Source organism: Puma concolor, chromosome E2, assembly GCF_028749965.1.
Source record: "Puma concolor isolate L17-30 chromosome E2, mPumCon1.1.hap2, whole genome shotgun sequence".
Taxonomy (NCBI): domain Eukaryota; kingdom Metazoa; phylum Chordata; class Mammalia; order Carnivora; family Felidae; genus Puma; species Puma concolor.
Genome location: NC_141681.1, coordinates 36,409,620 through 36,481,708, shown reverse-complemented (window position 1 = coordinate 36,481,708; position 72,089 = coordinate 36,409,620).

Genomic DNA, 72,089 nt, shown 5'->3' with positions numbered 1-72,089 from the left:
ATCTTAGAATTAAGTTTTCTTTTTAAAAATTTTTTTTTTCAACGTTTATTTTTTTTGGGACAGAGAGAGAGCATGAACGGGGGAGGGGCAGAGAGAGAGGGAGACACAGAATCGGAAACAGGCTCCAGGCTGGGAGCCATCAGCCCAGAGCCTGACGCGGGGCACGAACCCACGGACCGCGAGATCGTGACCTGGCTGAAGTCGGATGCTTAACCGACTGCGCCACCCAGGCGCCCCTAGAATTAAGTTTTCTAATGGAACTTGTACTTTCTCTCATGACCTGGAACCTAGTGAGGCCACAAAGAAATGTATAAGAATTTCAGGCAGAATTATTTTCAAAAGATAGACAACATCAAAACCTTAGATATGCTGGCAGTGAATGGTGATGGTAAGGACAGGCAAAGCCTCAGGTAACTAGTGGTAAGAATCATTGTTTTATTGGGTTCAAGCCAACCAAGGCAGCAGTGAAAGAAAGAATATTGGCTATTTCCCCCCACTCAGATAGAAATCTCAGTGATGACAAAGTCCATGTCTTTTTCTTGCCTCATTTAAAGATAATTTCTGAAAGGAACTTTATCTCTTTCTCTAGGTAGATAGACAAAATTGCCCAATGATGCTCTGTTCTAACACTGTCACAAATCAAGTAGAGAACATTGGGTATTTCCATTGTACCATAAACTTCACATTGCTTAATTTGATCCATGAATATTCTCAGTATCTTAGCTCAGTTTCCCCTGAGCAAAGCTTGTGACAAAGCTCAAGGACTAACTCTTTATTAGAGAATAAAATCCCAAGAAGCAGGAGTGAGGGACAAAGGTAATGAGGCAGAGGAGAGAAAGCCAGTATTAGGGTGTCTTGATAAAACTGGCCACCACTTACTAAGTGTAAATGGTTTCTCTATCTCACGGGGCCATCTTCTACAATGCTAAACAAAAAGATGCTTCTTAATCCACCTGGCTGAGTAAGGGAGAATTTCTGCCAGATCCCATCTCCCATCAGTCCAATGTTTGACCAATAGGGCTTGAATGCCCTTGTACTTTCAGTGTGGGTGTTCTTACCTCAATGCTAAGTGGAGAAGTCCCAGGACAAGAGGCTGATGGTAGGCAGTGCAGTCCTGAGGCAAGGCACTGTCCATGTGAGGCTGAGGCTGAGTTTGGCTCAGTTGGTCATCACAGTGTTGGTTGGCTTGGCCTAGAACAAGTGGCCCAAGGCGCTGTGGCACATGAGGCCCAGAGGAGAAGACTCTATTTCACCCAGAATTAGAATTTCAAAACTAGAATAAACCTTAGAGGTACTTTTCCCATTAGCAAATTAAAAGACAGAGTTTAAGGGACTTGCTAAATAAACTCACAACCAGTTGTTCCAGTTAGTGACAGAGCCTAGAACCTGCCCCACACCCAACTCTTTCTATTCCTCGCTTCTCCATGGCTTTCTAACAGCAGCTCCCCATTTGTGGCAAAATTTCCCAAGTGCCTTGTGAGGTGAGAAGCAAGTCAACACTTTCTAAATATTCATGAGCTATTTAACAGTTCAATTTTGGTGGGTAGCAATATGTCTATCAGGATCTATTTATTCTCATTACTTCAGTGCTGTTCTGGTGCGATGCATTATAAACAATTTATGATGTGTTGACAGGACAAATGAATGCTAGGATAATAGGCTGAAGAGAAGAAAATCTCACCGTTGCAAACAAAATGCAGAGATGTGACTCAGAAGGCTGATGAGAAAGATTTTGATGGTTTGTGTGCTTGGCCATTTATGTGCTAGCCTGCAGTCCTGCTAGTTTTGTGCCACAGCAGTTGTGGGTCTACCTTAGTCTCTGTTTGCATTGGGTATCTTTGTCATGGAACTTGTAGAATCTCTGCATCCCAAAAGGAGGGTATCATGGCTGGGGAGGCCTATAGCCTGTGAGCAGGAATATCCCTGAATTCCTGATGCCTCAGTAACTTTTGGATGGGAATATCACCTTACTCAGCCAATCCAAAAGTCATCAGGCTCAAGTTTTGGGTGAAGATTAAGTTTCCAAAAGTCAAGTCCATTTAGTAGCTCAGGCTAAGTAGTCTAATAATTTAGAGCTGCTGTTTTGACAAGAACAGAACAGAGGATTCTCTTAAATGCTGAATATTTCTTTGCCATTCAAAGCAGTAGTCTATGAAAGAGGTTAGAGTGGGAGAGAGCCAAAGCATAAGAGACTGTTAAAAACTGAGAACAAACTGAAGGTTGATGGGGAGTGGGAGGGAGGGGAGGGTGGGTGATGGGTATTGAGGAGGGCACCTTTTGGGATGAGCACTGGGTGTTGTATGGAAACCAATTTGACAATAAATTTCATATATTAAAAAAAAAAAGCAGTAGTCTATGTTTACAACTCACCCAGAGATAGGACAGGACTCTGCTTTCATGTCTCCCCCACATACCTCTCCTATAAAAAGCCCCAAACACATAAACAAAAGCCATGTTAAGCTTTTTCCCCTCAAGATACACATTTTGGGAAAAAATATTTGTTAAGTACCTGTTAGCTATTATCCACATTTTTCAGAAGAGACAAAAGAGGTAAAAAGGGGTTAAGAAATTTGTTCCAGAAGACAGAAATGGCATGTATTAGAGCCAGAAATCTAGGTCTGATTGGTGAGCTCTTGCCGTCTGTGCTGTGAACATTATCATGCCTTCAAGTGGCCTTGAAAAATGGTGCTTACTTCTCAGTGTCTCATATTTCTCATCTATAAAATGTGGGTTTAGATAAATTGCTTACATGCCTTAAAGGCAGGATCTGAGGGTAAAATAAATGGATAAATCTAAAAGCACATTGAAAAAAGTTAAAAGACATGGGGAAAACAAAGGAAGGGTTTTCTCCCTTTGTCTTGTTGTTGTTAGTTTATTTCCTTCCAGAGTCTTGAGTATCTTTTGGATGGTCTCAACAAGCTGTCCCTCCTATCTACCATGGAGGCAAACTGCAGTGTTCTAAAAAGCACATTTATGCACATCCTTCCCATCTGATCCTCCAAATTTTGAGAGCGGGGATGATGCCACTTTATTTCTGATAAAGCAAGTCTCCCATGGACTGATTTGCCCAGAGCTGGTGAATGATATGCCCAACATTGCACAGCGCTGGGGACAGAGCAGAGCCCTCCTCTGCTGCCTGGGTGTTCTAATCACACACCACCAGGCTCATTGTGCCTATACTAAGTTTTGGCATAAAGAAATCTTGAAATCAGAGCTGGCAGTGTGTGCTGGGCAGGTTCCTAGAGCTTACAGTGAGGCAAAGAGGACTCTGGAGATGTCCTTGTTCGCTTTCAGTTCTTCCTGCCCTTCTGAGCTGCCATGCACCTCTCTGAAGTACCTTTACATCCTCTCAGACCTGATCCCCTCTTTTGTCCTCAGGCCAAGTCTAGAGGGATATGAGGCAAGAGGGCGGGAGAGATGACAGCAAGACCACGTTGCTATCCCAACATTTGCTTGACTTAATTATCATGCCTTGTAGCTGCAACTATTTTTAACTCTTGGTATTTATGTTGTATAAATCAATGAGTGCCTTTTAAGTGGCACAATGGGAGACTTAGAAGAGCTCGCCTGCTCATGTGCACCTCTCATGTGTTGAGAGTTGCTCCAGCTGCGTGATGGATAGATGGGGTTCATTAGATCAGCGGCCTGTACACTTCCTGTTAAAAAGCCAGATAGTAAATATTTCAGGCTTTCAGGACTCCAGTCTTGGTTGCAACTACCCAGCACTGCTCTTGTAGCAGGGAAGCAATCATGGACAGTGTGTAAATGTGGCTGCATTCCAATAAAACTTTACCAAAGCAGGTGGCAGGCCAGATTTGGCCTGTGAGACAAAATTTGTCAATCCATGCTTTATTCCATCTAGTTTAGTAGACGTTTTAAATCTGTGGTAAAACGTGAAAATATTTGTGCCTGAAGTTAGAGGTGATCATTTCTTAAAGTGAAACCATAGTTAACAAAATTCTTACCCTCTGTTGCTGTATGCAGAACACAGGTCACCTAATAGTAAACACATTTTGCTAAAATTAAGCTTTTTTCATATGAATGAAGTAGAATGTCATCAATTGTCTTAAATATGTTGGTGACAGCTACATAGTCTCTCTGCAAACTTTGGGATAAAAACAAATCTAATTTTGTCTAAATTATTTAGACTGACTGGTGAGGCTCAGCTGGGGAGTTGGGTGTCAAATATGGCAGAAGTCTTTTTACTTTCCAAAGTCAATAATCTATAAACTCCAGCTGTGTGGCTTATGCCGCGGGCTGGGCAGGTGCAATTTAGGAAGCGACAGTCTTGCTCTCAGGCAGCAATTGTTTCTGACGCTCACTAAAGCCAATTCTCACTCCTCTGCTGCTATCACTTCTGTTTCCATGGAAATGGACACGAGCTCGACTAAAACAAGGTAACTGAGGTTTTAAAACAATGATTATTTGGACTCTTCAGTTTCTATGGAAATCACAGTTTGCAGTCAAGGATCACTATTTAGATCATGAATTTTTTCATCCCTGACATAGGATACCAAACTTTGTGCAACAGTCTCATCTGTAAAATGGACATGAGCAAAGTACCTGCCTCATAGGAACGCTCCAGATAACAAAAGATAAAGAATAAATTAAAATATATAGTGCAGCTATTAAAAATAGCACTATGATGAGTGATGATAGGCAGGTAAGATGCTTCCATTAAAAAGTTAAGTAAAAAAGCAAGATAGAAATTATCTAAATGTTATTATCTCAATAACTTAAAAATATGCATAGTGCAAAACTGGAAGTATTATTGTGAACAGGATTCTCAGTAGTAAACTCACAAACTATTTTCATCTTTGCAAAGTGGGTCTATGTTCAATGGTTTATACTGGCTTCTAGAATGATGAATTGCTTTGTGTGACTACATTTTAGATATGCTTGATTTTCATATGATCTGAATGTTTCAAAAATAACCTGTAGTGAAGTAGAATGGTGGTTACTAGGGCCTGGGGAGGGGGAGGGAAGCTGTTGTTCAATGGATACAGAATTTCAGTTTTGCAGGATAAATAAGTCCTAGAGATCTGTTGTACAACCATGTGTAGATAGTTAACACTACTGTACTATACAGTTAAAATGGTTAAGATGGTTAGTTTTATGTTCTGTGTGCTTTACCTCGATATAAAAATGTGCTTCTAAATAAAGCAATGAGGTCTCCATCTCTGTACTGTCATGGAATAATCGCTAGCATGCATTATTATGTGAAAAAAGCAAGGTGCCAGCAATGACAACCACCACAAAAACCAATTTTGAGTGTGTTTCCTGGGGGGCAAAAGGCTGTTTTTTGTTTATACAATATAAAACAATGTTTTGAATTGAACCATTTGATAAAAGCACTTCTCAAGGTATTTAAAATGTCTTGTAAAATAAAATGAGCGTTCTGTGTTGTTTGGGGCAAAGGTTAGTTCCCCATACAGGATGGAGTTCTGGGTTCTTCCACTCTCCTGCAGGATGGAGCAAGTGGACTTAGCTCAGATGCCAACACCAACAACATTTGTTTCTGTGCCTACACGTGGCTGGGGCTTGGAGGGTGGTCTCAGATTAAGAGAGTAACATGACAATTGAAATAATATGTAGTTGAAAAACAAAGCTTTCTGCCAAGAAGTAAGTGATTTTATTCTATCTGCCCTTCCTGGGAGCTGATTCACTCAATGTTTGCCCACTGCCATTATACTAGCTGGGAGAAGAGTGCTATTTCTCTTGTGTCTATCTCTCTCTCTGTCTCTCTCTGTCTCTGTCTCTGTCTCTGTCACACACACACACACACACACACACACACACCTTTCTTCTTTCTATAATGAAGCTATATCTTAGACAAATTAAAGAACTATTTTATAGAATTCTTTTCTGAGAAACCTAAAAAAAGAAATTAGAGAATTGTTAAAAAGTAAAACCTCCCAATCCTGATAAGCTGCTCTCATGTACTGCTGGTTAAAGCGACCCAATCTTTCTGAAAACAACAAGGCAGAATATATCAAAGGCCTTAGCAATGTTTATATGCTTCAATAAGTTAATTCCTGTCCTGGGAATTTAACTCAAGGAAACTATCCAGAATGTTGACAAAGATGTTCTTTGAAGTGGTATTTCCCCTGCCAAGGAGGTAAAACTGAAACTAACTCCAATGCTCTTTAGGAGTGAATGGTTAGTAAATTATAACTTACATACACAGATGGGCCTTTGTGCAACCATTAAAGATGTTTACAAAAACAATAAAGTACTTAAACTTAACCAAGGAAGCAAAAGATCTATACAATGAAAACTACAAGACTTTGGTGAAAGAAATTGAAGAAAACACACACAAATGGAAAAATATCCTATGTTCATGGGTCAGAAGAATTAATATTGTTAAAATGTTTGTACTATCCAAAGCTATCTCCATTGCAATCCCTATCAAAATTCCAATGGCATTTTTCACAGATATAGAAAAAAATTCTAAATTTGTATGGAGCCATAAAAGACTGATAGTCAAGGCAATCCTGAGAAAGAAGAACAAAGCCAGAAGTATCACACTTCCTGATTTCAAACTATACTTCAAAGCTAAAATAATTAAAACAGTATGGTACTGGCATAAAAATAGACACATAGACTAGTGGAATGTAATAGAAAGCCCAGAATTAAACTCTTGCATATGTGGTCAACTAATATTTGACAAGGAAGCAAAGTATATTCAGTGGAGAAATGATAGTCTCTTAAATAAATGGTGTTGGGAAAACTGGACAATCACATGCAGAAGAATGAAATTGGACCCCAATCTTATCTACCACTCACAAAAGTTAACACAAAATGGATTAAAGATTTAAACATAAGATCTGAAACCATGAAACTCCTAGAAGAAAACGTAAGGTCTTGGCAACAATTTTTGGGTTGGGAAGCAAAAGCACACACACACACACACACACACACACACACGCAAAGAAAAAATAAAGAAGTGGGACTACATCAAATTAAAAAGGTTTTGCATAGCAAAAGAAATTATCAACAATATGAAAAGATAACCTGTGGAATAGGAGAAAATACTTGTAAACCTTATATTGGATAAGAGGTTAATATCAAAATATATAAGGAATTTGTACAACTCAGTAACAACAAACCCCAAAAATCCAATTTAAAAGTGAGCAGAGAAAGTGAATACACACATTTCCAAAGAAGACATACAAATGGCCAACAGATACATGAGAAGATGTTGAACATCATTAATCATCAGGAAAAATGTCAATCAAAACCACAATGAGATGTCACCTCATACCTGTGAGGATAGTTATCACCAAAAGACAAGAGGCAATAAGTGTTGGTGAGGACATGGAGGAAAAGAAACTTTTGTGAACTGTTGGTAGGAATGTAAATTGTTATATCCATTAAGGAAAGGTTCTTTAAAACCTTTTGAGTATGGAGGTTCCTCAAAAAATGTAAAATAAAACTGCCATATGATCCATCAATCGCACTTCTGAGTATACACCCCAAGGAAATGAAATCAATATCTCAAAGAGATATCTGAACTCCCATGGTTTTTTTTTTTTTTTTTTTTGTAGCATTCTTCATAGTTGACAAGATATGGAAACAATTTAAGTGTCTGTCAATGGATAAACGGATAAAGGAGATGTCACACACACACACACACACACACACACACACACACACTGGAATATTATTCACCCATGAGAAAGAAGGAAATTTTGCCATTTGGGACAACATAGATGGATCTTGAGGACATTATGCTCAGTGAGATAAGTCAGAGAGAAAGACAAATGCTGTATGATTTCATTTACATGGGAATCATAGAAACTGAGGGAATGGGAGATGGTGAAATTGGGGAGATGTTGGTCACAGTGTTAGAAGATGACTAAGTGCTGGAGATCTAATGCCTAGCACTAGATTATAGTCAACCACAGTATATTATATTCTTTAAAGTCGCATATTCTTTAAAGTTGCATAAATGTAGCGTAAAGTTACATATAAATTCATAAAGTTACATATAAATGTAGCCAATCAACACATTGTATACCTTAAACTTACACACTATTAAATGTCAATTATGTCTCAACTTAAAAACTAAAGCTTCTGTTAGCAGACTTTTAAAAACATTTATAAAGGTTTAAAAGATAAATTATTATGGCATGATTACTAAAACTCAAGATTTCAGTTTACAAATATAGTCTATTCATATCTATGTAATAACATAACATATAATAACATATAAAATGGAAAGATAGCCAAACAAAATAATCACAATTTATTTTTCAATTAATTTTAAAAATTGAGATCTATTTGACATATAAAGTTATGTTAGTTTCAGGTGTACAACATAATGATTTGATATTTGTATATGTTGCTAAATGATCACCACTAAATCTAGTTAACATCTGTCACCACACATAGTAAATTCATTTTTGATTATAAGAAATACATGAATACATTTTTAAATTTTTTTTCCACGTTTATTTTATTTTTGGGGCAGAGAGAGACAGAGCATGAACGGGGGAGGGGCAGAGAGAGAGGGAGACACAGAATCGGAAACAGGCTCCAGGCTCGGAGCCATCAGCCCAGAGCCTGACGCGGGGCTCGAACTCACGGACCGCGAGATCGTGACCTGGCTGAAGTCGGACGCTTAACCGACTGCGCCACCCAGGCGCCCCGATGAATACATTTTAAAAAAAAAAATTAGAGAGAGCTTAAGTGGGGGACGGACAGAGGGGGAGAAAGAGAGAGAGAGTCGTAAGCAGGCTTCACATTAAACATGGAGCCTGACACAGAGCTTGATCCGATGACCCTGGGATCATGACCTGAGCTGAAATCAAGAGTCCAACACTCAACTGACTGAAATACCCAGGAGACACCACTTTTTATTTAAAAAAAAAAAAAAAAAAAAAAAAAGAGCTAAATCCCCTTTGACCACTGTGCTCAGTTCTAAGCACTGGCCCTCCCCCTCTGAGACTTTCACTTGTATTAGTTTGGTGTATCAGATTTTTAAAAAACCTTCTTCATACTTGTTTATTTTCTCTTAAGTTTTCTGTATTTCTTCATTAACTGTATTACTTTTATAATGTATGTATATACTTTTGCAATCATAAAATGATTTAAAAGAGAAATACAAAATAAAATAATCGTAAGATACCATTTCACACCCATCAGACTGGAAAATATTTAAAAAATCTAATAACATTTGTTTGCAAAGATGTGGGGGAAGAATAGAGAATGACTATCCATTGCCAATAGGAGTGCTTACAGATACAACTACTTTAGAGAGTATTTTATAATACATAGAATATATCTCTTTACTCAGCAATGACACTTCTAGGCACATATTTTAGAAAAATTCTTACAATGGACACAAGAAAATATGTACAAGAGTGTTCATTCCAATGCTGCAATAGTAAAAAGTTAGAAACAAACATTCATTGGTAGGAAATGCAGTAACACATGTGTGTATATGAGATAATATGGTAATATACAAATAAATAAAATATTAAGTTAAGTGAATGATACAGTCTGGTACAATTTATACAAAAATTTAGAAATACACAAAGTATTTCTAGTTACAATGGGGTAAACACACTCCATCCTGTTTCTCCCACTGAGTGTTAAGTAAAAGCCCTGGACAGAATACATGGCTTGTCTATCTGAGGACTCCAAAAAGTAAATGATATCAGGCTGACTGAGGAAGAAAACATGAACTTGAAGTAAGATTGATATGTTGGTGATTTTCCTGCCTTTTCCCTCCTCCGTATATTCTGGTATTGGTTCCAACACATCAGAATCCTGGAGCAGCTCATTGAATGGATAGGAAGCACTCTAAGAGAAGCTCTCCTTTCTTGTCAGAGGCATAGGAAGAGGAGTTCGTATTAGACAGAGAATGGGGGAAACTTCCTGTATTTTTTCTTTTTCTCTCCCATCCTGAAAGTGAAATTTGGTGGAGGCAATGGTGGCATCAGTGACCAGGCAGGCATCTGAACTTCTAAAGAAGATGAATCCTCCTCTCAAACCCTACTGGTGTCTGAAAAGTAAGAGAGGATCCATTGCTTCTCTCTCTATATATGTCCTTCCACCATTTGTCCTTGGAAGCAAACCCAATGGTGAGAAGTGTACAGCACTCTAGGGAGACAAAAACACTAGATTTCTAGTCAGAGGATAGAAATGTGCTCCTGGGAGAGAGTGTGGAGTCGTAAAGAGCAGGAAGCTTGAGAAAGAGATCCCACAAAGTTGTTGTGGGTGAGCTCCTGGGCCCAACCTCCAAGATGTGTATGGGTGGATTTGGTTTTAAATAGTGTACTGACTACTTTGAGAAATGAACTTTGGTGGTGGATCACCATCCAGGTCCTTAGCTGGCCCCTGGGTAACACATTCAGAATACATCTGATTAACACTACAATACTTGAAAAGCAGAGCTTGAGGTCCCAGCCACACTTCAGGAGTCCTCAGGCTGTACTTATGACCAACTGGCTATAAGTTTGAGGGTGCTCACAACACTCTCAGGTTTGATAATTCACTAGAATGACTCTTAGAACTCAGGAAAGTGTTATACTTACAATTACAACTTCATTATACAGGCGAGATTTGGTGGGGTCCTGAACACAGAGCTTCTATGCCCTCTTCTGGAGTTAGGCCATGTCACTTTCCTGGCACATCAATGTGTTCACCAACCAGGAAGCGCCACTGAGCTTTGGTATCCAGAAGTTTTTTGTTTTTTTTTTTAAATATAATTTATTGTCAAATTGGCTTCCATACAACACCTAGTGCTCATCCCAACAAGTGCCCTCCTCAATGTCCATCACCCACTTTCCCCTCTCCCCCACTCCCATCAACCCTCAGTTTGTTCTCTGTATTTAAGAGTCTCTTGTGGTTTGCCTCCCTCCCTCTTTGTTTGTAACTATTTTTTCCCCTTTCCCTTCCCCCATGGTCTTCTGTTAAGTTTCTCAAGATCCACATATGAGTGAAAACATATGATATCTGTCTTTCTCTGACTGACTTATTTCACTTAGCATAATACCCTCCAGTTCCATCCATGTTGCTGCAAATGGCAGGATTTCATTCTTTCTCATTGCCAAGTAGTATTCCATTATATATATAAACCACATCTTTATCCATTCATCAGTTGATGGACCTTTAAATTCTTTCCATAATTTGGCTATTGTTGAAAGCACTGCTATAAACATTGGGGTACATGTGCCCCTATGCATCAGCACTCCTGTATCCCTTGGGTAAATTCCTAGTAGTTCTATTGCTGGGTTGAAGGGTAGTTCTATTTTTAATTTTTTGAGGAACCTCCACACTGTTTTTGGTATCCAGACTTTTTATTTGGTTTCATTACATAGGAAGGATTGATTAAATTCTTGGCCCATGTCATTGAACTCAATCTCCAGGCCCATATTTTTCTCCAGAGATTGATCTGGCCCAAGGTTACTATCCTTTAATCACCTTTCTGGTTTTTATGGTGACCAAGTTCCATCCTAAAGCTATTTAAGCAAACACCAGGAGTCACCTTATTAGCATAACAAAGATACTCTTATCACTTAAGAAATCCCAAGGGTAGATGGAACTATAATGTATCATACTAAGCAAAATAAGTCAGAGAAAGACAAATACCATGTGATTTCACTCATATGTGGAATTTAATAAAACAGATGAACATAGGGAAAGGGAACGAAAAATAAGATAAAAAAACAGAGAGAGAAGCAAACCATAAAAGAATGCAGAGAACAAACCACAGGTTTCTGGAGGGGAGTTGGGTGGGGAATGGGCTAGATGGGTGATGGGTACTAAGGAGGGACCTTGTGATGAACACTGGGTGTTATATGTAAGTGACGAATCACTAAATTCTACTCTAGAAACCATTATTACACTATATGTTAACTAACTTGGATTTAAATAAAGTTAAAAAAAAAAAAGAAATCCCAAGGGTTTGGAAGCTCTCTCCAGGAAACTGTGACATGGAGCACACAAATTATTATACCACCGCATCTAATAAGTACTCTTTGATTAGGATGAGAGATTCTATCCTCCCCAGAAGATAAAAGACACATTCCAAAGCCAGAAGGCATGCTATAGTAAAAGACAGAAGGCAAGTATTTTTTAAAAAAATATATTTTGCTTCCGAACTTAATCCAGCTCAAGGTGCATATAGCTAAGCAATTCAATGAATGCCTTTTTAAAATGAGAGTTACTACATAGAATTTTCTTTGACTTCTCAAGTGTGAGTTTTATAGGTGTTGGTAATGTGTTTACTAGAAATCCTTTTCTATTAGCCAAAGATAACAGTTTTGGGGATTTTTGCTTTGCAGAATGCTCTGCTTCACAAAACAGTCACCAGCTGAAATGTGTTTTAGATGCTTTTCAATGTTGTCAAATCATTTTTCTGTAAGAAAGTATTGAGTGAAAAAAAAGAGATAGCATTGAATCCTAGGGTTAGTAAAGTTCTCAAGGTCTTCTTGTTCAATCCTGTATATGATACCTGAAAATATGCAGAGGCACAATTTTCCAACTGATATTTCTAGCTCTGATCCTTGGAATCTATGAATGAAAGATCGGGGGGGGGGGGTGGCTGACAAAAAGATAAGGGACATTCTATCAAAGATGTGTGAGAACAGACCTTCCTCCAGGCAGAAGAGGGGTCCTGATGTCTTATGAGTGTTTCAGTTTCAGGAAAGATGGTGGTTAAGAACCTGTCTCATGGTTCTTCTTAGCTATCAGTCAGGAATTTTAGCACAAGGAAATTTACTACTAATGATGAATAAAAGCAGATAAAATAACAGCTAACATTTTTGATGCCATTATGTGCCAGGTACTGTGCTAGAAGCTTTCCTTGCATGATGTCACTGAATTCTGAAAACAATTCTATATGGTAGACACTATCGCTGTCATCACCTTACAGATAGGTTCACTGAAGCTTCAGAGAGGTCAGATAACTTTCTCAAGGTCCCTCAATTAAGGTAGCTAGTTCTAAACCTTAAACCTTAACTCTAGAATACATATTTTTAGTTGTTAACACAACACTAAATTCCACTTTAATTTAATTTAATTTTTTTAATGTTTATTTATTTAATTTGAGAAATGGGGGGGAGGCAGAGGGAGGGGGAGAGCAAGAATCCTGAGCAGGGTACACAGTCATCACAGAGCCTGATATGGGGCTCAAATCCACAAACCGTGAAATCATGACCTGAGCCAAAATCAAGAGTTGGACACTTAACCAAATGAACCACCCAGGTGCTCTTCCACTTTAATTTTAATGACATGTATGGGTTGCTGGTTTGTTTTATCTGAAGCTAAGAGTCTTTTGTCTTCATATCTTCCTGTATGCCATTTGCTTTGGAGAGATGCACTATCACCTTGGACAGGGGTAGGACAGTTTGGGTAGCTGGAGTCCTGGTGTGAGCTGGTAGCAGGAGCACAGGAGAAAGAAACAAAATGAAACCCCCCAAATGGTCCCTAGTACCAGAACCTAACTCCGTAACTGATGCCTTCAGAGTCTTTTTTTTTAAATCTAGACAACTTTCTTGGGAATATCCCACTCCAGGGCATGTTACCAGTTGGATGTCACTGCACAATAACTTTTCTAGATGATTAGTGCCACCAAGAATGTTGGCTTGAAATTGCCTCACAGATTAGTAACTGTCCAGGGTCATGGTAATTTAGTAAGTGAAGGTTCTTCTGGGTTTTAGATGACAAATAGCCTTCACAGTGAAAGGCTCAGGGATGGGGCAATGAAAAGAAGGTTTTATGGAGTCCCATCAGAGAATGAACCCAGGGTCTCTCTCCATTTATTCACCCTCAAATCCTTCATGTGGTATCTGACTGTACTTGTTCAAGATGCTGCAGTTAATAAAATATACACAGTTTCTGCCCTGTGAATTATCTTCAAGAAATCCATCCAGGCATCATGGGACTACAGAGATGAATCACCTGTCATATCTGCCTTAGAAATCAAGAGATCAACATAAAAAATAAGATGAATGTGTGAATCACAAGCAGGACATGTAACAAGTGGTGAGAGAGAGAGAGAGGCAAAATTATGAGGTTTCCATAGGAGAGAGTGGTCATCTCCTCTCCTTGGGAACCAAAGGAGTCTTCACTAAAAAGTTGGAATTTTAATCCAGAGATTACAAACTGGAGGCCAACATTTGAATGTAGTCCATAGATGTGGGAACAGTAAAGGATACAGCCTGCATGAGACAGCATATCAGACAAACATGAAAATTGTATAAAACTCTTCTCTGGATTTGTTGCAATAGAGACTGAACAGGAGAAATGAGAGATTGAATTTAAAAGGTAGGCCAGGACTAGATTAGGGAGTCTAATCTGCCAAATAATTGGAATTTTTCTTCTTATTGAGTATATGCCAGAAAAAAGGGTCCTCATAAGGTAAAATTATCCTGTAACTCTATAGCCCTCCTCTCCAGGGGAACACTGAAGAATGACGAAAATGAAAATTATCAAAAGACTTGGGCCATTCCTGCTTATCTGGTGATAGTATTTGTGCCAAAAGCGGTTATCATTATGGGACTTGGAAATCCCCAAGAGGATTAGCAGATGCAATATTTTTGTGATTAAAACAAGAAATAAGCACATCTTAAATTGCATGTTACTATTAATAAAATGTATTCTGTGTGAACTTCACTATTAATACAATACACAAAGATTCGCAAAGGAGCCACCTGGGAACCATGGCCCCTGCCATCCTTCCTGCTCTCTTCCTTCCATGGAATAAATCACACCTGCCATCCTTCCTGCTCTCTTCCAACAAGCCAGTCTCTGCTCCGGGTATTTCAGGTTGGAAGAACTCCACCTTTAGTCTCACTTTATTTTCATTTAATATGCCAAATACAGGTCTTGCTGATCTACTCATGGGCAGTTTTCCAGAAGACCTGTCTCACTTTGTGTAGATCAAATCAATTATGCTGATTCAATTCCATTGGCAGCACATGTGTGACAATTATTACCAGGTTCTCTACTTTTCATTCCTGATTTAGGTCTGTAGTTTATTTTAATCACTTCTTTTCTTCTTGTACCTCATCTCTGTCTGGACTCAGGTCCTGGGGTTACTCTCTTTGCCTGAAGAATGGTGAATTCAGCATTGCTACTCCAGAGTCAGTATAGAATTGTTTGAATGCAAAACTCCATTGGCTATGTAGCGATGTCTTGGTGCCACAGAAACTTAGCTGGCTTTTCCAGAATGTGATGACATCATTAAACAGATCTGGGGAATCAGGCTCATAGGCCTGACTCTGCCAGTAACTTTCTGTCATGGACAACTGTGATTGTATCGATTTTCTCTCCTCTTCACAGTAGCATCCAACATTTCTCAGCCATGAGGTTTGGGTGAACTGATTCTACCTCCAGCTCTTGGGCTAGGCCCTGTTTTCCTCAAACAAGTCCGCATATCCCATTGCAGTGGCCACAGCGATGGTTTCAGAGGTATACTACATGCCAAGCCAGGTGATGGCCAAGCTGTGGCCAATAAAACCAACTTCTGAAGCATTGGTTGAATTATTGGGGAAATGGAATCCAGTGGGGAAATATGTAGTTGTAGTTCTGGGGTGTCTTAGGGTCCATTTTGGTACCACAATAGGAGAGCCGGAGAATGAGAGAGGGAGGGAGAGAATGTGTGTGTGTGTGTGTGTGTGTGTGTGTGAGAGAGAGAGAGAGAGAGAGAGAGAGAGAGAGAGAGAGAGACACTAATTCCGATATCAATCTCATCATTGGGGTCCCAGATCAAGTCTTATCTAAAGATAGACATACCCCTGGATGGTTCGGCTACATGATTCAATAGGTTCTCTTTTTGTGTAAGCCAATTTGGGTTGAGATTTATATTTCTTGCAACCAAAAGCATTTGAACTGCCTTGTGGTAAGCCAAATATGGTAAGTTACTTTCCCAATCTGAACCTCAGTTTCTTCATCTGCACACAAGGGGCTGGGAATATTAAGCTCCATTCTGGCTCTGAGATTCTGAGACTTTTTTAATCCCTTGCTTCCAATTCTTTACAATGCACCTGGCCATTTTCCCTGATGAGAAAGAAAGGAAGCATGAATGTAGATCTTGTGTATCATAGTGTAGTTGGTGGTAGGAGTGGACCAGGAATGGCTACTCTGAGGAAAGTATTTATTTTTAGTTGAGGCATGAAGAATGAGGGGTGGTGAGGATGGTGCACATGATGTGTACTCTCCAGGCGGTGGGAACAGCCAGTTGTAAATGGGAGATTTCAGAACAGGTTGGTTTGATGTCTTCATATAAAATTGTAAAAGTAAGCATCTGTCCATCCTTGATTCCATATTTCTGTCCTCTGGCATATCTGCCTTCATGAAGATTTTTCTCTCCCTCATATAGTATCTTCTATTTCTATTGTAACTACAAATTCCTTGAGGACACAGGTCATGGTTTCATTGACTCAGTGCCTCTGGAGTGCCTAGCACAATGTTTTCAATGGACATGATGAGTTGAATTTCAACCCACAAGATGAGTAAACTCTCAAAAGTGGGAAAATGCAAGACAAGTTTGACAATGAAAAGGAGACAGACTGGTTGCAATAGGGACTTAGAAAAGGAAAGGAAATGGGGCTACAAAATTGTAGAGAGACTGTCAAATGCCAAGATAAGGTATTGGGGCCACAAGTTGCCTTTATACAGGAAACTAAACAGCAAGGTTATCCAAGGACACATTTGTGTAACCAAAATGCATTCCATCTCTTTAACTATCCAGGCCATTGATGGATCATTTGGCAACAGGGGATTTGTGTGAGCTGAAAATACATTATGCTCTGGAGACAGCTTGGGGAGTTTCTGGCTTTAGCTTTTACTCTTGGCAACCTTCCAAGAATAATCAGTTATATATTTAGGCTCATTCCCCACAGGTGTGGACAATCAGGGTGCTGGGAAAGAGGATAACTCAAGTGGGAATGCAGCACATTCAGACAGTTATTGGAGGTGGACCCAGAACAAGCCAAGCCCAGCATTGATCTAACCCCCTCCAATACACACATATTGTGTTTAGCATCTGTTCTTATCCAAATCCTCAGAGGAACCTGGAGTCTGAACAGGCTGTGAACTACTCTTTCAACTCAACATATCCAAAATATCCAAAAAGCAAACTCATTCTTGTCCTCACTCAACCCTAATCTTCTGTCTGACTTAAGCATTTCCACTTTTCTCTTTTCTAACAGGGCACCAATATCTTCTCAATCTTCCAGGCCCGAAAACTGACAGTCATCTTAGTCTCAACCTCTATTGCTGCCCCTTTATCTCAACAGTTTCTGAGTCTTGCCAGTTTTCACCTTCCCCAACCTGTCCTCTTTCTGGTAAAGGCTCTGATAACTCCATGCTTATATTTTCATTGAGCCTTAACTGAACAACTGTTAACAATCATTCAGTCAACCTCCTTTTTTTGAAACAACCTCAAACTTTCATAAAGTTGTAAAAACAATATAAATTATTTGAGAATACGTCGCTAATATGATGCTCCATTACCCTTTAATATTTTGGTTACTGCAAAAACTATAATACAACCATCTAATTTAGGAAATTAAAATTGGTACATCACTATAATTTAATCCTCAGACTTCAAGTTTTCCCAGTTTGTTTCAGCATCCTTTTTAGTGAAAGGATGAAGCTCAGGATTGCATGATGTATTTAGTTGTTATGTCTATTTAGTCTTCTTCACACTGTAATAGTGCCTGTCCTTTCTTGATTTTTAAGATTTGGACACTTTTGAAGATTATAGACCCCTTATTTTGTAAAACGTCCCTTGATCTGGGTTTGTTTGACGTTTCCTCATGATTAGACAGGTTATGTATCTTTGATTTCCTCATGATTAGACAGGTTATGTATGACAGAAGGGATATGTGTGTCTTATTGTACCTTAAGGTGGCACATGATGACTTGTCTCATTACTGGTGATGTAAGCTTTGATTGTTTAATAAAGGGCTGCCTATTAGGATTTATAAAGTTATTCTTTTTCCCTGTGTAACTTACAAATTTTTCTTGGTTGGTGGATACTTTGAGACTAGGTTGATATTTTATTTCTCCTCAAACTTTCATTTATTGTGTCCATTGATATGGGTTAGTTGATCTCTTATTTAGCAAATTAGTTATAACCTGTTACTATTGTTCATTTTGATGCACTAATTATCTTAGATTTGAAGAGTGGAAGCCCCTTTGAGATGTCTTCCGTGACCCTTTGGCATGACCCCATCAATATTTGAACACCTAGATTTATTTTGTACTTGTCCTCATCCTGCCCTAAAATAAATCATTTCTTCAAGGACCCCTGGTCCTTTTATAGAAGAATGGTATTTAGAAACCAAGATCTGGTGTGACTATTGATACTAGGGTGTCACTATCCTAGGCCTTCACAGTGATGAGTTAGGGAATTTATATATACACGTTTGCATCTATATTTATTTCCATATTAATTTATATATATTTAAAAACCTTAAGTTCACACCAATATCATCTATTCATTCTAATTTACATAAAATCTACTATATTAAATGTCTTTTCTTTTGAAGAGTAGAAGTTTTAAATTTTGATGAAGTCCAATTTATCAGATTTTTCTTTATGGATCACGTTTTTGTATCATACCAAAAAACCTTTGTCTAACCCATGGTCACAGAGATTTTCCTCCTTTCTTCTAGAAATTTTATCATTGTATGTTTTATGATTTTGCTTATAATTCAATTTGTACATTTGTGTACATGGTATGAAGGATGGGTAAAGATTCATTTTGTTGCATAATGAATTGTTGCATATGTAATTGCATAATGTATATTGCATATTGCATAATGTACATAATTGCATAATGTAATTGTTGTACCCAATTAGTACAGACAATTTAATGAAAAGACTATGATTTCTCCATTGAATTGCCTTTTCACCTTTGTGTAAAAAACAGTAGATGAGGGTCATGTGAGCAAGATGGTGGCGTAAGAAGCTTCAGGCCATCATTTCCCACCCCTCCTGAGACACTATATAAATAGTAATATATTGGACAAAATACTATTATGGATATTCTAGAAATCAGCTTTGAAGCTGAAGAACCCAGGAGAACATGTAGCCAAGAAAAAAATGACTGAAAATATGAGGAAAGTTTGTGCCACTTTGAGTACTCTAGCCCTTTCCCCACCCAATGCAGTGCATCCCAATTGGGAAGAAACCTCTGAAGTCTTACCTCCTCCCTGGGAACAGAAATGAAAGAGTTGAATTTGTGTCCAATATTCTGGCGTGGCTGGTGGTTGCCTGAGGAACTGATTTCTATTGAATACTTTGGAGCACTGATGGCAATAGCAGCATTGTTTAGATACCAGGTTGGAGATCATGCTGAAAAACAAAGGCAAGCACTGCAGCATGTTAGAGCAGGAGGGAGTCTCAAGTTCCACAGGCAGACATCAGGGGAACAAGAGATTACAGGCAAAGGAATACAATAGAAGCAGAAACAAAAACTCCTGAGAAGAAGCCAGAGTGAAACTCTTAGAGAAATTAAGATAGTTAAAAGCAGTCATATGTACAGAAACAAAGGCACACACACAAGCACAGAGACTATGGATACCACAAAAAGTTTTGAGAGCTCCCAGGATCTCAAGGTAGGCTGATTAGTAAAGGTCTTCCCTTGTACAAAATCAGTCTATAAAGAGGCTGTTTAGTCAAATGCTCAAACCTCAACAAAAAATCACAAAGGATACACGGAAACAGAATTGGGGATACTCAGACAAATGAAAAGAATAAAACAAATCACCAGATACTGGCCCTAGAGATACCCAGATCTCTGAATTGCTTGACAAAGAATTTAAAACAACTATCTTGAAAATGCTGCATGAGATAAAAGAGAACACACATGGGTAACTAAATGAATCTGAACAAAGGTGCATGAGCAGAATGAGAATATTAACAAAAAGAAACTGTAAAAGAGAACCAAATAGAATTTCTGGAGCCCAAAGGTACAGTAATTGAATTAAAAAAATTACTAGAGGGGCTCAATAGTAAACTTGATCAGGAAAAAGAAAAAAATCAATAAACTTGAAGACAAGTCACTTGAAATTATCAAGTCAGAGAAGCAAAAAAAGAAAAGAATCAGGAAAAAGTGAGAAAGTCTAAAGGACTTAGGGAACACTATCAAACAGATAAATATGGGGGGGTCCCAGAAGGAGAAGAGAGAAAGGGCTAGAAAATTTACTTGAAGATATAATGTCTGAAAGCTCTCCAAATTTGAGGAAAATAAATGAACATAAATTCAAGAGGTGAAATAATTTCAAGTAGGATAAACCCAAAATTTCCCACACCAGGACACATTACAATCAAACTGTCAATTTCAACAACAAAGAGACAATCGAGATTGGCAAGAGAAAAGTGAGTTATCATATACAAGAGAGTCTCCACAAGATTATTAGTGGATTTCTCAGCAGAAATTTTATAAGCCAGAAGGCAGTAGGATGATATATTCAGAGTACTGAAAGAAAAAAAAAATATGTCAACCAAGAATACTATATCCAGAAACTGTCCTTCAAAAATGAAAGAGAAATTAAGACTTTTCCAGATGAGCAAAAGGTGAGGAAGTTCATTGCCACTAGGCTTGTCCCACAATAAATGCTACAAGAAATCCTTCAAGCTGAAATGAAAAGATGCTAGACATTAACATGAAGCTACATGAAACTGTAAAGTTCCCTGGTAAAGGTAAATATTTGAAAAAATAGACAGCCTGTAGCATTTGAATTGGGTGCATAAATCTGCTTCTAATTATTATATATAAGTTTTAAAAAGCATAAAAACAATTATAAATTTATATTAATGGGCACACAATAGATAAAAATGTAATTTGTGACATCAGTAACTTGAAATGGGGTGAGGGTAGAGCTGTAGAAGAGCAGTCTTTGTGTGTCATTAAAGTTAAGTTGTTGTTAGCTTAAAATAGATTGCTATAATTTTAAGATGTTTTATGTAATTACAGTAGTAACCACAAAGAAAATATCTATGAAATATACACAAAAGGAAATGAGAAGGGAGTCACCACAAAAAGATCAATGAAATACAAAGGAAGGAAGGAAGAAAGGAAAGAAGGGACATGAAAGCTGGAAGATACACAGAAAACAATTAAAATGGCAATAGAAGTCCTTCCTTATCAGCGATTACCTTAAACATATATGGATTAAACTTCCTTTTTTTTTTTTTTTTTAATTTTTTTCAACATTTATTTATTTTTGGGACAGAGAGAGACAGAGCATGAACGGGGGAGGGGCAGAGAGAGAGGGAGACACAGAATCGGAAACAGGCTCCAGGCTCTGAGCCATCAGCCCAGAGCCTGACGCGGGGCTCGAACTCACGGACCGCGAGATCGTGACCTGGCTGAAGTCGGACGCTTAACCGACTGCGCCACCCAGGCGCCCCTGGATTAAACTTCCTAATCAAAAGACATGACAGGCCGAACTGATAGTTAAACAAGTTCCAACTAAATGCCATTTATATGAGATTCACTTTAGATCTAAAGACACACATAAGCAGAAAGTGAAAAGATAGAAAAATATTCCCTGCAAATATTAACCAAAAGAGAGCAGGAGCATCTATCCTAATATCAGAATTTAAGTAAAAAATTGTTATAAAAGGTTAGAGTGGGAGAGAGACAAAGCATAAGACTCTTAAAAACTGAGAACAAACTGAGGGTTGATGGGGGGTGGGAGGGAGGGGAGGGTAGGTGATGGGTATTGAAGAGGGCACCTTTTGGGATGAGCACTGGGTGTTGTATGGAAACCAATTTGACAATAAATTTCATATATTTAAAAAAAGATAAACGTTAAAAAATTTAAAAAAATGTCATAAGAGACAAGTTGGGCATTATATAATAACAAAAATGGTCAATTTGCCAGGAAGATATAAAAATTATAAATCTATATGCACCAAATATCAGAGGTCCTACAGATATGAAGCAAACTTGGCACAACTGAAGTGAGAAATACACAGTGCTAGAGTAATAATAGAAAACTTTCAATAACAGATAGAATAACCTGATAGAAGATCAGTTAGGAAACAGAGGACTTGAATAACATTATGAGCCAATTAGACCTAAGGGACATACAGAACACTCTACCCCAAATCAGCAAAATACACATTCTTCTCAAGTGTGTATGGAACATTCTCCAGATCAAGCACCTGTTAAGCCACAAAACAACTCCTAAAATTTTAATTGACGTTGCAGTATCTTAAAATTTTTAAAACAACTGAAACCATGCGGAGTATCTTTTCCAACCACAGTGGAGTGAAATTAGAAATCAGTAGCAGAAGGAAAGCTGGAAAATTCACAAATATGTGGAAAATAGACACCACACTTTTAAAACAACCAATGGGTTAAAGAGGAAATGACAGGGGAAATTATAGAATCTCAGGACAAATGAAAATGAAAGCACAACATAGATTTATGGATTCAGTGAAATCAAAGTTGAAAGGGAAGTTTGTAGCTATAAATGCTTACATTAAAAAAGAGAAATGGCTCTCAAATCAAGAGCCTAACCTTACACCTCAAAGAATTAGAAAAAGAAGAACAAACTAAACCCAGATCTAGTGGAAGAGAGAAAATATGAAAGATTAGAGCAAGGATAAATAGAGAATAGGAAAAAAAATCAATGAAGCTAAGAGGTTTTCTTTTTAATTCTTTAATGTTTATTTATTTTGACAGAGAGACAGAGAGCAAGCAGGGGAGGGACAGAGAGAGAGGGAGATACAGAATTCGAAGCAGGCTCCTGGCTCTGAGCTGTCAGCACAGAGCCCAATGCGGGACTCGAACCCACAAACTGTGAGATCATGACTGGAGCCAAAGTCAGGTGTTCAACTTACTGAGCCACCTAGGTGCCCTTAGAGTTTTTTAAAAATATCAACAAAAATGACAAATCTTTAGCTAGTTTAATACAAGAGAGAGAAGACTCAAATGAATAAAATCAAAATTAATGAGAGGACATTACAAGCAATGCCACAGAAACAAAAATAATTATGAGAGTAACATGAAAAATTAAATGCAACAAATTATATAATCTAAATGAAATGAATAAATTTCTAGAAAAACATAACCTACCAAGATTGAATCAGGTAGAAATAGAAAATCAACATAGACCTAAAACTAGTGAGACTGAGGCAGTAATCAAAAACCTCCCAACAAAGAAACCCAGAATCATGACATCACTGGAGAATTCTGTCAAATATTTAAAGAAGAATTAATACCAGTTCTCCTCAAACTCTTGCAAAAACAAAACAAAACAAAACAAAACTGAAGAAGAGGGCAGTTTCCAAATTCATCACATGGGGCTAGGATTACTCTGATATCAAGGCCAGAGAAAGATACTATAAGACAAAACAAACAAAAAGCAAAAACAAAAATAAAACTTCCCCAAACATCCAAAAAGCTTATAAAAATGTCTTTGATGACTACTGCTGCAAAAATCCCCAATAGAATACTAGCAAGCTTAAATCAACACCATATTAAAATGATTATACACTGTGACCAAGTTGGATTTATTCCTGAAATTCAAGGATGGTTGAACAACAAAAAAAACCCAATCAATTTAATATACCACATTACCAGAATGAAGGGGAAAACCCCACATGACCATTTCAATTGATCCAAAAAAATCAGTGATAAAATTCTACACCCCTTCATGATAAAAACACTCAACAAATTAGGAATAAAGTAAAATAACTTCAACATAATAAAGGATATGTATGAAAAGATGTCAACTAACATCATACTCAATGGTGAATGACCCAAAGCTTTTCCTCTAAGATCAGGAATAAGATAAGAATGCCTACTCTCATCACTTTCATTCAACAAAGTACTAGAATTACTAGCCAGAGCAATTCTCCATGAAAAATAAATAAAGTCATCCAAATTAGAAAGGAAGACATAAAATTATCTCTGTTTGAAGATGACATGATATTATATGTAGAAAACCTTCAAGATTCTACAAAAACATGTATTAGAACTAATAATAAATTAAACAAAATAATAGGATACAAAATCAACCCATAAAAGTCAACTATGTTTCTACACATCAGCAATGAACAATCAGAAAAGGAAAATAAGAAATCAGTTCCATTTACAATAGCATGGAAAAGGAATAAAACACTCAAAGCTAACCAAGGAGATAAAAGATGTATACACTAAAAACTACAAAACATTACTGAAAGTGATGCAAGAAAACAGAAATTAATGGAAAGATATCTTTTGCTTATGGACTGAGAGACTCCATGTTTTTTAAGATGTCAATACTTCCCAAAGCAATCTGTAGATTCAGTGCAGTCCCTTTCAAAATCTCAATGGCACTTTTTATGGAAATAGAAAAATCCATGCTAAAATTCATGTGGAATGTCCAGGGACCCCAAAAAGCCAAGACAATCTTGAAAAAGAAGAATAAAGTTGGAGGCCTCATGGTTCCTGATTTCTAAACATACTACAAAGCTGAAAGACAGACATATAGAATGACTGAATAGAATAGAGCCCAGAAGTACACCTCTGTGCATACAGTCAAATGATTTTTTGACAAGAGTGCCAAGACCACTTAATAGGGAAAGGAAAAATAGTTTTAGAAAAACCTGATATGCACATACAATGGAATGAAATTGGATTCTTACCTTACACCATATTAAAATAAAATAATTCAAATGGATTAAAGACCTAAATATAGATCCAAAACTATAACATTCCCAGAAGAAAACACAGGGGAAATTTTTCATAACATTGGATTTGGCAATGATTTTTTTGATATGACACCAAAAGCATAGGCAACAAAAGCGAAAATGGACAAATGGAACTACATCAAACTTATCTTTATCAAAAGACTCAATCAACAGAAATGACAACATACAGAATAGAAGAAAATATTTGCAAATCATGTATCTGGTAAGAGGCTAATATCCAGAATATATAAAGAATTGCTACAACTTAACAACATAAAACAAGTAACATGATTAAAAATTGGCAAAGGATTTGAGTAGACATTTCTCCAAAGTTGATATACAAATGGTCTAACATGAAAACATGAATTTTTTTAAATGTTTATTTATTTTGAGAGAAAGCATGTGACCAGGGGAGGAGCAGAATGAGAGAGAGAGAGAGATTGAGAGAGAGAGAGAGAGAGAGAGAGAGAGAGAATCCCAAGCAGGCTACTTGCTGTCAGCATGGAGCCTGATGCAGAGCTCGATCCCACAAACCGTTGAGATCACAGTTCTTGAGCTGAGATCAAGAACCGATTAAGAGTCACCACTTAAGTGACTGAACCACCCAGGTGTTCCCTGATTTTTAATATCACTAATCACTAGTGAAATGCAAATCAAAAGTACAATGAGTGATATCCTCACCCTCATTAGTATGGTTGCATTAGAAGAACAAAACAAAACAAAACACAAAATAACAAATATTGGTGAGGATGTGGAGAAATTAGAACTCTTGGTGCAGCCACTTTGGAAAACAGTATGGAGTTTTCTCAAAAAATTAAAAATAGAATTATCACATGATCCAATAATTCCACTTTTAGCTACAAATCCAATAGCATTGAAAGCAGGGTCTTGAAGAGATACTTGTACCCCTATGTTCATAGCAACATTATTTCCTATAGCCATGAGATGAAAACAGCCCAAATGTCCACTGACAAATGATTGAATAAACAAAATGTAGTATATACATATGTATTAATTTTCTAGGGCTGCCATAACAAAATACCACAAACTGAGTGGCTTAAACAACAGAAATTTATTTTCTTTTTTTTAAAGATTCTTTTAGTATTTACTTTTGAGAGAGAGAGAGAGGGAGACAGAGGATCTGAAGCAGGCTCTGTGCTGACAGCAAAGAGCCCGATGCGAGGCTCAAACTCGCCAACCATGAGATCGTGACCTGAGCCGAAGTCAAATGCTCAACCGACTGAGCCACCCCAGGTGCCCCCAGAAATTTATTGTCTCACAGTTCTGGAGGCTGGAAGTCTAAGAAGAAGGTGCAAGCAAGGTTGGTTTCTACTGAGGCTTCTCTGGTTTGCAGAAGGCTGCCAGCTTGCTGTGTCCTCACAATGCCTTTTCCCTGTGCCCATGCCTCCCTGGTGTCTCTTCCCTTTACCTAAGGGTGAATCAGAACTCCACCCTCATGATCTCATTTAACCCTAACTACCTCTTTTAAGGCCCAATATCCAAATGTAGTCACATGGAAGTTAGAGCTTCAACATAAGAATTTTGGGGAGACACAATTCAGTCCATAACAACCCACAAGGAAATACTATGCAGCCTTAAAAAGAGAGGAAATCCTGGTACAAGCTACCACGTGGTGAACCTTGAGGACATTATCACCTAATGTCCTATATGAAAGACCTCTATGATTTTATTTTAGAACCTGCCCCCTCTCCTGCTCCCAGAACACTCATCCCTTCTAACCATATACTGTCGGTCACATGCCCCTCGGCCTTTGCACATGTCTGTTCTGTCTCCTGGAATACCTTTACTTCACTCCTCCCATCAGAGGGAGTCTCATCCATTCTTCAATGCCCACCCAAAATATTGTCTTCAAGGCTCCTGATCCTCAGGGAGTTCATTTAGCCTTGTCTGTTCTTTGTATAACACAGTTATACAGTTCTTTGTATAACACACTGTGTTTTAACTCTCTTTTTTCAGCCTGTTCCCTCCACTACTTGTGCTCCCAAAGGCACAAGGCTCTTCCTCTTGTCACCTACACCTAGCACAGAGCCCATGTATAGTAGATACTCAGTAATGCCTGTTGAACACATGTAGGCGTAGGCATGTAAACAGAGGTAAGGGAATTGAGACTCTCATGACTCAACCAGACTTAGTCCAGTCTTGGCAAAGTGGCTAAGTGTGGTGTGTTTATCAATAGTGACCCACAGGGTGACTTTTAGGTGGCACCTAGGATGAACACTTTTTTTTAATAGTTATACATGTATTTTAATGTGTCCAAAAAATATACCTACATCTTAAACCTGTGCATTCGTGAATCTCATTGCTTCTCATGGGGCCAAGTAAAAAGCAGTGAGTCAATTTAATTAAAATTATCTAGTAAATCATGCTACTGGTGGTACACGGCCATGGTAAAAATCCCAAATAGCTAAAGATTGAGAAACCCTGGGCCAAACCCTTTGGCCCCAGCCTTGGGCAAAATTATAGACTGATGTCCCCAACGACATTTGGATCACGATATTTTGCATGATTTATTCTGCTTTTCAGTCTTCAAGAGCAGGTATGGGGTGAGCTGGGGAGGGGAAATGAAGGCGACTTCACCATGTCTCCACCTGTCCTCCTAGATGCTGTCTTCAGTTTTATCCTGAGTGAGGAATGATGAGGCATTCTTGCAGAGAACATCAGCTCCTTCCTTTCATAGCCAAGCTCATTAGCATTTCTGGTGATTGTACATTGTGGTATCTGCAAACAAGTGATATATATTCTGCAGGCTTCTCTATCAGGATGTTTGTAAGATACATGTTAAAAAGATGGTTCTTTGGTTTGCTTCCAAGTCACAAAGACATAAGCCCTCTTTTAAAAATGTTCTTTATGCCTAGAGCTGACCTTACAGAATAGAGTGGGTAGGGGCAGGTGACCACCAGGAGGGGCGGAGTGGCAGGGAGAGGAAGAGTGAGATGGGGGCAGGTGGTAGTGGTGTTTTTATATTACAGAAAGATTCTTTGCCTTACAAAAGGATTAATCACAGGGTTCCTTTTAAACAGAAAGTTCCATGCATTTTAAAAGAGGATTTGATTTACAAGAAACTTTTCAGGAACACAGCTGCTGGGCAAGCAAGCTATTTACACTGACTTGAAATCCATTTTATGAGCCAGGAGTCTGGGGTGTTGGGGGGGAAGGATAAAACTCCTTTAGTTCTTAATTGACGAGTGATATTGACTAGCACAGTTAGGGGCCTAGGTACTGGGCCTTGGCCAGTGTGTTTCTGTAGTAAATATGTGTGAATGTGCTGAGTGGTTGAGTATTGATTCATTTATGTACCTGTTTGGCTTTTTGCTGTAAAGGGCTTTGTACTTTGCTGCTTTAGAGCCAAGCTGGCTTTCACAGAAGCCTGTGTCAGAATGTACCAGGTTGTACAGCATGAATCATCTGGCTCAGTGGCCTCTGGGGAGGGGCCTGGCCTTGGACAGCACTGCAATGAGATAGACTCAAAGACATCTGCCCAGAGAAAGGTCACTGGGGGCGAGAGGGCCGCACAAGTTGGGAGATGACATCTTGGCCTTGGAAACAAACCTCAGGGTTTCTTTTAATCCCTATTCCCCCCCCCCCCCCAGACTGCTAATCCTATTCTTCCTTGCAGTTGTCCCACTCCATTGAGTTTTTATTATCACCTTTGTCTTGTGGAAATTCCACATGAGCCACTGGGGTCCTTAAATGGTTCCCTCTTTCCCGGGTCCCTGCTGCAATGGCACAATAGCAGAGTGTCAGGTTGAGAACTTCCAGGAGAGACAGTCCCACTGCTGCCTCTAATCTTAACCAGGTGAAGAAAGCCAGACCAGGCCTTTGTTCCACAGGTTCTAAGACCCACCTGGGAACACTGTCCACAGGATTTCATCCTGGAGCTGGCAAAATAAGGGTATCTCGCAGAAAGAAGTGCCTCTTTCCTCAGAGAGTAAAGCTATTAGAAATTCAGTCTCTGTCGATGGCCAATTAGTGGGTGTCCGAAGAGGTGGGAATTCTTTAGACACAGTTTGCATAATTAGGAGGAAAAATGGAGACTGACTTCAAGGAGCTTACAATCTATAAGGAGAGAAAGGGCAAAAAACATGTTCATTACTCTGCCAAAAGGACTGTGGGACTGTGCAGCAGACGTGCACCCCTCCTGGGTCACATAACCCCACACGACTTGCTTTAGCTGATGAAATGTGAAGGAGCCTAAGAGGCATCTGTGCTTTGCTGGACTTCCTTCTTTCCTTCAGGCCAGTATAGAAGTTCTCTCTCAACTGACCCCTGAGTGAGAACAACAAAGATGACAATGTCGATGGTGATGCCTAAGCAAAGCCCCCAGCTCACCTGGAGGGAACACAGAGCCTGAGCGGGAGATAAACCTTTGTAGTTTTAAGCCCTGAGATTTTAGTGCTATTCACTAGCACAGCATAAGCTAGCCTCTGATTGATACACTTCGGCTTTTTTCTGATTAGCTGCAAAGCTCAATCTTAAATGGATCTTATCTGACCAATGTCAACTTATCTTCATTTTATAGTAAATATCTGATGGGTGCTGAGGAAATCAATATAAAACCAGAATTTAGGGGAAGGAAAGGACCTTTGAGATTTGTCCAATCCGGGCATTTTATCATTGATATTCTGCTATATTTGCTTGTTCGGATGTCTCTCAATCTATCATTCCTCTGTGCATCCATCAAGCCACTTAGGACTGGCACATTTCATGTAAAGTTCCACTCTGACACTTTTAGATGATTATCATTTATATTACTGATTTTGGCTGGGGTCGGACGCTAGTACTTCATGTTGAGTTCATGTAGTTGTGAAGTTCAACTGAAATGAGGAATTTTTGATAAGTTAACAGAGCATTCAAATATGCTTAGCTGGGGGCACCTGGGTGGCTCAGTCGGTTGAGTTGGAGGACTCTTGATTTTGGCTCAGGTCATGATCTCAGGGATGTGGGATTGAGCTCCACGTCAGGCTCTGCACTGAGTGTGGAGCCTGCTTAAGATTCTCTCCCTCTCTCTTTCTGCCCCTCCCCCACTGATGCATGCACATGTTGTTTTTCTCTCTATCTCTCAAATTAAGGAAAAAACAAAAACAAAAAACAAATATGCTTGTCTTATAAATATTTATTGAGAATGTCAGTGATAGGCATAGTTTTGTGTGAGGTCCTGGGGGGCACAAAGATGAGTCACTGTCTCTGCATTGGAGGAACTTAGAGTCTTCACCACCAGGACAAAGTTTGGCTTCATTTTCCTGTGTCGATATCTGTGATTTTAATTTAGCCTCAGGATCACCAATGACCATCTTTGTAATAGGCAAACACACTGACATTTGAACTAGTTAATTTGCTTCTTCGTTCCCTCTCTTCAGACCTCCAAGGCATTTAATCTTCAACTCTAGTAGAAATAGATAGATGCATACTTTGTAAGAACAGAGTTGTACACACACACACACACAAGTTTGGGTTAATGTGAATGCAACTAGCATCATGCACAACAGACTTTGAAAGAAGTCAGTAATTTAAAAGATCACATGGAATAGAACAAGCTCTTCTAGCTCTGAGTCTTTAATTCCTTTTTGCACTTTTGGGACCAGTTTTGGGGAGGAAGGGAGAAAAATCCTCTCTGCCAGCATGAGTCAGGGCTGAAGCGCAAAACAGTTTCAGGACCAAGGGGCAGAAGCGTCATTCTGGGTTGGTGGTATCCATGGCAACTCGGGTGCCTGATGGAGTTAATAGCCTTGTTTTTCAGATCTCAGCTGCTCTCCTCTAGTGGGGAGAGGACTGGGCTTGGTTCATTTTTAAATTTTTATGAATTTCCCAGTTGGTGCATGGGGTCAGAGGCACTGGTCCCTTCCTATTACATAACCAGCAGGGCTCACTCATTCAATGGGGTGGGATAGGCCTGAATGAGACCCAGCAGCTGTGAGGGCTTTGGGCAGCCTTTGGGGTTCCCTGTGGGACACAGAGTAGTGTTTGTTGCAAACTGCCCCCTCCTAACAGACAAAGAATAGCCTCCTTTGCTGCACCCCAAAATCAAGTTTGCCTTGGTGCCATGTCATCTCCTCAATCCTGCCTTGTTTCCTGGCATCTGAATTCATGGCTGCTGGATGTCCCACAGTGTTTTAGCCTCAAGTTGCTGCATCCATGTTCAAATCCTAACTTGGCCACTCACAGTTTCCTTATCCTCCTTGTGCCTTGGTTTCCTCATCTTTAAAAATCATAAGTATGTTAACTAGATGAAATACCCTGTGTCCAGCATTTAGAGTGGTGCCTGGCATATGTTACAACTGTGTTATTATGTGTGCTGCTGGGGAAGCTCACTGGGGACTGAGGCATGCCTGGGAGGAACAAGGGTGCGATTGCAGCCCAGCAAGCAGGTGGGTGAGGCTGACACAGGAAGATGAGCTAACGATTCCGTGACTGAAAATAGCTCAAGCTTGTCAGTTTCTCCCCACCTCCACACCCACCCACAAAACCTGCCCATCTTACAGTCTTCTCCATCTTAGCAAGTGACACTCTCCCCTACCCCCACCCCCCTGCCAACCCATTACCATAGCCAGTAGTCTGGTGCCATCTGTAACTCCTCTCTTTGCCTCCTTTCCCAACCAATCACCAACTCATGTCAGTTCTTGGATTACTTAGTTAATTCCTTCAACAAATACAAATTCGGCTTCTACTGTGTATTAGACATTGTTCTAGGCCCTTGGATATATCAGTTAACAGAACAGTCAGAACAGCCTTACCTTTGTGAAACTAGAAGAGACAAAATAAACACAACAAACCAGTAATTCCTGTAATATTGTCAGCGTCCCACAGGCAGAGGGCACTGGGAACACAGGTGTAGTTGGGCACGTTGGATTTATTGCTCTGCACCAAAGGAGATTCCCATGGCTCCCCTGGTATATCATGTCTATCATTGCAGCAGTGACAAGCTGAGCATGTCCCACTTCAGCCTTCTGGTCTTTCGCTCGAAGGCATAGACAATTAGGAGGGAAGTGCTATAGAGAAAGCAAAGCAAGGTATAAAGAGGGGCATTAGAGATACCCTGGGAGCAGATTGCAGTACTAAATAGGCGTTCATGGTGAGCTTCACCTGGAAGGTGAGATTTGTGCAGAGAAAGTAAGGGTCATGAGGGGAAGTGGAGAGGGCATCCCAGGTGTAGTCAGCCTCCAGAGGCAAAGTGCTATAGGGAAGGTCTTCTGAAGTGAGTGGGGAGGTACCAGGCCAGGCCATGGGGGGCCTTGTGAGGACTTCAGCTTTTACACAGGGGAAAATGGGGAGCTTTTGGACAGTACTGAGCAGAAGCATGACATGATCCTACTGACGTTTTAATGGGATTGTTTTGCCTGTGAAATTGAAATGAACCACAGTGGTGCAAAGGACCAGTTGGAAAATTATTACATGGAACACCCATTTCTCCTCATTCCCTTCCCCAGCACACTTAAAACAACAGCCTAGTTCTCCTAGGATAAAGTACAACTCCTGAACACAATCTACAAAGTCCTGCCTCACCTGACCTCCCCCAGGCCCATGCTTCTTCCCATTCTCCCATCTTACCTCTCTCCCAGGCACAATTTTGCTCCAGTCATATTGATTTTCAATGTTTTGTAAACCCCATGTTGAAATGGCACATTCTTCCTGAACTCCCAAATTCAGGATTATCATCCCTGAATACTCCTCAATGTTCACTTAAGTACTGTATTAGAGGTTGTCACTCATTTTCTTCACTCTCCTCACCCCAGCACACACACACACACACACACACACACACACACACAGACACAGACACACACACACACACACACACACACACACACACACTGACTGTAACTCCCTACAGGCAGGAACTGTGTCTATCTTGTTGAGTGTTGTAACTCTGTGCCAGCACTATGCCTGGGGTATAAGACATTTCCTAATTATTTGAAACAAATGAATGCATCAAGATAGAACTTTACATGCTATTTCTAAATTTCACACACACACAAAAACCACCTGGAAGGTTTGTAAATTATCCTCATTATCTGGAGGATGAAATGGAAGCTGAGAGGCTGTGCCCAGGGTCACGGTCATTAACCATTCCAAGCTCTAGTATCCTCTTTTGTAAACTTGGGATAATCCTACCAATCCTCTAAGGGCACTGGAAGAAATCACCCAGCTGTTCTAGGCACAGGGTCACCTGTTTCCCTGCCTTCATCCACTTCGCAGGGCCCTGGCCATGCAAAACCCTGGGAATCCACATTCAGCTAGGGTACTTCTCTCTCTTCTGAGAGACACTGTGGTGGGGCTGAAGTGTCTGAATCTTAGGGGTTTAGAAGCATCCAGGGTGGCCAGAAAAGAAGTTGGAAGGAGAGGCAAGAGATCCTGATCCTAACAGAATGTGGGTCAAGACACTTGTCAAGCCTGCTGAAGATACAGTCACATTTATACAGATTAATGGGGTGGTGCTGAGTTTGGAGCATGGCTCCCTAACCTGGCCCATAGGATGAGCTGGACAGCTGGACTCAACTGCATCTCTGGACCCATGAGCTCCCGCAACTATTCTGATGCTCCTTCGAGGCTTGGGTAGACATGCTGCAGAATTCAGTCCCGCTGGTCTCCACTTTGCTTGCATGCTATCGTTTGATTTCCTAAAATACTGTTTCTGTAGGCAGGACTCCCCAAAATCTCAGCTGGGCATTCTGCCTGTGTCTTTCTCCATGCCCCTCCCCCACACCATCACATCATTCCATGCTAATAATAACAACCTACCTTACATATGGCAAGGATTTTTGTGTTTAAAATCCTACTGGTCCTTTAAGGCCTGGCCTGAACTTGACCTCTTCCTGGAACCTCCTTTTGATTTCTTCTCTACGCAGAACCCATTGCTTCATTCTCTGCATGCCCACAGACTCTTGTTTGTGCTCTTTGGCATTTAATTCATTCTGCTCACTTAACAGGTAAATGAGTAAAGCAGACTGGGTGGAGGGAAGCAGGGAATGGCGGGGACCAGAGCAAACTAGGGAGCACATGCCCTACCCCAAAGCAGCAGCCAGTGCTGTGGCCAGTTCTCACTGAATGTCACCATGTGTGAATATGGCCAGTTATTGCCGCATCTCATAGGTTTAGAAGCTAAAAATGTGGCATTGAATGCAAAACATCCTGTCTTTTTAATATTGGCAATAATCAATTTAGAAAAAAAAAACCACATAGGATGAGGAAAATATGGCCAGTTTGTGACCCTTTTTTCACTTCTGTCTCGCCTAAGATGGTGAGCCTCTCAAGGGCGAATCAAACAGGAAGAGCAGAAGTTGCAAACTGCGACTTAGTCCTCTTTGGGGAATTCCTACTACCCAGGAGTACCTGATAAGCCTAGTCTCACCCTAGTACTACCAGCTTACTTCCCAGAAAGGGCCCATGTGAGACTCAAGGAAGCTAGTGTTGGTGCCTGGAGTGTAAAGTGCCCTCACGGTCTTCCAGTAGTAACTGATGTCGTGGCTCATTGTCTAGCACACAGTATGTGCCTAATAATTGTGGAGTGGATGCATATTCTGTGAGCACGTTCACTTGCTCTAGAGCAGCAAGGAGACTGGTGCTCTGATAAGGAGTTCAGAAGAACAGGGCTAAATTTTGGTTTCTCTATTTTCAGCATATGACATTGGGTAAGTTATTTAACCTCCTTAATTCTGTTTCATCATCTGAAACTGGACTGATAAAGAGATAAAGTGCTTAAAGTCCTGGCACATCATAGACAATTAATAGTAGCTCTCAAAATGGGATTTGGCTTTGTGTGAGAACATTATGTGCCTCTAGCCACAGTGCTTGGTTCATGGGTTAGCATGTCATCCAAGTAGGGCCAATCAGAACCGTGGCCATTCTTTGCTGGGATTTTTGCTGACATATTAGCAAAGAAAACCTCTGTCTCAGGGTGGCTCTACCAGCATGATGCAAGCTTGGGAAGGGGAGCTGCTGGGATCCATCTTTGTAGCATGGAATAAATCAGAGAAACCCATGCCTGTCTGGCAGTAGTTTTTGGACATTTTGATTCAGTGATGCCTGACTACCACTAAGCTTCTCCATCACAGGGACACTATGTCCCCTTCCTTGATTAACCCAATTCCAGTTGGGTTTCTGTCATCTGCAGTCAAGGAGTCCTGACCAGTATAAATCTGTCTAAGTGAGAATGAGGACCTCAGGAAGACAGTGAGTTATTTCTAAATGTACATGCTTGCTGGAGATTTGAATGAGTGGTTTCTGTGTCAACCACAAGTCTGCATTTGTGTAGCTGATAATTTATAGATAGAACACAGTGGCTTTCAGAGGGGTCCGGTTTATTCATGTGGAGGGTTAATCTATGATTGTCCAGGCTTCCTGGTCAAAACAGGGTGGGCAAAGGCCTTGGGAATGGTGTGTTTGTATGAGCTTGAGGTGAAATTGGTTTTACAGATTCCTGACTCTGGGGTCTTAGGAAGCAAGAAGGTGTCTGTTTTACAGGACTCATGTCATAATCAGAAGTGACAAAGGAGCTATGATGATGTGGCAACATGGTTTGGCAGCCAAATGCTGCCCCTGGCAACTCTTATCGCCCTGCAAGACCTTCTCCAAGGTGGACAGGAATCCTTGTCTGTCCTTAGCTGCTCTGATTCCTCATTAACATGCAGGCTTTCATAAGCTGTGACTCCAAGTCAGTCACGAGGGCACAGCATCCATAACCTTTGTCTCTAGTGCCCTGATGTGGCCAAACGGCAGCTCATAGGCATTTCTGAACTGTTCTCATGTGTCTCTATCCATGGGGCTTCTCCACACACTACCTTGTGCTCTGACAAGGGAGCTAAAATAAACCATTGTTTTACCAGCCTTCTGAGGCACGGCTGACACAGTGTGCTGTGGCAAAAGAACTGAGTTGGGTGGAGGTGGGGGGCAGTGCAGGGGGAAAGAAAGGATTGCATGCTAACTCTCTCCCTCTCAAAGATGACTTGGCATGAAACCTGTGTTTCGATTTTATTTTGACAGTTCCGGGCCAGGAGTCATAGGACTGTAGCTTTAGAAAGCATAAGAAACACATTTTTTGTTATCCCATCAAAATATTCCAGGGGAGCCAAGTTGTTGGGGCAAGTTTTGTGTCATTGTTGGCATCAAAGGATAGAAAAGAAATAAATGGTCTGGCTCACGTGCTGAAGCTGTCATCACAGGAGGGAAAAGGAACCTTTCCTGAGCCCCAGCCATAGCAACAGCAAATATTTATTGAGCATGTGTTGGGCATTGTGCTCAATCCTTGATGGGCATGAATCAGTGACCCTTCTGCTCATCCTCTGAGGCAGGTTACTCTATTATCCCATTTGAAGGATGAAGCAATGGAGGCTCAGAAGGACCAGGTGATGTGTCCAGGGTTCATCACAATAAGTGGTGGAAGTGGGATTTGAACTGGCTTGTCTGGCCCAGAGCTCATGCTCTTACAATGCTGGGATGCTCGACTGCAAAGAGTAGGGGTCCCTCCTCAGACCCAGGACCTGTGCTGTGAGTTACATGCATTATCTCATTTAATCTTTGCAACAACCCTGAGGCATAGACATTATTAGCTCTGCCCTACAGAAGAAAAAACTAAGGTCTAAGGAGGCTGGGTGATGCCCAAGATCACACCATTTATAAACAGCAGGGTCAAAGCACCCTGCTGAGCTTCCTGCTTCCAAGTCCAGTGATTTTTCCACTGATTTTTACCAACATGGAAGGCAGAAAGGATCACTTGTTCAGGTTAGAGCTGAATTCAATATAGAAACAAGCAGAGAGTATGTATTTGTTCTGTTTCTTTCTGTTTTTGATCATTTTTCTTAGACATGGACATATATAACAGGTTTTCTTTTTGGACCAGGTTGCTCAGAGCAGGGTACTCTCTTACCTGAACTGCAAGCAACAGTAACAGACTTGGGCTAGATTGAATTAAAAAGGATACATTGGAAGGGTATGTGCTTTATTATTATTCACTGAAAAACTATTGAGCACCTAATATATGGCAGGCATTATTCTAGGTGTTGGGGTACTTCAGAGAAGAAAAAAAAACAGACAAAGATCTCTGAGCTCATAGAACTTAGTCTCTTGCTGGGGAAGGGAAAGGGCTGTTGGGCAGACAGTAAACAATGAGGAAAAATAAGTTACAGGATATATGAGAAGTGATGTTAAATAAAACAAACAAAAGTAGAGCAAAGCAAGTGTCAGGGGTTGCACTTTTAGCAGGGTGACCAGGGCAGACCACACTGAGAAGGGGTGCTTGAAGTTGGTGAGGCATCAGCCATGCCAGTCAGAGCTCTTGAAGGCAGACACATACCTGGTATGTTCCAGGAGCAGCAAACGGAGCCATGTGCTGGAGCAGAGAGAGGGGAGGGTGGCAATAGAGGAGGCTGGAGAGATAAAGGAGTCCCCAAACTATTTGGGCCCTTACCAGCCATGGCAGGGACTTTGGGTTTCACTCTGAGTTAAATGGTGAACCTGGAAGGTGTGCACAGAGGAGTGATGTGCTCTGAATTTCACTTTGGAAGATACACTTTGGGAGAGTAGGCTGTAGAAGCGAGAAGGCCGATTATGAGGCAGTTGCAATAAGTCATGCAAGAGATAATGGTGGCCAGGAGGTGGTGAGGGGCTAGATTCTGAATAGGCTTTGAATATACTTCAGGATGGCCTCATATGTTGCACATGGAGGGTGAGAGAAAGACAGGAGACACAAATGGCTCCAAGGTCATTGACTTGAGTGACTGGAAGAATCAAATTGCTAACCAATGAGATAGGGAAGGCTGTGGCCAGAATACGTTTAGGGGGAAGATCAGGAGCTAGATTGGAGTTTTGGGTGTCTGCTAATTATCTAAATGCCTATGTTGGATATATGAGTGGAGTTTGAGAGAGGTCTGGGTGGGAGATGTAAATAGTTCACAAAAATCTAAGTAATTATGAAAAAACTTTGAAAAGACAGGATCTATGGCAATTTCTCAGGAGCAAGAACACCAGGGATTTTCCCCTAAGGAAAATCAGTGTTCTGAACATGTAGACAGAGCACAAGGAGCACTCAGAGATGTCCACTGCAGGGCCACATTCTGGGCATCATGACATTTCTTGCCAAGTCTTCCTGTTATTGTCAAATGAGGCTAAGTGATGTTCATGATAGCCTGCTTTCCCATCTGCTCAGAAAAATCTCCATGTCTGGGTGAAGAGTGATGGCATGTTTAGGCTATCTTATTAAACACTGTTTATCTCCTAAAAACAGTCAGCAGTGTGTTTAATCAAAGTCAAGGCAGATGTGATTTGCAACTTCCAAAAGTCACTTTTCATTCTGTATTCTCTTCCTTAGGGAGGACCAGCCCCTCACCCTCACCCTGAATCCTGGAGGAAAGTGATGGGCTAATAATGGGCATCTCAGTCACGGGGAACAGACCGGAAGAGGTCATCCCTCATTTGTCCCTGACAACCTTACCCTTTGTTCTCAGAGTCTTGATACTTTGGAAATGGAAAAAAAGGGGAATCTAAAATAAAAGTCAACAATGTCTGAGTTATTCTTATTCTTGATAAATCACGGAAGAATCAGCTCACTGCTTTTCCCTTCTTGGGACTTCCCACCAGAGATCATTTCCTTTTTTACTCTTGAAGAAATGTAGCCAATGAATCTATGCTCCTGTATCTTCCATTTCTGCCCACAAATATCTGAGGAAATAAACTCTATCCTGAAGGTAGAAGCTGAATTGTGTCTCCCCAGCCCCATCCCTATGTTGAGATTCTAAACCCCAGTACCTCCAAAAGTGACTGTATTTGAACATAGAGACCTTGAAAAGGTATTTAAGTTAAAATGGCATTATTAGGGTGGTTTCTATTCCAATAGGACTGATATCCTTATAAGAAGAGAAAATTTGGATGCAGACATGTGCAGAGGGAAGACCATGTGATGACACAGGGGAATGGTGGCCACTTGCAAGCTAAGAGAGAGGCTTCAGAAGAAATCAGCCTACTGACACCTTGGTCTCAGACTTTGAGCATCCACAATAGTGAGGAAGTACATTTCTGTTGTTGTCACCTAGTCTGTGCCCCCCCCCTTTTTTGTGGCCCTTTGTTATGGCAGCCTTAGCAAAGTAATATACCTCATTTAAGGGTTAAAGGCTGTTTTGACCAAACCCTAAAGTTTAACTGTTCAAGTTTGCCTTTTCTTATGAGAGATGGTAAGGAAGGCCAAAGATTTCCAATGCAGTCCTGAAATGAGATACACCGAGTAGTGTTGAAAGGAGTTTTAAGAAGGGCAACGAATTATTAGAAAACATTTGTGACTTAATGTTTAGAAGATGTTTTCAAGATAATTTTGTCTTAATAGCCTAACCGAGGAAAATATTTATAGATATTTCCTGAGTGGGCAAACTCGTGGGACATCTTTGGCAGTGTTTGGACGTCTTTGCACACTCCATGGTAATGTTTCATTTTCTTCCAACAGTCACCTCGTCTACTTTTCTTTAGGAAATGTTTGCTGAGGGAGAAAAAAAATCTTCCTCCTGGAACTAGATGATTTAGTGTTTGGGATGCTGGCCAATTAAATGTGAGTCCAGGATATATTTAACCTTGAAAATGCTTTCATTTCAAACAGAAATGCAGCCCCAGGGTGAGAGGGTGACTTATTGCCTCCAGAAATGCTGTGCTGGTCTATACTCCGTTCAAGAAATATTTATTGAGTTCTTAGCATGTACCAGGCACTGTTTCAGGTGAGCAGTATTCAGTGCCATGGACACGGAGTCTATGGAGAAAAGACAGGTAACTAAGTGGACAATTATTACCATGTGTGATAGATGCTACAATAGAAGGAGTCATGAGGTCTTGAATATTAGAGGAGAATTTTTGGAGCAAGTGACATCTCAGCTGATCTTAAAGACTGTGCCTGGGTGGCTCATAGGTTAAGCATCTGACTCTTGACTTTGGCTCAGGTCATGATCCCAGTGTTTTGGCTCAGGTCATGATCCCAACCAGATCCCTGCATGTAGCTCCGTGCTGAGCATGGAGCTCTGCTTAAGATTCTCTCTTTCTCTCTCCCTCTGTTCCTCTCCCCTACTCGTGCTCTCTCTCTAAAAAAAAAAAAAGACTCGTAGGAGTTAGCAGGCTAAGAGGCAATGGGAGATCATGGCAGACAGAGACATGCAAACAAGCAGGCTTTTTCAGAGAACTCAAAGTAGAGCAGTGTGACCAAGAGTTTGGACACTTAGTGGTGAGAATATGTTTGTGTTCAAGGTCAAGTCTGAATTCTTACTAAGCAACCTTAGGTATCTAAGAGAATGGCTGAACCATTTATTTTTCCTTTGTTTCAATTTTTTAAAGTCTTCCTTCCCTCCACTCATTTTCTGTCTAGAGCCCGAGGTTCCATTCTGCTTTCACTGTACTGCTTTGGGTACAAATGGTTGCAAGTCACCAAGCAGTAGCAGTGATTGAGACCATCTCAGAAAGAAATAACTTTTTGAGATGAATTTGCACTTTATTTAATTGTCTCCTGTTCATTCTTCACCTTGTAAGATTCTTAAATAAGGATTTTCCTTGCCACGGAACAACCTGTGGTTAAAAATTCTCATTGTTTTCCTTCTTCTTTTCTATGCCTCAGGCAGCTTCCTAAGAACGTGTGTACACAAAGGAAAATGGACATTTTTCTGTCTCACTCAGAGGCTCTGGGTTTCATTCCTAACATTCAAAAAGAACCATGCACAGCAGGGTTCCCTAGAGCCGGCCCATGAATCTCCAAATGCATCCAAGGGTAGAGGTGCCTCCTGTTAATATTAATAGGCTTCAGCTGGCTCTCTAGAGGAATTTTCAAAGGACTCATTTTCCTGCCTCCTTTCTCCTCCCTAGCCCTCATTGATTTTCTTAAAGTTTGGATTGCTTAAATCAAATATAGAAAAAGCAAATTTGTCTCTTGGAGGACAGTTTGTGTTTCTCAACTCTTTCAAGTCTTCCTGGACTGGTGCTGCCCACTAAAGTAAATTTCAGTATTTCTTTTTTCTGCTCCTTCTCTATGGAAAGAGTCCGTGTGTGAAAGAGCATGTAGAGCCAAAAGGTCATTCTGTGCTTTCTGAGAGAAGATGCAGCATTTTCCCACAATTCCCTTTTGCAATGAGGAAGAATAGAGACACTTCCACTTTTGATGCTTAGATATGATATAGAAGGTCTTTCAGAAATGTGAGAGTATTCATCATTGAGGCTTCAATGTTTGTGAGAATGCTCCCTGAATTCCTTACATTCTGATTCTTCTAAATTATTTAAAGTCAGAGAATAGTTTGTGTAATGTGGTAAAATAAATCACAGAGGTACAAAGAATTTGTGGAGAAAATTCAGAGTGTATTCAGAAAAGTTGAAAGATTACTGTAGGGCAAGTTTCTTAAAGGACATCCAAATTGCGTACGATTGTCTATACTGCCTGGAAGACAAGCCCAGAAAGTCAACAAATGTTAATTTCACAAATATTTATTGAGCACTTGCTTTGAACAATAGTTTGCAGATAGTTTGATTTCCTTTTCCCTGGAAGAAAATGCAAGATAATAAGCCAAATAACTATTAATTCTCAAAAGTGTTTGGTAATATGGTCAAATACAAACACCACAAAAATTGTTATCCTTATATCATTAATAACCAATTCAAGGGGCGCCTGGGTGGCGCAGTCGGTTAAGCGTCCGACTTCAGCCAGGTCACGATCTCGCGGTCCGGGAGTTCGAGCCCCGCGTCAGGCTCTGGGCTGATGGCTCAGAGCCTGGAGCCTGTTTCCGATTCTGTGTCTCCCTCTCTCTCTGCCCCTCCCCCGTTCATGCTCTGTCTCTCTCTGTCCCAAAAATAAATAAACGTTGAAAAAAAATTAAAAAAAAATAACCAATTCAAAAACATAAAGGGGAAAGGGTCTCATTCACAAAAGCAAGAACAAACCGAATATTTAGTGTTTCTACATAAGAGAAACACTAAAATTTACTGAGGACATGAAAGAAGACCTAGATAAATGGAGATACATACCATACTGTTTAATTTTTTTTTTTAAATATTTTTAGTTATTTTTGAGACAGAGAGAGACAAAGCATGAGCAGGGGACGGGCAGAGAGAGAGGGAGACACAGAATCTGAAGCAGGCTCCAGGCTCCCAGCCATCAGCACACAGCCCAACACGAGGCTTGAACTCATGGACTGTGAGATCATGACTTGAGCTGAAGTCAGACGCTTAACCGACTGAGCCACCCAGGAGCCCCAATACATACCATACTGTTAGGAAATCTAATATGAATTCTTCCCAATTAAACTAAAAACTCTCAATTATAAAATCTCAATTAAAATTACAATAGGAAACTTAAAAAGTTTTACCTATTGCATAATGTCAATACCCAAAAGTAGCCAAAAACAATGAGAAATGGTTTGCCAAATTGTTTACAAGCCATTTCTAATGAATGACAATGAAAGCACTACAAATAAAAAACAATGGGAGATGGCCAGTATGGTACTCGGAGGATAATGTGTAGCTTTAAGAGCATACACTAGAAACTGAGAAATATTGAAAATTAATGAACTCATATTTAACATAGGAAGTTATAAAAAACAAAAAATAAACCAATAAAGTTAAAAGGCTAAATAAAATTAGTAAAAATTAATTTCTATTAATGAGATAGAAAATAACTAAACTTGATTAATAAGATCAAATTGAGTAGAGATTTAAAAAAATACCTGAGAATACAAATAATCATGCAAGAAATTGGGAAGGCAATGAGAGATATATCCCTAAAAGTATACTAGTATAATATAATAAGTGAGTTCTACTAAGTCATTAAAGAATGGGTAATTTCTGTCATTATTTTTATTCATATGCAGTGGCCATTAACCATATACACACACTTTCAGGATTATAGAAAATGGTATAAAAGGTTCTAACCTATTGTCTGAATTTATCATAGTATTATTAAAATATTTCATGTGATATACAATCTTACAAAGAATGAATGACATAAGTCTATATGGGCCATGAACATGCATGTAAAAAGTCTGAGCTGGAGTTGTTGGCTGGGAAAAATCAATGCAGGAATGATAACAAAACCCACCCCTCCATGAAATTAAGCATTGAGTTAAAGGTATACTACATCATGACCAAGTATGGTTGATGAATGCTCCAAGACATCTACTTCAGTAACTGATTAAAGAATAAACACTATGTGATCATTTCAATCAATTCAGGGGGAAAAAACAATTTATAAAACCAACACCTATGTGTTTTATATAAAAAAAATCATAGTAAGCTAAGAATAGAAGGAAAACCCTCAATTTGATAGTTTTGCCACCTGTAACAATCAGAAACAAGGTAAAAGTGTCCACCAATGCTATGAATATTGGCAGTGGAAAGATGTGTGGAAAGTGAGGAGCAAATGTGGGTGATAAAGACCCATGTTTAATAGAACCTCATCCTCTATTGGATGTGGCTTGGGTGAGAGGTAAGTAACTGTGAGATGAGATTACGCTTTCTGGCCAGGGCCCCTGGCTGGGATGGTTATTGATGAGATTAGGAGCACAGTAAAAGCAGGCCTAAGGGGGCTGAGAAAGAAAGCTTAGGACATGGTATCTATGAAAGCCCCATTTTAAAAAATTTATTTATTAGTTTATTTAATTTATTGTCAAATTGACTTACAACACCCAGTGCTCATCCCAACAAGTGCCTTCCTCAATGCCCATCACCCACTTTCCCCTCTCCCCCAGCCCACCATCCACGCTCAGTTTGTTCTTTGTATTTAAGAATTCCTGTGGTTTGCCTCCCTTTCTCTCTGTTTGTAACTATTTTCCCCCTTCCCCTTCTCCCATGGTCTGTTAAGTTTCTCAAGATCTACATATGAGTGAAAACATATTATATCTGTCCTCTGACTGACTTATTTCACTCAGCGTAATACCTTCAAGTTCTATCCATGTTGCTGCAAATGGCATGATTTCATTCTTTCTCATTGCCAAGTAGTATTCCATTGAATATATAAACCACATCTTGTTTATCCATTCATCAGTTGATGGACATTCAGGCTCTTTCCGTAATTTGATTATTGTTGAAAGTGCTGCTATAAACATTGGGGTACATGTGCCCCTATTCATCAGCACTCCTGTGTCCCTGGGGTAAATTCCTAGTAGTGCTATTGTTGGGTCGAAGGGTAGTTCTATTTTTATTTTGTGAGGAACTTCCACACTGTTTTCCAGAATGGCTGCACCAGTTTGCATTCCTACCAACAGTGCAAGAGGGTTCCCGTTTCTCCACATCCTTGCCAGCATCTGTAGTTTCCTGATTTGTCTATTTATAGCCACTCTAACTGGTATGAGGTTGTATCTCAGTGTAGCTTTGATTTGTATTTCCCTGATGATGAGTGATGTTGAGCAACCTTTCATTTGTCTGTTGAGAGCCCCATTTGAAGTGGCAGTTGGAGAAGTCTGAGTTGGAGATATATTTTAAAAGTCAGCACAAAAATCATAAAGGAAGCCACAGGACTAGCTAAGATTGCCCAGAGAAGTAGATGACAAGACTGCAGTCTGTGCTCTAGCCAAAGCAAACAATGGGTATGTTTCAAGCCTGCTGAATTCCCTCATCTCAGTGCATTTGCTGCCTTCATCCCCCATTCAACTTTCCCTTGACCAGCTTTTACATGTTCATCTTAGTTATCAACACTTCCTTCCCTGATCAACCACAATAAGGTTGGGTTCCACCTCTGTGCTCCCATTGGGTCAGTGATTTCACACAGAGGGCCAGGTTTCTACTATAAGGTTGTGTAACAAACTGACAAACCTCAACAAGTCACAGAAATATTTAATTTCCTTACTCATGGGTAGAGGTGTTATCTAGGGCAGTTTTGATACAGACTGAAGTTGGCAAGATGTGTTCTTCATATCTCTCATGCGAAGACACCCTCTTTATCACTGCAGGTGGCAGAAGTACAAGAAGCCAAGCAGTGTGAGCACATTTAAAGACTCTACCTCCTCATGTCTGCTCATATTCCATTGGCCAAACCAAACCACATGGTCAAGCCCAAAGTCAGAGGGCAGGGAATACCCACAGCACATATTCATAAGGCAAAGCACATGGGCATACATACAATTCCATTATAGGAAGAGAGTGAAAAGTTGGGGACAACAACCCAATCTGCCGCCTCAATGTCAAGTGTTATGACATTGGCCTGTTTACTGGTCTTCCCACTGAATTCTTAGTGGCTTCAGGGACGGACTCTGGGTATCCTGCTTATTAGTGAGTCCCCAGTTCTGACCTCGGTGCCTGTTCTGGTGTGTAGTGATGACTAATGCACAGTTACTCCATGCAGAAATGGATGAAGGTGCCCCCGAGCCAAGGTGGGAGAGTGTTTCAGGAAAGCAGAGAGTGATCAATGCCTGGGAGACATCAAGACTGGAAATGGCTCTTTAGATTGAATAATTAGAAGTTCATCATGGACTCTGGAAAGTAGTTTCAGGGAAGTTCCAGGGTGAAAGAGGCAGAAGTCAGACTACAAGGGCATGAGCAGTGAGTGGGTAGTGAGGAAGTGTAGGTGGTGAGTGAATGGCTTTTCAACTCTTGGTAGGGAAAGATTAGTTGATAATAGATTATAGGCAGTTAATTGGTAAAGGAGTTTTTTTTTAATGATGTGAGAGATTCAAACATGTTTATAGGCTAAAGGAAAAGGGCCACCAGAGGGAGAAATTAAATATACTTGCAAGAGAAAGGGTGGTTGAGAGAGAGAGGAACTTTACAAAGTGGGACAGGGATGAGATGCAGAGCATAGGCAAGGGTGTGTGTGTGTCTTAATGAACATTTGCCATGTTTGGGGTATTCAGCTTCTAGCCATCCTCCTGTGCTGGAGAAATTCCCCCACTGAGTATGGTCTTGGAGGAGGCAGTGCCCTGCCTCTGGCTGTGGAAGCTGAGGGAAATGTTTTTCTTCTTCCCTCCCTCTGGCAGATGGTGCACTGGCTTGCTTGTGACTTGTGCTCAGCCAGTTAGAACCCACCACCAGGCTATGAATCTTGAGGGAGGGACACACTGATGTGTGGTCCATTAAGACTCTTTCATGGTAGTGATGGCTTCATTCTTCCAGAAATTCTTGTGCTTCCTCTTTTTGGTCTTCAGGGGCTGCCTTAATTAGAAACTATCTTTTGTTTCTATAAGTCCCTATTCTCCTTCCAGTATATTTGTTGTCTCTCAGTGTGTGTTTTGTTGGTGGTGGTTGTTTCTGTCACCTGCACCCTAATTATTCCTAACAGAAGAATGAGTGAGGTGTTTTTGGAACTGGAAAGAGAACATTCTGTGGACCATGGTGTCTAGGTGATGAAGGAATGGATCAAAAGGCCAGGACAGGCTGGTGCCAAGTTCTAACTTATGCTCATTCTGGTTGACCCCTGCCATGTGAAGATTAACAGATGTTCACAGGAAAAATTTGACAGTGTTTTCCAAATTTCAGTCTTTGATATAGCACTCCCAAATATTTGCCATGTCCACATGGCACCTTATGTATAAATGCATTGTTATGTGCTACCACAATATTTTCTTCAAATTGATTAGATTTTATTTAAATACATTGATTTAGAAATCATGATTCCAAGCAAAAAAAGCAGAATAACTTTGCTTTAATTAAACACAGACATAATGTAAAAAAACAAAAACAGATACAATAAAAACAAAATAATGCTATTAAGTTCTAGATGGATATTAATGCAAGATGAAGGTTCTCATCCAGAGCTCCCTCTCTGTTAAAAAGGAAGATTAGCAAGTGTTGTTAAAAGCATATTAGTATCACCAAGACTTTCTTTTTTACTTAATCAGATGCACTGACATAGAGGCAAAAAGGAATCAACTTTCTCACTCTGTGATTTAATGTTATTTGAGGTTGAGTCAGTTTACCCTTAAGTCATCTAACATATCATTAATAGTGTGCATTTCTTGCTGGGGGAAAGCAGGTTGAGCAATACACATAAGTGCATGGAAAATGCCAAAGGGAGGCACCAGAATATTTGTAGTATTAGAATGGTCATGGAAGGTTTCAGGGAGAATGTAGAATGTGAGTTCTGAAAGACAGAGTGGAGAGCAGAGGTCATTTCTGGCAGGAAAACATGAAAGTATGGGGATGCAAATAAACAGCACGGTTATGGGACAGTGCTAGACCAGCCTGGCTAGAAGGCAGAATATATGTTAGACGTAAACTCACAAAAGGTTGGTATCTGTTCTTTTCTCTCACAATGTCCCCTACTCCACCCTTTGTGGGCAGGATCTTTGACTTTGCTATCTCATCCTGTGACTCATGTCTTAACCTGTCCCTGTCCTTGGGATGGGAGGTGTGCAGTGGCCAGTTGTGAATTCTCACATGGTAGTCACTGTTTCACAGTGACTTGGTCTAGGACTCTCAGTGGGTCTGGGTGGACTGCCTGACACTCTGCTAGCTTCCATGCCAGTGCTGAGCTCGCTCCATGGATAGGGTGAGCACAGCAAGTCCCCAGCTGCTGGGAATCAGACTGCTTGCTTTTTTGCCAACTCCATGTCCAATGCATACTGTTACTTAATAATTACTGAATAATGAAAGTGACTCACTTTTAAATGGCATTTCATATCACTATCATAAATGCAGAACCAGCATCAGTTGCTATAAACATGAGATAGCACTTTAAAATAAATGCATAATTTTTAAACAATGTTTTCCAAGTATCATGTAAAATCCCAGATAATATGTTAATTCCCACTTCTCCTGAAGAATGAAGCAGACCTATTTTTGCTGGAAAGGGGAGAATCTTACAGCTGGAAAGGGCATTAGTAAGAATATAGGCAGTTGTTTGTAAGCTATTGTTTTCCCCCACAAATGATAGATACCATTTTGTCATCCCCTTATCCCCCTCCTTCTTCTTCTTCTTCTTCTTCTTCTTCTTCTTCTTCTTCTTCTTCTTTTCTTCTTCTTCTTCTTCTTTTTTAAAGCTGGGGATGATACACAAAGCCGCAGAAAGCATGGTTGCTCTGGCTGAACCCTTTCATGGATTCTCTGGGAAAGCCAAATCTCCCAAGAAGCTGGAAACTTCTCCCCCAATTCCTTCCTCCCTCTGTCCCATGCGCACCCTCATGTTTGGCCCTTCCACAGACAAACAGCAAAAGTGTTCTCAGCAACCAAGCAGATGCAGAAGCATGTTGGAGGCCAAGCAGTGGGATGGGCTGTGGAGAGCCTACACTCTGTGTGACAGTGGTGCACCCCAGCATTTGCTAGGCACCTCAGAACTTCATCAAACACTGACTTCCATGCCTGCAAGCCCTGCAAAAAATACCCCATGAGCTTCCAGCTTCCTTTCAGAAGCATATCAGCCTGGGTCTCTGTTCTCTCATGCCAGGCACTGGGGAGTTTTAAAGAGCAGGCAGTTGCCTTTCTCTGCCTGTGCATTCATGCTTTGCTCCATCTTATCCTCCCCATGGTTTCCCTGACACTCTTTTTCCTGAATATCATTTCTTTCCCTTTCTCTGGCAACACAAAAGCTCAACACGAGTTTATTCTGTGAGCTTGACCTTTTGCTTCCCCCGCTTGGCTCGCTCAAACGCCACTTGCAAAAATGTAAATCTTAGCGACGCTGAGTGCAGTTTTTGCTGCCCCTTTCCAAGTTCCTTGCTTAACTCTATAGCATTGTTTGGTTCTGTGCTGAGGGGTCAGAGCAGCATCAGGCCTGGGAGAATCTACTAGATGAGCTAATGCTCATCCCCTGGGCATGGACTTAGAGACAGCCCTAGCCTGGTCCAGTGGAAAGTAAGACTCTAATTCTGGTCCTGCCACTTACTGTGAGACCACTCCTGACCTTGGCTTTATTTCCATTATAAAGATAAGAGATCTTTCTTATAAAGCTCACTGGGTTGTGGGGTGGACCGAAGGGGAAGACTTGTGGGCCTGAAATGCTGTAATAGCGAGGACATTCTCTTTGTTAGCTGTGTGTAAGACCTTCCCAGGGGGTTGAGCAGTTTCCTTAGAAAAAAATCTTTTGCAAATTGGCTGAATTCTACCTTCTCCCCAGACCTCCAATGCCAGCAAATGATTTTCTGGAGGTGGTAGGTAGAGGAATGTTTATGCAAATTGCATCCTGATTAGATGAAGAAAAGAATAATAATTGTTGACTGCTTTTTGAGGGTTCATTTTTATCTGAGGGTTTGTTTGCACATTAGATGCACACAATGTGATTTACATCATTGGCCTCACCCTGTCTTATTTGCCTTAATGTAATTGTCTGTTCAGATCCACTGATGGTGAAAATTGCATTTGTCCTTATCAGTGGAGATATTCTAAAAATGAGAAGTTCAAAGAAGGCAGAGGCTTTAACACAGGAAAAGTGTGTTTATTTTCTTAGCTCCTTTGAAATAATTTTATTCCCTGAAATGGAATAGTCTCTTTGCAGAACACCAAATGGATGGTTCTCAGTAACCCCTGATCAGGACAGTTGCTAAAAAAAAAAAAAAAAAAAAAAAAGTGGCCTGATTCAGAGCATCCCTGTCACTTCAACAGTGTTTGTGGGTAACCTTGAAAGATTTGAGGATTTTCTGAGAAGTCCATAATGTGTGCCTTGCCTTGAGTGCAAAGGATACTCCAAACATTTCCTTTACTGGAATGCTTGTAGTAGATCACATCCCTAAGTTGGGGGGACACACAGAAAGACTGGCAGTTAGATGTGGAGAAGGGAAGTCTTCGCAATGCAGAATAGGTTCTCTTTGTTCAATATTGAAAGTCCATATGTATAGAGCTCTTTTGTTTTCTGGCTTAGTACTAAATTTTGGTTACATGCTCTCTTCCAACCTTACTTGTCTTCATCTGGCCATGGAACTGTAGCTTCACATGGAGTTTTTAGCTATTGGCTAAGTGTAGGCTTGTCAGACTACATAAAATAAAATAATAGCTAACATTCATTGTGTGCCACGTGCTAGACACTGCTCTAAGGGCTCAATGTGAATCATTTCATTTAATCCTCACAAGAGCATTCAGAGACAGGTTCCATTGCCTTTCTCCTTGTGGTTTGCAACAGAAAAGTGCATTTACCCCAGGTGACACAGCCAGTAATTGGGAAGCTGGGATTTGAATCCAGATGTATGGCCTCTGTAGCAGTGGTCTTACCTATGATGTCAGGAGTTCCTGGGCACATGGTGTGCATCAGGCTCACCCAGAAAATCTAGATAAAATGAAATTATTATGAAGTGTCACTTGAGAGGGCCCCAGGGATGTGTGCTTTAAGATGGTCATGTTTAGCTTGGATAAGAACCACATCCTAAGATAGGCTGGTATTGCAGCTTGCCTGGCTCCCAGAATAATTCAGGGGCATTTTTTTATAAATACAGGTTCTCATGCCCCATTTTGGAGCTCCTGAATCAGAATCCCTGCAAAAGCACCAGAGAAACTTATTTTAAGAAATCTCTTGTCCTGAGTGCTTACCTAAGGACTGTGTATCAAAAGGTGCTCAGTAGGAATGTACTAAATGAGTGAGATGATTCACATAGAAGGTCATTTTTTCCATTTGCAGGGGAGAGTGCTTTGGACTAAGTCCTGGTCCTATTCTTCTCTGCTCTCACCAGCTGGGCAACCTCTGACAAGTCAGGTCCTCTCTCCAGACCTCAATGTTCCCAGGTGTAAAATGGGGATTGGCCAAGATGACACTTCCAGACTCTCATCTTTGAATACCTTTAAAATTTCCTAAACCCACTTTTATAAGAATCTAAACCCAAGCCTGAAGTTTCCCCAAAACTAATTTTTAGGGTAAAATACCTTAATTTGCTGTCAAACAGTGAATCTTTATGGAGGGGAGTCAGTTGTCTTGTGAATGTTAAACACTGATACAGCAGCTGTCTAACCCAGGTGTAACTTCTGGGTAAACCCTGGAGACATTACCCAATGGGTGTGATCAGAAGGTATACCTGGGAGAGGCTGAGGAGATAGACCAGGCAAGTGATGAACATACTTCCATTGTCCTCAGTTTCCCAACTCCTTCCACACCCATGACCTCACCTGAACTAGACACAGATATGTAGGGTGAACAGGTCAGGGGGTGTTACTCTCTCCTGATCAAGGAGGTCCCATAGGTAGTTAATGGGGATGCTTTCTCAACTTCTCCAATGTAGGTGTGTGTTCCTCTGAGTAAGATGTAAGTGTCATGAGAGAAGAGAGCTCAACCATCTTGTTCAGCCTTGCACCCGGAACAGTGTTGAAACACAGTGGGCACTAATAATTATCTGTTGAATGAGTGAATAAGTCTGGCCTTCATTCCCTGACCATGGCCTCTCTGAAAATTTAAAGAGGTGCATGGTGGTATGTAGGTGCCTGGAAAATAATTTTTATTACCACTGTCATGTTTATTATTCACATGATGATTGTTGAACCCTTCTTTTTGGAATGGTGTTGGGAAGTCTGGGTGGCTCAGTCAGTCAAGTGTCTGACTCTTGATCTCAGCTTAGATCAGATCTCAGGGTCATGAGTTTGAGCCCCACATTGGGCTCCACACTGGGAGTGGCACCTACTTAAATAAAATAACAGTGTTGAAAGGCTATGAAAGCAGATGTCAATTGATGGTGTCACTGCCCTTGAGAATTCCCATCTTTGTGTGGTGGGTGAAAAATGAATAGGAAAACTTCATTCTTTCAGAAGCTCCTGATCTAAGGCTGCCATCCCTCTGATGAGGGGGCTCACCTGCAAGAGGTGGTAGTGTCACAAAACAATTGGTTGGCTTGGGGAAAAAGACAAAACTTTGTATCAATAGATCGGACAATTCTGAGATGTGCTCTATACAGGAACCTCCCTCAAGATGGGCTTTTTCCTGGGATGTGATAAAGACCTTGTAAGGTGACAGGTACCTATTGTATCAGAAGCTATAAACTGGGACCAGCAGATGAGCTTTGTTTAGCCTGCATAGTGTTTTTTAAATTTTTTAATTAGCGATATATTTGAAAACGAAAAGATTTCAAATAAAACTTAGATTTGTAGTTTCTCTTAAACACTAGGTCCATATTCTTGCATGGCCAACAATTGGTTGGAGCTAAGTAGCTCTTACAGTTTCTCGCTGACATGCGGTCTGTTGCCTTTTGCATAGCAGAGAACTAGTATTCCGTACCTATGGCAGGCATCATTGGCACCTGGCCTGCTTCCTCTGGGCCTGTTCTGTCTTCACACACCCCAGCCAGACAACTTGGGACTGTTCTGACCTGTCCTTCTTTTCCTTGGGGTTTCTCTGGCCACCTGAACATTCTCCACATACCTACAGGGTGGGCCAGAAATGTCAGGGGGCTTCCCCTGGGAGCAGCTCTCAAAATATGATGGACAGGAATTGGTGGATAAATACCCTGAATCTGAGGCACAATCTAAGTGATGCCTGAGGCCCTCAGCAGGATTGAATCCCAGCTGACCCCAGTGGGACCTGATCATAAACACTCCACATTGCCTCCCTTCCCTTCGCTTTCCTCCTGGTTTTCTTGGGATCACCTCCCAAATAAGTGACTGTACTAAATAATCATCTCACAAGGCACCTGGGTGGCTCGGTGAATTAAGCATCTGACTCTTGATTCCAGCTCAGGTCATGATCTCGTGGTTTGTGAGATTGAGCCCCATGTCGGGCTCCATGCTGACAGTGCAGAGCCTGCTTAGGATTCTCTCTTCCTCTATCTCTGTCCCTCTCCTTCTCTCTCAATCTCTCTCTCTCTCTCTCTCTCTCTCTCTCTCTCTCAAAATAAATAAATGAACTTTAGAAAAAATAATCATCTCAGGATTTGTTTCTGGAGAAGCTCAACCTGAGACAATATGCTTGAATTATCCCAAAAGTGAAATGACAGAAAGACTCTGTAGCAGCTATTTCTTATTCCAGTGTCCTCCAAGATCACATCTCTGGTGATGCTCAAGAAGTCAGGTGACAAGCCATTCCTTTCACTGCAGAAGTGGCCTTGAGCATCACTGAGCAGCATGAGGCTTGTCTTTAGGGTTGTTGTGCCTTGAGATGGAACACCCATGCCTAGGACTATCAGGAGGTCATCACAACTGGATGGTGTCCCTTGACTATTCTTCAATCATTTCAGGGCCAGTGACCTGCTAAACAAATCTATGACTTGCATAATTGACAGCTGCTGGAAAGGATCTGTCACTTCTCCCAGTATTACCTATTCTGGTACAAGAGCCCACTTCTTCATTTTGAAAAGCTGTTTCTCATCTGATCTCATTCTGTGAGGTTTGGGAGTAGGATTTAAAGAGAGCTAAAGCTACCCCAAAAGGATTCTTAACCACTACTGTGGCATTGCTGATAACTCAGATTCTTGAGTGAGATCTGCCACAGTGCACATCTCAGCTGCACCTGTTACCAGCTGTAAGGTGGGGTTAATCTTGTTCACCTTTCTAGACCCCAATTTCTTCATCTCTTTCATGGGCTTGTGAGAATTTAAATGATATAATAATCAGAAAGCACCTAGCATAGTTCTGGGCTCATTGAAAGTGCTCAACAAATAACTACTAATATTTAAGTTATTAAGATTCTAGTAGGCTGAGTGACATGAATATAGACACAAAGTCTGAGCTATAGTCTCTGAGCCACATGCTTGATGCTACTAGAGAACTCAGGCTTTTTATTTTTTCCCTTCTATCTCTCCTCCCTCATCGTGTGTGTGTGTGTGTGTGTGTGTGTGTGTGTGTGTGTGTGAAATCACAACCCACTGAACATGCTTCCTGAGGCTTAGCTAAGTAAGCTCCCTGCCAGGAACTTATGTATGGCCAACCAGGAATTGAGACATCAAATAATATTTAATTTCATTTCTCCCTAAATATTATTGAATTCATTCCCACTAACTTTTCTTTTTGACTAGCACTTTTTGCAGCAGTTCAAGTGGCAAAAAAAATTTCTTAGATGCAAGTAAAAGAAACTCATTTAAAAAAAAGTCTTGAGCTAAATGCAAGGGACTGGGAGATCCTGTGTTTTATGTCATGTACATTATTTAGCATAAAGATTATCTTACATGTCTGTTTTTATTTATTTATTTTAGGGACTGCTTTTTCCATTCCCCTTGGGAGAGAATTTTTAGCTCCATGGAGCATGAATTTTTCACTTATCTAGTGATTATTAGGTATAAAAATCCCCTTTGGTAAAAGATTCCACCTTTACTGGTCTCTTCAATGAACACTTTTCTGTAAATATCATATAAGCTTATTCAGGGAAAAGTAATGCTCTGGTCTCTGGATCCTTTGTAAACCCCTTCTGACAGCACCTGCTAAGTCCTTGTGAATCTGTGGAGCTGACTCAGATTCCAGTACTGGAGTCTGACATTGTGTTTGAATGTGTGACCTTGAACAAGTTATTTCTGTCTGGCTCATTTTCCTGATCTGTAAAATGGAGACAATATCAGGAGCTACTTCATATGGCTTTGGTGAACATTAAATGAATTAACGATGTACAGTATAATGTAGTGTGCTCAGAAAAGTGCCCAGACACAGTGAGTACTTTATATGTCAGCTTATCATCATCACTCAGTCCAAGTAGTTTCTTTACTTTCAACATACATGGGCTACTAAGAGGATGATCACAAATATAATTCCCCTTGTGTGGCAGGAGTGAACTCACCTATAAAAGGGTATAAATTTGTTGTGAAGATTGGATGAGCTAATGAATGTGAGGTGACTAACCCAGGGCCTCACTTACAGTAGGTATTCAAGAAATGTTAACTTCAAGTCCTATTAGAGCCATTGCTTTCAACTTAGCACTGTAAAGAGATTAACTATGCAAGGCAAAAATGCAATGAATTCACTCCTTTAGTCCTTATGAGACTGAAGCGCTACCTACTGTGCTAATGAGGCACCTATTCCTTTAGTCCTGAAACAGTTATTAGTGCTTTCTGTGCACCTTCTAGCCTTGAGTGAAGGTTAAGTATTGAATACAACCATCAACTGACAAGGTCTTTACTCCATCTATTCTCATGTGAGGTAACTCACCACAAACAAATTTTTATATCATGTGATAATAAGTGCTGTAGAAAAAAACATAAGGCAGTATAGGAGTATGCAGAATAAAGGAGGTCAGGAAGGAGAGAAAGGAGAGGGAATGTTAAAATAAATAGGATGACCTAGTAAAATCTCTCTATTGGGGTGACATTTGAGCAGGGGCCAGAGGGAAGTGAAGAAGTGAGGGAAGTCCGGCTGCTGTGGGAAGAACCTTCTAAACAGAAGGTATGGTCAATGCCAAGAACCTGAGGCAGCCAGGATCTTCTTGGAGACTACAATATTCTTTCCTTTTTTCAATTTTCTCTCCAGTCTTGGAGTTAAAGGTTCTCAAAGGGACTTCAAGAAGAAATAAACTTTAGGGAATCCAAGGTTCAACTACTTAAGAACACTTGAAGTCTTTAAAAAATTCCCCACATTACTTCCTACCACTTCCCTGTCAAGCTTCCTGTTTAGGTCTGAGTAGTCAATTGCGGTCTCTAAATTGCTGATACAGCACATCAGCTAATTAAATTACTGCACATTGCCAGTTGCAAGGCTAAAGCCAGTGGAGTGATTTGTTATTATCCTCTTGAAGAACAATCCGTGAGCAAAATATTACTAGATTTGATTTTTCTAAGAAGCTGGGAGTGAGGCTATTTAATTAAGATTGTGTCAAAGCATGGCTCTATTTTTCCCTTTGGCCTTTTTCTATTCATCTAAAATATGAAAGGTTTCCTCTTGGAAAAATGTAAAACAAAATATTTGTTTCCATTATTACTGAGAACAAATTTTATTTAATCTATCTATTGTCAATCCATATTGTAAACTTGCTTTCAGGGCTCTTCTTTGCAGGAAGAGTCTAATCAAATATAATCCATGCTAGCTAGGGTATAGCTGAACTTCGTTTTATGTCAAGAATCCCAACAAGGGATCATATCCTGGATGGGGACTTTGGGTATAGCTCTTCATTCATCTCTTCATCATTCATTCACTCCATATCAGCTGAGATCCTAATGTGTGCAAGATACTGTGCTAGGGACTGAGTGTACAATTAAAGAAAATACAAGGTTATAATGCCTCCTGCTGAAAGCCCTTAAACAGGAAAACTATCGGTAGAAGAGAAATGACTTGGTGCCACCAAATTTCATTTGTTACTTCCTAGAAATAGCCTTTCCTCCCCACTTGTCCAAACCTAATCTGTCCTTTAAACTCTTGCTCAGATTAGCTCTCTTCTATAAGGCTTCCCCTGAATACTTCATTCTTTACTTGGAATTCTTTTTTGCTTTTTCCACCTAAGTTTTCTCTGAACAATTTATACCACCTAATTTTGCATTTAATTAAAATTGTATTGTAACTTATATATTGTCTTATTTCTGAATTCGAGTGCAGCTTTTTTTTTTTTTTAATTTTTTTTTTTCAACGTTTATTTATTTTTGGGACAGAGAGAGACAGAGCATGAACGGGGGAGGGGCAGAGAGAGAGGGAGACACAGAATCGGAAACAGGCTCCAGGCTCTGAGCCATCAGCCCAGAGCCCGACGCGGGGCTCGAACTCACGGACCGCGAGATCGTGACCTGGCTGAAGTCGGACGCTCAACCGACTGCGCCACCCAGGCGCCCCTCGAGTGCAGCTTTTTTAAGGGCTTAGATGATGTCTCCTACATATTGTGTCAAAACACCCACCATCTTTTTGTCTTGCATAAAGCAGGGACTCATTTGATGAACAATGAACAAACCTAATGGTAGTGTTCCTCAATTGATCTGATTTGACTAGAAGAGTCTGCTTATATCCATCATCCATCTATCCATCCCCCTATCCATCCTCCTTTATCTATCTACTAGCCAGCCAGCCAGCCATCTACTCACCATACATCCATCTGTCCGCCACCATTCATCTACCCAACTACCTCGTCCATTCATTCATTCACCAGGTAAATGTTTATTAAAAGTTAGTTCAATTATGTCAATAATCTATAGCTTTAAAAAAAGCCTTTTATCTTATGACTAATATTAATTGCTATATCAAAAATATCGAGAGAGAAAACACAGAAAATAAATATTAGAAATGAGAACAGGTGCACTGATTGGCCTTGATGACATTTGTTATTTCTTCCCACTCAGAGATTCTTTAGTTCTTAGAAGGCAGAAGTCATCTTGTAAACATTTAAGTAATAGAAATAGTGCCACAGTTTGGACTGAGACTTACAAATCTTTATTTTATAATGGTTTAGTAGTCATTGGACATCTATAATTTAAGCCATTTAACTTGCTTTCAAATGTTTTGTTTTAGAAGCAATTTATGCTAATATAATTATTATATTAAAAATGGTACTAATTTAAGCTTTCCAAGAATACAAATATATACAGCTCATAACTGTTCTGTTATCATTAGTCACACACAAGAGAACATGACACAAGGTAGGTATTTTGTCTCTTGGAAACAAAAACAGTTTGGAAGAACAAAAGATTGCACATTAACTCCTACGGGAGGGGGGGAATGCCAGGCAATTGGAGTATATCCTATAAAACATTAGTGATAAAAGAAAGGTAAGAGAGAAGAAGACAGAGACAGAGGAGGTGAGGAGGGGAGAAAAGGAGAGGAGGGAGTGAAGGAGAAGGTTTTCTGAATGGCTAAGGAAACAAAAGAGAAAGATAGACCCAGAAAAGAGAGTGTCCCATGATCTCCTGAAGGAGGCACTGAGTTAGTTGCTGGCTGGAAGGAAAATCCCCATGGAGCCAGGGCTGCTCTTTCTGGCAGGCCTGTATTCTCCCCATCACCATTCAATTCACACCTGGGTCACTTGGGCAGTGGGCTGTCTTTCAGTACCTTCCCCAGAAAACTACCTAATCCTCTTTCCCCCTCTCTGAGACCCTTTTCTCCCAGCCAAGTTTATAATCCTCTGCTGGCTCACCGAATAAAAGACCCACAGCATCCAAACACAATTAATTGACTTAATGCCCTTCTTTACTGCCAAGCAGGTCTGCATAACAAAAGAGCCATTAAAAAAAGCAATGTGGCTGCTAACTACATAGAAAAACAGAATCATTGGCATCTACTGGTAGAGGCTGTTAGCTTGAATTGTGTCAATAATCACTCCAGACCTTCCCTCTAATATAAAATGTGTAAATGATCATGGAGAAGTTTATTCATAATTTGTTTGGAGGAAAAAGAAGACACTAGTGCTATAAAACCATAAACCAAAAAGAAAGAAAAAAGTTCTGTTTATTTTTGAAGAATATGATTACCAGCCTTCACAGTGTTTGAGGAAATATTTCAGGAGACACTGATAATTTGCTAGAAGAGTATGACATGAACTTGAGAGGCATTTGTACAGCTTTTCTAAAATAGAAAAGAAATAAAAAGAGACAATGGTTTGTTATCCCAAGAAGTAGCAATGCAGAAGGAGTCATAGTATCTTGAAAAAGAAGAGGATGTTCTGGCTTCTTGCCTTGTTATTGTGCAATTATTTAAAAATATTTCAAATGATTACTATGCTGAATTTCCTTTTCCTAAAGGAGCTTGAGAAGAACATGTATAAGTAATACTTCTCTCTCTTGCTTTCCAATTTATATTTATTTTGCTAAATATAACTGCATTTAGAGAAAACAAAGGATTATCTTTGAAGTTCCAGCCAGAATCTTGAAGCCTCTACACTGGCATGGAGGGGAAGGAAAAAGCCTCAGTGATGTCCATGCCTGAAACAATGCCAGTCTTTTCACAAAGGCATTTCATTTTTCCCCTCAGAAAACAGTTTGCTTGGGTAAAGCTATCTAACTATTCCTTTCTTGTTCTTGTGGGAATATCGGCTAGTCCCTCCAATATTCCCTTTCTTCTGAGCCAAATGGTTAGGAAATTATGAAAAGTAGATTTGAATAGCAACAAGTCTGGGACTGAGACTAGAATCCCAGACCTGATTTGCTGTGTGACCTTGGATAAGATAGTTAGCCTGTCTGTGCCACAGTTTCTTCATTGACAGAACAGGGATAATAATCTGCATATTTCATAGGGTTTGTTGAATGTTCACAAAAAACCCACAAGGGTATGTACTTAACACCCAACAAATGTTAACATTTGTTGACTCCCAAATAGCAGCCCCCACCCCAAAAGCAGTGCCTCTTCCAGGAAACAGATTTTGTCCTAACTCTCTGTAAATTTCCTGTTTCCAAAGTTGTTCATGTGTTTTCTCTATAATTTACATCACAATTTTTTGCAGTGAGTCAATTTATTCTTGATATCCTTATTTGATGTAATTCTTCTCAGTAGTGCCTGACAAAATCAAATTAAAAAAAAAAGCCTCAACATTTATAGGTGCCTTATGCTGGATTTACTTGCATTAGTTATTTAGATCCTTCTCTCTCGCTTGGCATTTGGCATCTTTTGCTTAACTATTTTTCATCCCAGAAGACTGACATCTTTGTATCCTTCTATGGTGCTTTGCATCTTGTTTTTTACACGGATGCCTACTCTCAAGTCAGCGATGAGATATTGATTCTTTTCTTGTCATTTAACATTCTCACGGAGACCCTGGCAGACCAATTTACAAATGATTGCAAAAGTGCTTTGGCAAATTGAGAGTGTTTTTGACTGAGAAAGAAAAACACAGACTATGAAAATTTCACACCTTTCAATTGGGCTCACTTAATGCTGCACAGGCTCTCCCCTAATGAGCATTTTCAATCACTGCTAAAAATCTTCCATTCTGTGATTCACAGAGCTTCCTCATTCAGGCAGGATGTCTCATCCTGCACTTTGTGGGCTGGAGTTGATCCTTTCATGCCCGGGGGCCTTGCCTCCATGCCTGCTCCTCTAGTAGAGGTTAGTCTTTGCCTAAACGGGCCAATTTGTTCTGAAGGCACCACCTTGGGGTTAATTTGCAGGTCCTCCACCCACCAGGCAGACACCACATTTCTGACTCTTCTGTCAGGCCCCACAATTCATGGTCCTCCCTAGGGCAGAAGCCACGAGCTACAGAGCAAAGCTGCAGTCAGATTGTATATTTCAGGGTTATTTATTAGTCTTTGGCTTGGAAGTGTAGCCAGGAGGTTTTCACTCGGGGTCTGTTTGCCTTACGCAGTCTGTCTCCAAAGTGCAATTTAGAGATATAGAGACATCAGGGTAATTTTCCATCCTCTGGTGACAGTGTTATTATGGAGAAGGAAGGATGAGGGTTGCTTGCTGTGCTAATGACTGCTTCTCATTTCATCCAGGAGCCCTGGGATGTAAACGACTATTCATGGCCAGGTTCCCTGGGAGCCTCACCTGGAGATCCTCTCCCTGGGGAGGTGCTATTAATGGCTTTCTTTGCAAATTCCTCTCCACCCCCTGTCTCCTTACGGGATTGGAGAACCACTGTGTCTAGATGCCCCAAGGAGCTTTTGGGATTTCCCTGAACCTGTTTTTGCTTGTTTATTGTGCTGTCTCACCTGGAGGCTGTGTCAACACTCAGTCTGGGCAAAGGTAATGCTGAGATCAAACCCTGAAAGTCCCTGCCTCCTTTTGGAAGTCTTCCTGTGCTGTCTCTGTACCCAGTCACAATAGCCCTCTTCACTTCCTCCCGCATCCCTTGATGCTGCCCTTTTCAGAGCTCCAAGAAAGCCCCCAGCCTGGACTGTTCCTCCTTTCTTCTCTTCATCTTCTTAATGCCCTCCTGTGCTTTGTAAGCCATTCATCAGAGAACACTCCATGCCTTCACTCCAGATTGGGTGAGGGCCCTGCTGGAAGCTCTTAGAATTTCTGGTTCGTTTCCTTTGGTGCCTTTCCACATTTCCATTTAATGTTTGTGTGAGAATGTGTTTGGCCTCCTGCCCCAGACAAGCCCATGGTCTCCTGGGAGCAAGGGCAGCCAGCCTAGCTCACTAGCATTGCACCAAGGACAGTTCCTAACCCCAGGAGTTATTTTTCTTCATCTTTATTGCAGGGACAACTATGAGGGACTAGCCTTGGGGTATTCAGGGTGGGTTTGAGTCAGAGGTGGGATGTATAATGTGTACTCACCTGAAAATGGTCTTTTCTCTTTCAGTTACCCTGGGAAAAGGATGGAAAAGGAGCCACTCTATGGTGGGTTAGATGGAAAAAGGAGGGCACACCATCCAGTCATGGTTTACTCATTTAGACGTGATAGATGTGTGTGAATAGCCATCAGGAGCAAACTCAAATCTTAATGATGTCATTTCCAGTAGACCTTTGGATTGAACAGCAAGCAATTGTCTGTTTAAAGCTGGTGTGTGTGTGTGTGTGTGTGTGTGTGTGTGTGTGTGTGCGCGCGCGTACACAGAACTGTATGTAGAAGATAGAAGTTTAAATATCAAATGAAGTAAACACTGAAGCCCTGAAAAAAAATCATGTTCTTCCATGGAACGGTATTGCCTGAAATAGAGAACAGATAAGCACATCTTAATGTTTTTCATTCTCTTTTTTGATTGTAAAAATCCCTTTATTCTCCCTATCTACCTCTTCAATGACCCAAACACCCAGCTTTCTCAGGAATTTGGTAGTTTGAGTCTTCTGCATTCATTTAGGAAATACCCACCAGGCAGTGGCTTGGGCTGGGTGCTTTGACCATGTTTTGAAATCCTTCAGGACACAGGTCCTGTCCTCGGATTATATGGGAAGGTGTGAAAAACCTTGAGTTGAGGACTGTGAGTTGGAGTCGAAAATCTACCATTAACAAACAGTACCAACTTGGGTAAGATATTTAATCTCCCCATCCCACAATCCTACCTCTATAAAGTGATGTTAATGCTACTTCTGTCTTAAGGTTATTTCAAAGATTAAATGACACACAACCATGCCAAAAGTAAATCAGATCATGGCATGCCCTCACTCAAAACCCTCCAAAGACTGTTGTGAAGTTTGGAATAGAGTCCAGAGTCCTTAACATGGCAATGTGATTTGGCCCTTGTCCACGTCTCTAAATCTTTATTGTCTTGCTTCTTAGGCATACATTGCCCTGCTCCCTGTTTCTCCAGCACTCAAACATAGTCTCACTTCAGGACCTCTCTGTGTTGGCTGCTTCCTCTGACTAGAATGCTCTTCCCCCCAATAGTCATGAGACTTGCTGCTCACATCATTCAGGCCACTGTTTCAGGGCTTCCTCCTCAGAAAGCCTTTCCTGACACCCTCAACTCAAAATATCTCCCATCACTCTTGTGTCTTCAACCTGCTTCAATTCTCTACATAGAAATCATTCCTATCTGACATGATATCATGTTTTCCTTGGCTTACTGTCTCCCCTTACTGGACTGGAAACTCAGCGATGGCAGGGACTTTAGTTTTTTCATTGCTGACTCCCCAGTCCCTATGACAGTGCCTATATTGAAATATTTGTTGAGCAATATTCAAGCTGAATAATCATGATGAACATGGTCTTACCCAGTGCTTAGCATGTAGTAGAAACTCAATAAATGTCAGTTCTCTTCCTCTGCTCTTCTCAGCAAGGAGCTTAAACTTTACAGCTGAAGATAAGACAGTAGGAGATGGATTTTTTTGGATTTAGTTAAGCCACTTGGATCTTTTTACATCCCAATAACTACATACCACAGAGCCTAACAGAAAGTGAATCCTCTTTTTATGTTTTAATCAATTTGTTCCACATAAAGTATGTCTGGGGTGATAAGAGCAAGTGTTAGGAAAAAAAAATAAAGCTCTAGAACAATTGATGGATTTGCTTATTAGTTCTTGTTCTCTTTAGCACTGCTTGCCTTGAAAGAAGGAACTGGGTAGAGAAAAAGAGTCACATTGACTCTCAGGAGGGAACATCACAATTAACACTCTCCTTTAATGAATCCTATGTGAACCTTGCTATTGAAAGATGCATCAATGGAAACTATTTCTGTCTGTTGCTTTATGAATGAATTATATGGAGATGTTTCTCTGATGTAGTAAAAAGCATCCTACGTGGAGCACATGCTCTGTGTTTCCTGCTCCCTAATTGACTCATGTGTTTATGGAGTGCAGATTACCAGTCCTGTGTGGTGGGTTGAGAATAGGGAGGTGGGGAAGAAACATGTTAGCAGGTGCTATGAGTGCATAGTGGGGCCTGGATCAAGTGGTGCGGGAAAGTCAGAGAACACTTGCCAGAAGAAGGGATGTTTGAGCTGAGATTTTAAAATTTATAGGCATTGACTAGGCAAGAGGGTGGTATGGGGACAGTGGTGCAGAATGAGAAGCATTGTAGGCAGAGGGAAGAGCATTTGGAAAACTGTATCCTGAATTTGTATTCTACCTTTGCCCCAGGGAGATGCATCCCCTTTCTGTGCCTCAGTTTCCCCAAATGTATTGTGAGTGGATGGATTAGACGATTTCTTAAGTTCTAGGCAGAAAGGAATTCTGTCTGCTCCCGTAGAGCTCTCTTTTTCCTTCCCTCCCCATTCTGTCTACTGCCCTCCTATGAAGTTCATTTCCCTTTCCCTTTCTTCCTTGACTGTATCCCATATTTTTTTGCATGCTTGTCAAGTTGCCAAGGGCAAGAAAGAACATTATTTAATGTATTTGGGAATACCTGGGGCAGAAGGAATGGCAGATTGCTGCTTTAGCAATTATTCTCAAATTTTATAGGCAGAATAGTAAGTGGGTATGCTAAATCCCATGGTGGTAAAAAGGAAAATTGAATTCAACATTTGGGTAAAGAGGTTTTTTTTTAAATGAAATGGATAGTCACTCTACATTTAATAATAATCATGGACTGTGATTGGATTCTTCCTATATTCCTATATTATACCACAGAACTCTTATAGCAGGTACGTATCAGTTATTATCCCTAAATTATGGGTAGGGAAACTGAGACTCCAAGAAGACACTAAGCTAGCAAGTGGTAGAACCAAGCTTAGATCTCTGGTAGCCAGATCCCAGAGTTAATGCATCCATATTGGCAGATATGCCCCAGGTCATGCTGGCCATGTGACCCTGGCTCAGTCATTTCCCCTCTGGGCTTCAGTTTTCCCAGCTGATATCTACAAAGATTCTATCAGCTCTAACCTTCTGATTTGGTCACAAGCTCCTATTCTTTCCCTGTGTCTGAAGTCACCATGAGACAGAGGAGGAAAAAACAGCAAAGGACTTGCTGGCTCTGTAGGAAATGCTCCTAACTATTTCAATGACTGGGTATTTATTTAACTCAAGGACAAAGTGAAGGACAGGTTGAGTTTGGTATACTGGGATGGAGAAGAGAGTAAATTTAGAGCATAGGACAATTTATAGGACTGCAAAGAGAACAATAAAAATCAGATTCTGCAGTAGGGAAAAGAAACCTCTCATTCCATCTGGGCCAGATTTATACCCAGGGAGTAGTTTTGGCAAGTGGAGAACCTTGGTTTGTTAAATATTAAACAAAAAATATTAATAATCTGGCTCACTCTTCGTGGCTGACTCTGGTGGTACAACAACTCCTAATTCACATGCCTCTTCATTCTCTCTTAGTTAAGCTGATATTTGATTCTAAGAGAATTTATTTTAATAGCTAGTGGTAAGCCTCCAAAAGGTTTGCCAGAAGATAGATTCATGAGAACTGTGGCTCCTTTCCTCGAGAATGCAAGAGCTGGAGACAGGAAGGGTATAAGAGACTCTTAAGGATTGCTTGGCCATAGAACAGGAACAGCACACAGCACTTCTCTTTCCTTGGCACTGGTCTTCCCTCCATGAAAAGGGACGTGCTCTCAGAAGGCACACAATGGACCAGATTCAAGAGTATAATTGTATATATCAAATCCAAATATTTCAGAGCTAGCTCTTCAGAGGAAGGAGAAATAGGCTCCAGTACCCTCAAGTCCTACAAGATCAAACAAAGTGATGGAATGGATGAGGTAATGAGAAGTGTCAGAATCTGCCTGGAGACACAAAGGGATGAGAAAGATCACTGAAGAAGAAGATACGAAAGTGAATGAAATGTAGCTTGAATTATGGCACAGGAATGTGACTAGAAGTTCCTGAAAGCATGAGATTAGGGCATTATAAATAATATATAAAGATACTAGTTCCTGTCTTACTTATTTCCCATCATATTTAAAATATACGGACTGCCTCCACTGTTTGATATAGCACCGTTTATAAAATAGGTAGAGCACACACCCAGAGTTCATTGTCCTTCCAGATGTAATTTTACCAAATTAGCAGCCATATTTTGTTTTCCATTTCCTATAAAAATGTTTGAAAAAATATCTCTAAACAAAGACATACTTAACTGATGTTTAAAAACAAAAACTGCATGCCAAATAAAATAGCAGGATGTTAAGAGCTCTTTAATAAATGCATACACTTTAAAGGCCTAAATGTACACACTCATTTCAAGTACATTTCATGAAATAATTTACTCTCAGTCTGTTTTGAATAATTATACAAAAATAGTTTATAAGCATAATAAGTCTTTAACATACCCTTTTCTTGCATGCTGTTCCTGAAAGTCTCAATTTGAAGATTATACTTAATGGAATTGTCTGTCAATTTCCATCACTATCATCTGGGGCAGATGGCTCTTTGATTGTGCATTTAATATGCAGAAAAATCCCATGCCTCTTTAGCTTTTGAGTCAGCTGTCCGACAACTCACGTTATAATGGGTAGCTTTCCTTTTAGAAAATGGCTTCCCTGAAACACCAGACATCATGTATCATTACAAATAAATATATACAGATGAATTTTTTCATCTCTATTTTGTTCACCTCACATATTAGCATTTGAAATGATACTCATTTGGGGTTTGTTATATAGATGCTAATTTTAAGAGGAGTATATGCAGAGCTCCCACTAAAGCCAGAACCACAAAGGCAGCTGGACGTCTCATGGGAGCAAGATTCATCTGAGGCAGGGACAAGTGCATACAGCCTGAGTTTGAGAAGCTGCCTCATATCTCATGCCTTGCTCTTATGATACTGGACTCCCTCTGGCAAGCCAGTGTCTCCCAGCAGGTCAAAGTTTTGGTATATACTCTTGACTCATATGTATTGGGCTTTTCTCCCAGGATTTTGTCTTAATTTTTATCCAGCATGCCTCTAGGGTGAGTGGAACAAGGAGGCATAAACACCATAGTGTCAGAATTCTCACTTGTGATGGGCCTTAGACCAGGCAGATGACTTCAATTGTGAAAATGACGGTTACCATTTTAGTTATGTTCTGAGCATCTACTAATGCAGCCACAACTCTATATTTAGTATAAACAGATCTAAGTATATAATATCATTTGTGAATCTTATGTCACCGGGTGACATAGTAGCAAAAACTTAGGTTTTGGAATCATAATACTCAGGTTTGAATTTTAGTTGCTCTCCTTGGGAGGGAGTTTAGAGTTTAGGCAAAAAAGGTGGCTCTGGGGTCTACGTGGCTGAATCTCAACTCCTCAGCTAGTAGCTATGTGACTTTGCCTGTGAACTTAACCTCTTTATATCTGTTTCCTCATTTGTAAAGTGGGGATAGGAATAAGGTTGTTATGACGATTACATGAGATAAGGCATGTAACATTAAGAGGCAACTACAGAATACTAGTCAAAGGTGACAATTATATACCAGTACCTGGCATTGCATAGTTGTTCGAGAAATATTTATTCATCCAAAGATGGACACTGAGGTTCTTTCTGTATCTTGACTATTATAAATAATGCTGCAATGAACATAAAGGTGCATATATCTTTTTGAACTAGTGTTTTTATTTTCTTCAGATAGATATCCAGTAGTGAACTTGCTGGATGATAGGATAGTTCTATTTTTAACTTTTTGAGCAACCTCCATACTGTTTTCAGAGTAGCTACACAAGTTTGCATTTCTACCACAGTGCACAAAAGTTCCTTTTTCTCCACATTCTCACCAACATTTCTTATTTCTTGTATTTTTGATAATATCCATTATTATGGGTATAATGTGATATCTTATTGTGCTTTTGATTTACATTTCCCTGAAGATTAGCAATGTTGAGCATTTTTCCATGTGTCTGTTGGCCATTTGTAGGTCTTCTTTGGAGAGATGTTCATTCAGACCCTCTGCCTATTTTTTAACTAGGATTACTGGGGTTTTTTGTCATTGAATTGCATGAGTTTTTAAAATATATTTTGGATATTAACCCCTTGTCAGATATATGATTTGACAATATCTTCTCCCACTTAGTAGGCTGCCTTTTTGTTTTATTGATGATTTCCTTCACTGTGCAGGAGCTTTTAAGCTTGACGTAGTCCCACTTATTTACTTTTGCTTTTGTTTCTCTTATCTTTTGGAGTCAGATCCAAAAAGAAAAAAAATGCCACTAAGACCAATGTCAAGGAGCTTACTGCCTGTACTTTTTTTGTAGGTGTTTTATGGGTTTAGGTCTTATATACAAATCTTGGATACATTTGAGTTAATTTTTATATATGGTGTAAGATAGTGAACCACTATTTGTTGTTTTGCATGTAGCTAGCAGTCCCAGTTTCCCAAGAACAATTATTGAAGACACTGTTCTTTTCCCACTGTATATTCTTGCCTCCTTTGTCATAAATGAATTGACTATATATGTGTAGGTTTATTTATGGTCTCTCTCTTCTCTTCCATTGGTCAGTGTGTCTGTTTTTATGCCAATACCATACTGCTTTGATTACTGTATCAAATTTGACAAAGGTGCTCTCCCCTTGTGCACGCATTTCCTTTATGGGCCGTCAGCCACCTGGCAGTGAGGAGAGGTGGAGTAGGGGGGGAAGCCCTCCACGTAGGCCCTGCTTGTTAGAAACTATGATTCTTAAACAATCCTGTGAATCAAGAGAAAAGCAATATTTGATTCACAAAAATTTAATTTGCATCCACGGTTTCCTTATTCCATAGAATATGCTCTCTGTCTGAGCAGTGATGCCCTGTGTGTGAACCACACATTATGCTGCAGATGCATCTTCATTAGTGACCAGAATGGTATTAGAAATGGGTAAATTGGATCATTTAATATCATTGCTCTTACCTCCAGAAAAAAAGAGATTGAGGTATTTTTTCCCCATTATAGTTAATAAGACTTGAAAGGCTAAATTTTCATTAGGAAGGCAAAAGCATTCTTATAAATTCTGTCTCTATGAAGAAGGGCTGAAGATGGAAAAGCATGAAAACTGGCAGCCATGGTTACTATCTTCCCAGAGGAAAAATCCTCGTGGTCCGTGGTCTGCTCTTTGGTATTAAGTCTTTGGGAGTTCAATCTCTACAGCCCAAAAGGGTTCTTTTGTTTGTTTGTTCACTTGTGTTGTTGTTGTTTTGATTTGACAATTCATATTCCTCTTCTCTGAAATTAAATTGAGAGCTCACTTCCTCCAGGAAGCCCTCTCCGCTTATCTACCACAGCCTGGTCATGTTCTGTGTGTCCCACTTGAAGCCACTTTTAGACTCCATGTCAGGTATTCTCCCCAAAGCAGAGCCTGAGGCAAGTACTTGGGAGTGGGTGCTTCATTTGGGAGGTGATCCCAGGGATCACATGTAAGGCACTAGTGAGAGCAAGACAGGAGATAAGGAAAAGACAGTATGACAATGTATGACTGAGATCATTGTTATGTGCACTGGGGTGGATTCCACCAGAACCTCCCAAATAACCTGCAGAACACCTTCCAGGGATGTCTGCCTGACATGTGGGGTGAAGGGAGCAGTGAAGGCTACTGCCTCTGTTAGTTGTATTTTGCCCCTGAGGCACTAATCTCATACCAGGGTCGACACTTGTGTTCTGATCTAGTGAAATCCCAGAGTATGGGAGAAGACACTGGGAGAGAATGAAAATCTGTGAGTGCTTGAGGTGAGAGCCGGCAAGAGACAAGTCAGGGCTGCCATAAGACCATCCACCACCTGTGGCTGAAACCAGATGTAGTGGGCAATGGGAAGCAGGATAGCCAAGGCACCTGCCGCAGGAGTAATAAAAGAAACTAACATTTATCGAGTACTTACATATCATTTATTTCTCATTCATTAACAAACACTCATCAAGAGTCTTTTTGTCAAATACTCTTCTAGACTCAACTCTAAGGATACTATAGTGAATAGTACAAAATAAATAAACAGTATAATTTCAGGTTGGGATGTACTATGAAAAAAGTAAAAGGAGGGTAAAGGGATAGAGCATCAGGGACAGCATGTTTTTATTTTTGATAAAGTGATCATGGAAGAGGTGGCTTAGCTGAATGAAGTTAAGGAATAAGCCAAGAGAACATGGGGGATGGGTGGGGTGGTGAGAGCAATCTGGATGAAGAACAGCCAAGCAAGGGCCCTGAGGTGGGAGGAAGTCTCTGTATTGGAACAACAAGAAGGTCAGTGTGCCTGGAGCTGAGTGAACAGTAGGAGAGTGGGGGACATGAGGCTACAGAGATAGCAGAGTGAGATTGTGCAGGGCCTGCACTTGTAAGGCATGACTGGATCTTGTTCCCTCTGTGGTAGGAAGCTGGTGGAGGAAGGATGTGAGATGATTAAGCTTTCCAATAAGAGCTTTTAGCCAAGTGTGTAACAAACATTATACATATTCTAATTTTTAGTCCTTATAATAACCTCATGAGGTTTTAGATGGGAAGCAACTTCCCAAGGTAACACAATTTTCATGCACATACAGGATCCAAACCCAGGGAGTCTGGCTCCAGAGACCCAGATCTCATGCTGTATCATTTTCTGCAGCTTCAAGTCATTTCTATAGGACTGTGCCCTGGATCCTCACCTTACAGCACCTCTTCCAGGTCAGAGACATTCTTACATCTTTTTTCTACTTCCCACAGCACCCAGTGCTGCTCTTGCCTGCTATTGCTGAGCAATGGGCTGGCCTGCCTGAAGGCACATCCTGGGGGCAGAGAGGAACAGGTGCTGGTGGGAAGTGACTGTGATGTTTTGTCCTGCCTTAGTCTGTCCATGCTCCCTGCCTTCTGGAGCTAAGGTTTTTGCAGGCATATGGCTTTTCTGGACCAATGTGGCCAGATAATTCCTGGGGGGGGTGGGGGTGGGGGGTGAAGTCAGGCTCATCCTGGAGGTTTCTGAGGCCAACACACAGCTACTTGATGGATGAGTGAGAGACCTCAGCAGCGGGAGGAAGTAGAAGGGACTGACATTTTGCAATTTTTCTATCTCTAAAAATAAACTCAAACAACTTCAACAATTTGATTTGAGCCAATGTTCTGACCTACACATGGCCTTTTTCATCCAGTGAGTGAAAAGGAAGGTGTTAATTTTTCCTCTGCACTTAGAAGTTTCCTTGACCACCAAGGACATTGGGTCAGCTCACCCTTTAAAGGTGGCAACTCCAATTTAGAAGATTTAAGTTTGGGAAAATGTGCTCTCTCCTAGGAGCCCAAGAACAGTCATAAAAAACTCACTCGCCAGTCCAGCAAGCAGTGGTTTATGTGGGTTCATTCTGGAACCTTTCAATGGTGTAATAAAGTTGAGAGTGACTCTCCTGTTCCCTGACTTCAGGGGCGACTGGCCTCACAGGTCAGTGGGCAGCTTGCTCTGCCCCTGCTTTGAGGAAGAACAGCACCTGGTCAGAGAGGTGTTTTGCTTGAGGCACAAGACAGGTAGTGACTAAAGAGTTCCAAGAAAGCTCATTAATCAAGGCTGCAATGTTGGGGCTGTTGCAACTTCAGAAGTCAGTGATGGAGCTCCCGGAGTCAATTGGAATGAAAGACCAGAGGCAGGGATGGCTTCTCTGTGATCCATATACTAGTTCCATAAAGAGAGGTGAACAGATCTTATTTGCCTATTTTCACAATGCCAGTAGCAGACTTCCTGGACCTGTGTTTGAAGATTTATACAAAAAGAAATGAAAGACCAGCCTAACCTAGTGTTATCAGTCTGAGAAATACAATGCCCCAAGATAGAGATTCTGAGCAAAACCATAAAGTTTTGGAGGGAGGTTGAAATAAGGTAGAAGAGAGTAACTTCCTCTGGGATTTGGCTTCTGGGAGGAGGATCATCATAATACTTGAATCTCCCTCAGTAAACCTATCAGAGGGACCTCCTCAGTTGGATGGACTGTGGCACTGACCCAAGAGAGAAATGCTGGTCTCTTTAATGTTTGGTGTAAGTGGCTGTGACTTTAGTTATAGGTTGACTTTCTAAATCTTTGGGTGCAGAAGTGAGTGTGCAGGCACAAGTTGGGGTCAAATGCCAGAGACCTGAACTTTTCCCTGTATAGTAACCTGGTCATAATGACTGCCATAGTTGTGACAACTAATATTTATTTAGCACTCATGTACCAGACACTGTGATAAGTGCTTTTCATACTTTCTTACATCTACTCTTCCCAGTAATTCTAGAAAGTAGGTTTGAATCATTAGTCCTGTTGGACACTTGAGAAAATGGAGCCACAAACTAACTTGACTAGGTTCACCCTAGTAGGTGTGGCAGAATTGGGATTTGTCTTTGAGTCACTACGTCCCTCTAAGCACTGGTTTACAATCTTTTCATCTGTCATTACTGTCCCTGAAGCTTGAACTTTCCTTGAGAGAATTTCTGCACCCATTAAATTTGGAGGAAAAAGTGCATTGGTTGGGGGAGAGTGGGAAAAGTAGTGCTCTGGCTAATAGTGAGCTGACCAAGGTCAAAACCCTGGAAATCCAAGGAAGATGACTCCCCTCTCCCCTTCCCTGGGTCAAGTGTAGTCAACCCAAGTCAAGAGTTGGTCCCAGTCTTTTGAAGAATCTGTCCTTCGAGTCAGTCAGATCTGTTTTGGGAAACAGAAGCCCTAGATAATTTCTTAACATTTGAGAGAAATTATAATTTGATTAAGACATTTCATATGTCTGGTAGCAGCAGTTCATCTGTAGAAATGATTTGAGGTCTGGGGAAAATAGCTACATTGAAAGAGAGTTTCTGAGCTGTTGAAAAGGACAATGTGAACAAAACTTAATTAGGAGTACGAGCTAATGGAATTGAGAGGGAGGCAAGATGAATTCATTATATTAATAATAAACCTGAACTTAGGGAAGGGAAAGCAGATGGAAAAAAAAGGAACGCATAATGCGTTATGTTTCATTTCTTCTGAATAAAGTGTAGTGTGCTGAAATGTAACGAGATTATCCATCCTCTCCATCTGCTTTTGTCTAAATAAATTCAGGTTTTTCACAAATGTAATGAATTTTCAGCTTGTAATTTGCTGTCTCCGGTGTGTGTAGTGAGGAGAAGACCCGAGATGCTCCCTCTGAAGCCCATTTACTGCATGCCCCAGGCCTGGGACTTCCATTAAGCACCAGCGCCTCACATACTATCAGCACAAAGGTTCAAAGTCATCCTACTCTCAGCATGGGTGGGATGTTCTGTTACAGCAGCAACCTGGGGGGTCGCACAGCACAGGTTGACAGAGAAGGATAGTGGTCTGGATTTGCGGTGTGGGTCTAGGGTAGCAGGATGAGTCTCTTCTGCAAATTCTGGGAGAGAGATGAAAATTCATGAAGCTCTGCTCCCTTCTTATTTGTCACTCATTTACCACCACGTCTTTATTCATGATGTTTTTTCCACCAGGAATTCCATGTCTCCTATACTCCTATTTTCCAAATTCTATTAATTTTTCAAACTCACCTATTTCAAAGTGTCTTCTTCAACTGCATTAGAACACACAGATTTATT